The following is a 72089-nucleotide window of genomic DNA, read 5'->3' as shown; positions in this document are numbered from 1 at the left end:
GTTTGATACGAAGGGTCAGACAGGAGTAATACAGTGGTGTTTAGTATCCATCGGAAGAGTATTTAATTAGCAAAATTCCGGTGTTGGTTTGAAGCGGATTAATCGCTCGTGCGAATAATTATGGACATAAGAAGTTTATGTCCATTTACTATTATTTGCACTTACTTATCCATGCGGCGGGAAACCTAGTTTCCCACCCACCTGAGCAGTTGGAAATCATCACAGCCCACCTGTATGAATCAACCTATGACCTTTTGTTATAATGCGAGGAGGAATTCCTGTGTCCAATGAACAATGAGATTGTAGGGACCATTGAATTGTATTGTGTGTGGGGCATAAATAGACAAGCCGATCACATCCAGCTCTCACTCTTCAACGGTTATCATTGCTGAGAATCGGGAGCTGGATGTCCAGAGGCGCATGCGATCGTTTCCTTTGTGCGTAAGTTTTCTCCGCAATCATATTGTCTTTCTTGTTGTTGTGGGCCATATCTCTCTCTCTCTCTCTTCTCCTCTTTCTCTCGTATTCTCTTAAACGTAATAGTATTGTATTGTATTTCATGTGTAGTTATCTGGTTAGGTAGTCTATGTTATATTGTAGTGTATGACTTGTATTGTATTAATTCTTTTGCAAGTATAACATTCATAATATATATATTAGGCGTTGGACCCTAAGCACGGTATCTGTGTATTTCTTATAGTGTTAAGTATTCTCAGAGCGTCGGTGACGCTCAAACAGCTTTTAAGTTAATAAGGTTACACTGTGTTGCATCTACACCCTATCTCTACACTAAGGTTTTACAGCATATTACATTGTTTATGGTTTAGATATAAAGGTTTATCATTGTGAGCGTCTGCGCCGCTGGTGATCTCCTCGTGGTCCCGAGCGGCCGCTACGCTATAGCGAATCATTACGTTAGTCGGCAGCCAATAGCGTGCCTGCCTGTGATCTCTTGGCCGTGAGCGAATGTGACGCTTGAGCGTCTCGACCACGGCTAAGCGATTGTTACGCAACGAGCGTACCCTTACGGTACTCCATACGTAAATAGCGTACAGTGTTCTTAGACCTCACAAGGGGTTTTATATAAGATAAATATTTAGCTTTATCAATTGGCGGCTCGTCCTGTCCTTCACATATCTCTGCTAGGTAATTTCAGCAGACATTATCCATCAGCAAAGGGCGGGAGATCATATTCTTCGCAGTGCTGACGGGATAAGCGTCTGCTTCGCTTAGTAAAGGGTGCTGAAGGAATCCGGAACCGGAGGTAAGAACAACACGCTAGTGTCTTTTAAAACTGTTTATTTCTGTCTTGCGTACACACGCACATATCTGCATTTCTTTTTCATTCGTGTATTTTCATATATCACTCTCCTGTTTGCCATTTTATAATTGATAAAACGTGCTAAGGGAGATTTGTCGCTATTTCATAGTTAAAGTGTAAAAGTAATGCGTTAAGGGATAAAGTGTAAAGCACACACGCAGCTCTACCTAAAGGTAAAAGGAGAGATTGGTGTGTTGCGCGGTAGACGATCAAGGATCATCTACATTGATAAACGTGTTAGTTGTGTTACGGTGGACATTGGTTTTGTGTACACGTGTCTCTAACAAAGGACTGAGACTCGCGTACGCAAAGGCCGACGCACGCAGCGTAAATTACGCAACGGAGCGTCTGGGTACGCCCACGTAGCTCAAGTCACACGATAGTGTTGATTTATAAGTAACGCAACAGGCGATAAGTAGCGCAACAGGCGATAAGTAGCGCAACAGGCGATAAGTAACGCAACAGGCGATAAGTAGCGCAACAGGCGATAAGTAACGCAACAGGCGATAAATAGCGCAACAGGCGATAAGTAGCGCAACAGGCGATAAATAGCGCAACAGGCGATAAATAGCACAAATTGATTTCAGTTTTTCCAAAACTTAGTTTAAATACCTTACTTTACTGTAATGCCTCTGGGGACAGCTATCAGACTACGGGAAATGATTTTTCTGATCAGAAAACTATAAGAATGATAGTGGGTTGAAAACGGTATGAGTGTATTGAATCCCGCTTTGTGAACTGAGTGATCTGGGTGATCTTTGGTGGAACGTGATGAGCACGGTCTGAGTGAAAACGTGCAACAGAGTGTGATAAAGTTTTCGTTGTATTACGCTCTGGCTGTTTTGGAGCACAGTAGGGAGACTCCAATGATCCTACCATTTATGGGCAACAAGTGTTTATAAGTGGTACGATTGGACCGCACGGTTGTAGGTGTGACCAATAACGCAACGTGCATACGTGTTGTGGGAAGCACATGCAAGCGTGATTTGTGTAAAGAAAAAGGAAGGGAATTTTCTCAGGAAAATCTCTAGAGATAGGGCCTGCAACGGTTACACGTGTCTGCTAGAAGGCGGACCGGAGATACCTGGAGCAGAAGAAGCTGGTGGAAGAGCTTGGAAAACTCCCACCGTAGACTGTGTTTGGTGCATTTTAGGAAGTTTTTCTGTGTTAAAAGAGGTCCACAATGGAAGCCAAGTGCACAACACAGGGACGTTCAGCAGTCAGGGTTCAGACTGCAGAGGCTTGCAGACCCCGAGGGTCTGCTCGGTTAGTAATGTGGAGGAGGTATGGTCCCCACACTGAGACCTTTTGTGATGAATGGACACGAATGACTGCGGGGGATAAGGCACCATTTCCCGGGATAGGTAGTTTTGACTTAGAGGTATTGCATAATTTAAGGCGGAGGATCTGTCTCATAAAATCCTGGAAACAACGGGTTAAACATGATGATTGTTTGCAGCTATGGCTACAGGAAAGTGAAATGCAAAGAAATGTAACTTACATACCTAACTTTCATCTTGAGAGGAGAGACATGGCAATGGAGAGGACTATGGTTGCGGAGAAAGGCACAATGTTGTACGATAAAAAGGCACTTAGTAACTGTATTAAAAATGAAAGTGTAAAATGTAATAAGGTTTATAAAAATGAAAGTGTTAAATGTACAACTATTAACCCATGCAAGTCGCACCCCTTGTTAAACTTTCCTCAGGAACACCAACAAGAAAGTGAGCCCAGCACAATGTCGGAGCCTTTTCCAGCAGCCATCACACAAGACATCCAGGTGGACGCGACCAAATCGGTAAAGACTGTAATCAAACCCCCTAACGGAGGGTCAGGTGAGGTCGTGTCCACAGGTACGTATGGTGTTATACATCACGCACAAACAAATGTACCTCATATCGTAGAATCAATTCAGAATGACGTTACTGGACTTAATCCTGTCAGGGTAATTGCAGTACCAAATGGGAAAACTGACACTACAGGAGTCACTCCTGTCAGGAACATCGCCATGTACTGCCCCTTTTCCCGAACGGAATTAAGAGCAATTCTGTCTGAATTTCCTGATCCCAGGAAAGACTTAGTTGCTTGTCAAAAATACATAAGAGTGCTAGGAAACACTGCAGAGCCAAATAACAAAGATTGGAGGACAGTTTTGAGGGCATGCTTACCCCCGATGTTGATTCATTGAAATTTATTGCTGATTGTAAGCTAGATGAGGAAGTACCACTAACAGACAAGTATAACCAAGATAATGTAAAAAGAATCAATCTACAGTTGAAAGAATATTTTCCTGCAGTAGTAAAGTGGAATAAAATCTTTACAATAAAACAAAAAGAAGGTGAATCCGCATCAGAGTATTTTCACCGGGCTCTGCAGGATATGGCTAGGTACACTGGTATAGATGACATTGAAACTAATGTACACCACAGAGAGGTAGCTGTGTCTGTATTAATGGACAGCTTAAAAGACACACTAAAAATTAGGGTACAAACCTGTATACCTCATTGGAGAGGTATCTCGGTGGCTGCATTAAGAGAGTCCGCTATCGAGCATGACCAAAATATCCAAAGAACCAGGGAAGCACAGGGAGAGCGGTTGATGGTACTGAGCATCCAAGCACTAGAGGAGGCATCAAGTCGACCGGAACCCCAGGCCCCTAGCACATGGAGAAAGCCAAGGATTTGTTATCATTGTAGAAGAGAAGGGCATTATGCCAGCAACTGTAATAACCCACATAAAGTCAGACCCCCTAGACCAAGAAATGAGCAAAATTATAACACACACAATTATAAACAGGGATCATATAGGAAGAATTTTGGGCCACACCCATAATATATAGTCAGGAAAGGTGATCATTAGGACTGATGGTAAGCCTGAGGTAACGGTTAATAAATTGGGAGGTCATTCCCTGAAGACACAGGAATGACCAGGTGAAACGTTGTAAATGTATCTGTGGAATGTTTTTTTTCTCTCTCCCCATCTCTGACGATTATTGGTAGGATTCAAACATTGCATATATACTTGGTCTTTGCAGAAGTCTACCAAACCCCAGCATGACCTATCCGCATCAATGTATTCTGGCCAGATACTGACAGTGGAATATGGAAGTGCTGGGGGGAGGGACTGCGCAAGGAAACCATTGGACATGTAGATATGACAGCCTGATGATCTGACAATGTTTTAGAAAATGTTTATGTTTGAAAAATGTTTTTTTTTCTCTCTGTTGTTTATTGATGTGTTATGTTATATATATATATATATATATATACAGGTTGAGTATCCCATATCCAAATATTCCGAATTACGGAATATTCCGAAATACAGACTTTTTTGAGTGAGAGTGAGATCGTGAAACCTTTGTTTTTTGATGGCTTAATGTACACAAACTTTGTTTAATACACAAAGTTATTAATAATATTGTATTAAATGACCTTCTGGCTGTGTATATAAGGTGTATATGAAACATAAATGAATTGTGTGAATGTAGACACACTTTGTTTAATGCACAATGTTGTAAAAAATATTGGCTAAAATTACCTTCCGGCTGTGTGTATAAGGTGTATATGTAACATAAATGCATTCTGTGCTTAGATTTAGATCCCATCGCCATGATATCTCATTATGGTATGCAATTATTCCAAAATACGGAAAAATCCGATATCCAAAATACCTCTGGTCCCAAGCATTTTGGATAAGGGAGACTCAACCTGTATATACATATGTGAACGGTTCACTCTCTCTTGTTGTTTTTTTTCCTCTCCCTCTTCTCACTCATGTTTTATGTTTTAAAGATGGTATGTCACACCTCAGTTAGACAAATGGTAATGCAAGATTTTTTGCTCCTTACAGAAAGATCGCTGGTTTGGAAGGAATATTGCATCACCAGAATGTATCGTTTGGAAGACTGAGAGACAGCACCTTTGAGATGACAGCAGAACAAGAAGAACAACAAGACTAGAGAACTTAATTATCGTAACAAGTTTCTCTCCCCCTCAAACTGTTTTCCTGTACCCCCATTACAAATTTCTTCTTTTCTCCTCCTGTAAGATTGACTTGCCCCAAGAGACTGTGATATGGATTTTCCTGTTGACCATGATGTTGACCAGAGCAGTCTGTTCCGGCGAGAGTACCAGTGAGGTCGAGAAAGGATCCAGAAAGGTTCCGATGACTGAGACAGAGGTGTAAATTTCCAATAGCAACACAACCACCAAGCAAAAGGCGAGTACCGGAAATGATCTAGCAGCCATGTTATTTGTAAACATTGTTAGCTGAAAAGAAAACTGTATCTGTAGGCTCTGTGACAATGTAGTTGAGGATGGGTGCATTAAGAAATGCCAATCCAGTTTTAATATCCACATGGACCGGCATCCCTTGAGTGACTATCACTCCTTAGTGGGTAGTGTGTTAAATCAAACAGATTGTTGGGTATGCTCTCAAGTACCTCAAGGTCATAGCAAATCAGGACTAGTACCATTTCCTTTAACGATAGGGGAGGTACTTGAGCTAAGTGGTGGGAGGCCGGTGGACAGGAGGTTTAATATCTCCAGTCCTCCTAGTTTGAAGCTCCACCAATATCATGTGGATAGATCCCTCATATGTTTTAACATTTCCAATCCCCGAAAGCCGGGAAATTGGGAAGTGTCATGGAGTAACCAAACCATGACCTTTTCATATAGAGCAGATAGAATGCCGACAGATACAGAGCTTATACGCCACATAGCTGGTAGTGGAAAATATTTCCGATATAGGTATACTCTAGGAAATAGGATTACGAGAGTTGGAGAGGTATCACCAGGATACTGTGCACATATCGTACAAGCTGATACGTGTACTAGACAGATGGGAGAATTAGGGTTAGGAGATTTCACATGGAAGATGTGTAATATGGTTATGTCCTACTCCGTCCCATATGTTCTCCCCGATGATGCATATTTCATATGCGGGAGGAAGGCGTATAAGTGGATTGCCCCAAACTCTGAAGGATTGTGTTATATTGGAAAAGTATTGCCTGAAGTAATGACTGTATCACATGCCAAAATGAAAGATATACACCGTGTTGCCCAAGCTCCTTATACTCACACCCACTACGAGCACGTAGTTAAACGGCACCTGATAGAAAGAACAGAGCATCCGGCCTCTGACATGATCCATGAATCCACCGGGATTCAGTTTCTAATCGCGTTAGACATCACTCGCACCGCCAGAGGAGTGTTGAATTATAAATACATATCTGCGCTCGCAAATTTGTTAGACAATATAACAGAAATGTATGATGACACGTTTAGGTATACTGGAAGAGAACTTCAAGCTTAAAAACAGAACTAGTTCAGCATAGAATGATTCTCAATTACCTCACGGCAGTAACAGGTGGATATTGTGTCACACTGGCAACGCAGTACGGCGTGAAATGTTGCACATATATTACAAATAGTACCGAGGACCCGGTCGAGGTCATAGACCAAAAGATGGACGATATTCTCCAATTGAAGTGGGAATTTCGCAGGAGACACAATCTCACCCTTGCTGCTGTGAGTAATGAGCTGACTAGTTGGGTGTCATGGTTGAACCCGCGAAATTGGTTCTCCGGTTTAGGAGAATGGGCTCAAGGAGTCATAATGGATGTAGGGAAGTTTCTCCTATGTATCTTAGGTGTTGTCATATCGATTGGCTTGATATTTAGATGCGGTCAGGCTTTAATGAAGTGCAAACGTAGTACCAGGGTAATGAGTTTAAGGAGTGAGGAAATTGTAATTCCAATGGATTTGATTTATGACCCAAATGTAGAAACAATGATGTGATGAAAATGCGATTTCTACGGTCCGTTTCTTTCACCTGTTTTTCCGTTTTCCTCCAAGGTAAAAAGACCCACTTGGACGAGGAATTTGATGAGCCGATATACAGACAACAGATGGATTAAAGAAGAAGTTTTGACAACCTTATACACAGATTTTTGATGAACTATGCCATAGATCCCCAGTTTCCCTAGAAATTTTAAAATTACGCTAGCCCAACACTTTTGTAAATCTATGGACATTGACAAAGCTTTTGCTCGCACCTTATGGGCAAAAGCACAAAGAAGACTGCAACCAACAGACACCGAACAAGACTTCAACCGACAAATGTTCATTTACCTGACATAGAATACCACTGCATTTACCGTAATTATGTCTTTTCTTCATCTCTACAACCTTCAGGTAATTACACACATAGTATAGGGAATACAGGCACAGATATCAGCAATCACATATTCCCCCATTCATGTATCATCAACTAAAATGTGCTCCCCATTTTGTTACAACCAAAATCCGAAAAGAGCTCGGTAAAGTTTGACAGCCCATCCACAGACCCGTACCGCGGGATAAGAAGGAATTCAAATGTATACTTCGCAATACCTCGAAGCTTGATTTAAAACACGTACGGCACGATGATACATGACCCCCAAGCACGGATTCATACACACATGCTTCTGCTATCTCACTAGGTCATACCCTTTTCCTACCTTCTCCTCTCCTCCCCTACCCAACCATGTAAATGTATTAACCCCTGACATATATTTTTCTCTTTTTGAAATGTTTTAGGAAGTGGCAGTTATTGTTGACTGCCAAAGGGTGGACTGTCAAAGTCAGAAAAATATCACGATGCACACTGCCATATTTGCACCTCATACAGGTCTGCGCTGCGCATGCGTGCGCTCTCCCGTGCGTGCGCATACTCGCTGTTGCGGGCACCCGCGGGCGCGCGGTATGTGCATTTACGGTAGAGTTCATGTGTTCGTAGCGTGCGACTCAATCGTTACATATTTTCACTATATAATGTATTTTGTAGATCATGGTCCCTTTGATAGATTCTGAAAGTTTGGTTAATGTAGAATGTTCATGAACAGAGAAATCCCCCTTTGTTTGATACGAAGGGTCAGACAGGAGTAATACAGTGGTGTTTAGTATCCATCGGAAGAGTATTTAATTAGCAAAATTCCGGTGTTGGTTTGAAGCGGATTAATCGCTCGTGCGAATAATTATGGACATAAGAAGTTTATGTCCATTTACTATTATTTGCACTTACTTATCCATGCGGCGGGAAACCTAGTTTCCCACCCACCTGAGCAGTTGGAAATCGTCACAGCCCACCTGTATGAATCAACCTATGACCTTTTGTTATAATGCGAGGAGGAATTCCTGTGTCCAATGAACAATGAGATTGTAGGGACCATTGAATTGTATTGTGTGTGGGGCATAAATAGACAAGCCGATCACATCCAGCTCTCACTCTTCAACGGTTATCATTGCTGAGAATCGGGAGCTGGATGTCCAGAGGCGCATGCGATCGTTTCCTTTGTGCGTAAGTTTTCTCCGCAATCATATTGTTTTTCTTGTTGTTGTGGGCCATATCTCTCTCTCTCTCTCTTCTCCTCTTTCTCTCGTATTCTCTTAAACGTAATAGTATTGTATTGTATTTCATGTGTAGTTATCTGGTTAGGTAGTCTATGTTATATTGTAGTGTATGACTTGTATTGTATTAATTCTTTTGCAAGTATAACATTCATAATATATATATTAGGCGTTGGACCCTAAGCACGGTATCTGTGTATTTCTTATAGTGTTAAGTATTCTCAGAGCGTCGGTGACGCTCAAACAGCTTTTAAGTTAATAAGGTTACACTGTGTTGCATCTACACCCTATCTCTACAGTGTAGAGTCTACACTAAGGTTTTACAGCATATTACATTGTTTATGGTTTAGATATAAAGGTTTATCATTGTGAGCGTCTGCGCCGCTGGTGATCTCCTCGTGGTCCCGAGCGGCCGCTACGCTATAGCGAATCATTACGTTAGTCGGCAGCCAATAGCGTGCCTGCCTGTGATCTCTTGGCCGTGAGCGAACGTGACGCTTGAGCGTCTCGACCACGGCTAAGCGATTGTTACGCAACGAGCGTACCCTTACGGTACTCCATACGTAAATAGCGTACAGTGTTCTTAGACCTCACAAAGGGTTTTATATAAGATAAATATTTAGCTTTATCAGATGGCTAGTGAAGCCTTCCGCTACGCCGCCATGTGTATCAAGTTTATGCTTCAGTCCAGCCCTGTCACAGAAGGGGAGGGAGACCTCAGATGGCCAGTGGCAGGCTACTATAGCAGGAAAACATTTTTTCCTGTCTGCAGTAACACTGCTGATGCTGTGGGCCTATTTTGATGGGGGGCCTGGAGCAGCAGCTCCATCCGCCCCATTGTTAATCCAGCCACGGTCGAGGCTTGAGGTCATGACCCCTTCCCAGGAGGTCACACACCCTTTTTGGGTATGATGTGTGTGTGTGTTTTCAGTGCACCAGATTTCACTGACCCAGTGATGCTCTGATAAAGGCCTTGCTCTGTCCCACATGTTCTACACATGCTGTATTTCTGTGGCCTAGGCAAGAGGTAATGCTCTCAGTTATTCCCCATAACCTTAGTTACACTCACGTGCTGATTCTGTGTCAGATGCAGCTGTGACCGCATCAGCATCTTATGCCATAGTCATGCTTGCAACTTTATGCTAATGCCAGTATCATCCCTTCTCTGGTGTATAAGCGTGTGTCTGACTGCGGAAAGGCTATGATGACCACTTGAAACAGCTGCAGTCACAACCATCAGAAGCCCCGTTAGGACTTTCATCAGCCCCATGCCAGGTGTGGTCAGTATGGCCTCCAATGTACATGAGTACGCGTGTGAATACGAAACCACCCCTCCCACACGCCCACAGCACTTCCATAACATGACCATAGGAAGCAATATTTCCATGCGTCTGTATAACCACCTCCATTCCAGCATCCACGTGGCTCCAATTCACATACATGCAATGTATTAAAGCAGATGTATTTTTCTTTTTCATATTAAAATACCCTCAAATGTGGACCAGGAGGGATGTTCGCTCAACCGCCAAAATGCTATAAGAGAAAATGCTTATAAAATGTATACAAGATGGCAGTAAGTCCTGAGTACACACTGTTTATCCACAGACATCTAATCTGTGCTGGAGATGTTGTGGCAAGAGGAGCACTTATGTTTATGCTTTATTATGAGAATGCCTAGCTATTGTGAAATTTTGGGATAATAATTTAGACCTTATCACCCCGTTTCTGTGTTGTTCGGTCTGCAAGGATCCCAACTGTGAGATCACTCACTATGCCAGCAGATAAGTTACTATGACATATCTGACTGGCAGCCAAGCTGGAAATAGCCACAAAATGTGAGAACCGGAACCTACATTCTATGTCTGCTGTGATAGAATCTGGTATGTCATACGTCCCTACTTTAGAAAAAGCATTTCAGGGAGATTGTGAAAGTAACACCGATCAGTGCGGACGTGTACTGCTACATCTGAGAGGCGTGTCATAAAAATGACTTACATCCAAATGTATGCATATGGGGGTAAGGTGTATTCAGGGAGATTGATGGACTATTCAGGGAGTCAGGGAGATTGCTGCTGTTTCAGGGAATCTCATGCAGAATGAGGGAGGGAAGGCAACTATGTGGTATGTTGAATCATTGGAGTGTGTTACCAGTTTTCTCCATGACAAGGATGAGGACTTCCACAGTACATACATCTACAACGGTAGCATTCCTCCTAGCATTATAGAACTGCACCAAGGTGTTTTCTAGCCCATACAGTTTTCTATGCACATCCTGTTTTCCATAGCATTGTTGTTGTTAATGCTCCCATGCACTTTTCCTTTCCCCTGTGTCTAGCTCGGGTGTGGATCATTAGATCGACAGTGTCTAGGTTGACAATGTTTAGGTCGACCACTATAGGTTAACAGTCACTAGGTTGACAGGGTTTCTAGGTCGACATGTTCTAGGTCGACAGGTCAAAAGGTCGACATGAGTTTTCATGTTTTTTGGTGTCGTTTTCTCTGTACAGTGATCGGGAAGCCTAATTAGTGCACCGTGTCCCCTCGTATGGCGAGCGAACTTCGGGCAAGGTGACTCGCTCCACTACCGCTGTGCTCGGCACAGGTTACCGTTCCAATCGTAGTCCACGTGGATCGTTAAGTATGAAAAAGTTCAAAAAAAAAGAAAGAAAACAAAATGTGAAAAACTCATGTCGACCTTTTGACCTGTCGACCCAGAAACCCTGTCGACCTTGAAAACATGTCGACCTAGTGACTGTCGAACTATAGTGGTCGACCTAACCATTGTCGACCTAGACACTGTCGATCTTCAGACCGGATCCCGTCTAGCTCTACTTTCCTCTGGTCCATTACTATTTGTCGATTTTTTTTTAGAATGAATTTATATGTAACTAATTTATATGAAATCTATTCCTCTTCCCCCTCCCCCCCTTCATGAATCACTATACATAATTTTTATTTCTAAACCAACTTTGCCAATGAGAAATCGTGTTAGTGTGTCCTAATGTGCGCTATTGTTGGCAGCCCGTAAATAATTGCTAGTAGGAGAATTTCTTCAAAACTCCTGAATCTCCTATATAATAGCCCTATTCTGTGACCTTGTGATTCATTTGCTAACGCTGGGCGGAGTTACAACACTGGGCGGAGTTAGTCAAATGAGTCACAGAGATCTGGCCAAATCTACAGGAGACTAGGAGCAGAAGCAGATAGCATGGGCATTGGGCATGGCACAGGCAGGGGTGCAGACCTCCCAGCTTTCTGCAGGAGCTTTATCCAGGCAGAAGGAGGGAAACACACTCGGCGAAAAGGGGGCGTGGCTTCACGGGAGGGCCCCGTTTTCGTCAGTGAGGGAGCATGCCCAGCGCTCTGTGAGCTGCTGGCATGCTCCCAGGGGCTGATTATGAGTCCGGGGGGCCCAGGGCACTTGTGACAGGGGTGCCCTATCTCATTGCTGTGCCTGCTGTGGGTTAGGGGCGTGGCCTAATCGCGCCCGTGTGGCCACGACCCCTTATGCAAATTTCGATTTTTATTTTTATTTTTTTGATGGGATTTTGGCCCCTCAGCTAGGGCTAAATCCAGAGGAGGTGGTCGCTCCCCCCTACACACCCGCACAGGGAGAAGAAAGCAGGGAGGCTGCTGCCTCCCTGCAACACCACAGACCTGCCAATATGCAGCAGCGTGTGCTGACTGTAGCACAAATGCTGCCGCTGTTGCTGGCAGGACGGGGGGGGGGAGCTTCTGAGCTGGAACAGAGCTACTCCAGCCGGGGGGCCCCCTAAAACTGTGGGACCAACGGTACGTATCCCCTGCCCCCCCCCCCCCACCACCACCTTAATCCGGCTCTGCTGCTGGAACCCCCCCATTAATCCGTACCCCCTGATGCCCTCTCTCCCTCTGTCTCCACTATTCACCGCTGCTCTGCTAAGCAGAACAGCGAGTACAGGAGCTTTCCAACTGCCCCCCCCCCCCCCCCCCCCACCGCCGGACACTGCGACCCGCGGGTGGGACAGCGGGACAGACCCCAAAAAATGGGACTGTCGCGCAAAATCGGGACATTTGGGAGGTATGGGGGTGTGTGAGGGGTATGTCATACAGACAGACGGGCACCGGCTCACTGTGTGCTTGACCCCCCACATCGGCATACTCAGCAGGGTCTCTCTGGTGCGGAGGAGCGTCACTTTCTGGCACACTCCACGCTTCTTAGCTTCAGTTTAGTGGGGCACCTGCCGCTGTGCAGGTTCCGTACTGCCTCTGTTATCTCCAGCCCCAGCAACCCCACCGCTAGCTGCAGCACTGCCACCCGCAGTGAGGTGCACCCAGCTCCTTCACACACTTTAGCTGGCGGGTAGCGCTACAGAAATCCGAGCTGCTTGCAGGCTCTGACCCACTCCTCCCTCCAGCAGCAGCGTCTCCTGGGAGCTAACCAGTCACTCCCAGTCTCCCCTTACCACAGTGCCCGGAAGCCGTGAGGTCCGCGCCACGTGCATGCTATGACCCCCTCCTCCCTTCAGCCGCAGCATCTCCTGGGGGCTAACCAGTCATTTCCAGTCTCACCTTACCACAGTGCCCGGCAGCTGCGCGAGGTCTGCGGTGTGTGACTGAGGAAGGGGGGAGGGATGCGGACGGGCAGAGGAAGCAGGAATCCAGCCTGAGAGAGTCAGCCATGCCAAGTCTCCAGCAGCAGCAGATCCCAACAGGTTGGAGTGGAACAGCAGCAGCCAGCAGCAGTGACTCCGGTAAGACACATCTGTCTGTCACCACTGTTTTGTCCCTAATACCAATCTCTCCCGTGCCCTGTGTTCTGTCATGTCCCTGTCACCCCTGGCCTTGCCCTGCCACCCTTATCCTGGCCCTTTCACCCTTATCCTGGCCCTGTCACCCTTATCCTGTCCCTATCATTTCTGTCCTGGCCCCGTCACCCCTGTCCTGGCCCCGTCACCCCTGTCCTGGCACCGTCACCCCTGTTCTGACCCTGTCACCCCTGTCCTGGCCCCGTCAACCCTGTACTGACCCTGTCACCCCTGTCCTGGCCCTGTTACTGCATACCCTCCAACTACCTTTTATGGCATATACAGTGCCCGCAGCGCCTCCAGACCTCTCCCCAATGCACCACACCTCCGCACCTTCCCCTCCACCACATGCGGCACTCCACCCCTCCCCCACATGCTGTGCCTCCAGACCCCCTACACCACCCGTGGCTCCCACTCCTCCACCCCTTCACCACCCACAGCACCTCCAGGCCCCTTCCACCATTCACCCCCCTTATATGTCTCCCCCCACACCTGCCCCCCTCCACCCACAGCATCTGCAGACACCCTCCTCCATCAGCGGTCCCCCCCTCACCCACCCCTCCCCCACTAATGGCACCCCCGCACCTGCCCCTCCACCACCTGCAGCACCTCCGGACCTCATTTCCCATCCGCTGCAACACCCGTACCTGCCCCTACCCTACCCATGGTGCCTGCGGTCCCCTACCCCACCCCCGGCACTCCCGTCCCTTCCCATCCCACAGCACCTCCGGAACCCTTCATCCATCCACAACATCCCCACACCTGCCCCTCTCCCACCCGTGGCACCCCTGCCCCTCCCCCACCTTCAGTGCCTCCGGACCCCTCCCCCATCTGCATCCCCCACTCCTCTGCCCCTCCCCCACGCGCAGCACCTGCCGCACCTTCCCCATCTGGGCCCCACCCCCACTTCTGCCTCCCCTCCACCCGCAGCATCTGCAGACACCATCCGCAGTCCCCCCCGCACCCGCTACATTCTGTACATCGTGCCCTGCAGGTGCTGTTCACGCCGTCGCAAGGGGCTGCGCCTCCTTCACCATCGCACGTCCTTTCATTGTGCAATATTTAACCACTAACAAAGGAATGCAGGTAATACTCCATATAATACAAATATTAAACCCCAGAAAGGCATGCAAGGGTTAAGGGGGCGTAGCCCCTTGCGACGGTGTGAAGAACGCCCGTAGGGCGCGATGAAGCACCTAGTTGTAGATATGTATGTATGGTAAGCAATTTGTGTACAGGTGCTAACTTTATGAATGAATAATGGAGACTTTCCTTAGCTCTTATATGTCAAGGCGATGTACAGTCTTCCAAAGGACTCGTCTTGGAGGGATCTTCTACCAGATGGATCTCCAATATTCCGCGAATTATGAAAAAGTAAATGGAAAGACCATATGGTGTAGTACGTTTTAAGTAAATTTCATATATAGTCAGGTGGGATAGATGAGCAACACCCTATTTAAGAATCCTTGATGGAAGATTATACGTAATTACCAGAAAGAAACAGCAAATACGCAATTTAGTGCCTCGTGCCTCCTCCCAGAAATAACACCCGAACAATGGTGCAGAAAATGGTAGAAATGGCTCAATTACCAGAGTGCAGAGTAAAACAGCATATAGCCACTCTCCTTTCGGTTGTCCCAGGTGGTCACCCAGAAAAGCCCACACCTGGTTATTTTCAGTGCCTCGTACCTCTTCTTGGGCGGGTCTCAGGCGTCCACACAGCACAATGACAGGCTACCAGTGCGTAACATTACTCTCATGACACAGTCCCTGTCTCCAGGAGGCACTGAAAATAACCAGGTGTGGGCTTTTCTGGGTGACCACCTGGGACAACCGAAAGAAGAGTGGCTATATGCTGTTTTACTCTGCACTCTGGTAATTGAGCCATTTCTACCATTTTCTGCACCATTGTTCGGGTGTTATTTCTGGGAGGAGGCATGAGGCACTAAATTGCGTATTTGCTGTTTCTTTCTGGTAATTACATATAATCTTCCATCAATGATTCTTAAAAGGGGTGTTGCTCATCTATCCCACCTGAATATATATGAAATTTACTTAAAACGTACTACACCAGGGCTGGCCAAACCGGTCCTCGAGATCTACCAACAGTTCACATTTTCCAGGCCACCTAGCTAGTAGTGATGAGCGGGTTCGGATCCTCGGGATCCGAACCCGCCCGAACTTCATCTTTTTTTTCACGGGTCCGAGCGACTCGGATCCTCCCGCCTTGCTCGGTTAACCCGAGCGCGCCCGAACGTCATCATCCCGCTGTCGGATTCTCGCGAGATTCGGATTCTATATAAGGAGCCGCGCGTCGCCGCCATTTTCACACGTGCATTGAGATTGATAGGGAGAGGACGTGGCTGGCGTCCTCTCCGTTATAGTAGAAGAAAAGAGTAAAGAGACTGAGTGACTTATAATTGTGGGGAGGATTGGGGACGGGGAGCAGCTGTTGGAGTACAGTGCAGGGTTTTGATTATACCACCAGTGAGTTTAATCCTTTGTTTCTCTGCCTGAAAAAAACGCTCCACCATATCTGTGCTCACTCAGTGTGCTGCACTGCTGCATGATATATCTGTGCTGAGTGCACTGCTCAGTGCTCACACTGCCTAATTGTGGGGACTGGGGAGCAGTTATAGCAGGAGTACAGTGCACAGTTTTGCTGACAGTGACCACCAGTCCAGTATACGTTTGTCTGCCTGAAAAACACTCCTGTGGTGGCTTTTTTTTTCTTCATACTAGTTTAGCAGTCTGCTGACAGTGTCCACCAGGTCCGTTATTATTTATTATACAGTATATTTATTATATCTATTAGCCGTACGGTAGGCCACGGCTGTACCTACCTCTGTGTCGTCAGTGCACTCGTCGTCCATAAGTAATATAATACTATACTATCCATCCATCTACATTGTATACCTGTGGTGGCTTTTTTTTTCTTCATACTAGTTTAGCAGTCTGCTGACAGTGTCCACCAGGTCCGTTATTATTATACAGTATATTATATATATATATAGCAGTACGGTAGGCCACGGCTGTACCTACCTCTGTGTCGTCAGTGCACTCGTCGTCCATAAGTTTTATAATACTATACTATCCATCCATCTACATTGTATACCTGTGGTGGCTTTTTTTTTCTTCATACTAGTTTAGCAGTCTGCTGACAGTGTCCACCAGGTCCGTTATTATTATACAGTATATTATATATATATATATATATATATATGTAGAAGACGGTCCGGCACTCCAATAACTGGTGCATTTGTCCCTGGTGCCCTCACATTCGGAGAGTAACTGGCTGGCGAAATTGGAAAACCAATTAGCCATTTATAAGCGGGATCTCATCAAATTTAAAAAATCCAAATTTGTTAAAGTAGACCAGGATTATGAGAACCACCAAGTATACAGATGGCTCTCTGGAAATGATCCTGGTGGAAACAGAAAACCATTTCACAGACGACGACGTTACCCCCGAACGGACATGGACACAGAAACATCGGCGGATGGCCAGAGCACAAACAGTGATCAAGATGTACCTCCCAACCGACCCAAGGGAACGGTCCCTTTAGATGTCGGTACCCGCGAAGCAAGACCTCGCAGAGCAAAGCAACAAGAAGAGGGGGCCAGTGTAAACGTAGCCGCAGGTGGAAAGAAACCACCCGCGCCAAACAAGCGGAGGTAATCGTTAATTTATCTCATCACGAACTCTCTTCCAGCGAAACCAGTGTATTATCCAAAGGTCTAACGTTTGTCCCGGCAGTTCCATTTGATGACCTGAACTGGCAAGTTGCCAAAAATCAACTTCACCGCAAGTTGAAATTTAAGGAATATTTTGCAGAGACACCGACGCAAAGATCCAGCGATATACCTGCAAAACTGATACAATTTAAACCACCATCAAGCTTTGATCCACTATCAAATAACGCTAGCATCAAAACATACATGCGTTTAGTGGACCAGGGATCAAAATATCTTTCAACAACTAAAGAGGGATTTAAACATAATTTATCCAAATCAGAATCAGAAGCTCTCTTTAACTTATCAAACAATAAACAAATAATCATTCGCCCAGCAGACAAGGGCGGAGCCATTGTTCTGCAGGACATTTCAGATTACCGGGCGGAAATTTATCGTCAACTTGAAGAACCAGGGGTATATACGAGACTGAATGGCAATCCGACGCCATTCTTCCTGAAAGATCTTAAAGAAGCACTACAGAGGTCCTGCGATGCAGGGATTATCACAGAGGAAGTTATGAATCTACTACTTCCAGAACATCCAGTGGTTCCTATCCTTTATACAGTGCCTAAGATCCATAAGGGGATCAATCCCCCCCCTGGACGACCAATTATCTCAGCCAGAGGCGCACTATTCCAGCCCACATCAGTATTGTTGGATTCCATCTTGCAGCCTTGTGTACAACAATATCCTCATATTCTGATGGACACAACATCCCTTCTCAACCAGCTGAATGAAATTGGACCTATTCCCCCAGACACATGGCTGGTAACAGCTGATGTCACCAGCTTATACACAATTATACCACACTGCGAGGGATTACAGGCAATTAAAAAGGTTTTGGCGAATGAGCTGAAGTTTGATCCAACACATAATGAAATCCTGGTTCATCTTATGGAATTGGTACTAACTAAAAACTTCTTCTTGTTTGACAACAAATTCTACTTACAATTAAGGGGGTGTGCCATGGGATCGGCCGTGGCCCCTACCTATGCAAATATATACATGATGGAAGTGGAGAAAGACATCTTCTTTTCTGACATCAACATCTCATCCAACATCATCTTGTATAAGAGATACATCGATGACCTGCTCATCATATGGAAAGGCCCTCAAGCAACACTGCAGAACCTACTGGACGCACATAACATCTCCTGCAGCCCAGTTAAATTAGTCTACAAAATGGATCAACACACTATAGATTTCCTTGATGTCAGGATATCTATTATGAATACAACTATCAATACCACGGTGTTCATCAAACCGACTGACAGAAACACCTTCCTGCATAATGCAAGTTGTCATCCTAAAGGCCTCAAGCTTGGTCTACCGTATTCACAAATGATAAGGATCCATAGAATCAACTCAGATATACAACAAGCATCTGTTCAAATTGATGATCTAATCAACCGGTTCACCGTACGTGGATACAACCCTAAACATCTGTATGAGACCAAAACAAGAGTGTTAGCCATGAACAGAGCATCATTATTATGCAAGAAACCCAGGACCACTACATCATCTAAATTTGTTTGGAAAAGTACTTTCAACTCATCCTCAGAAGAAATTAATAGGGTTACCAAAAAACATTGGCACCTTATTCAAACCGATAACAAATTGAATCTACAGGATACTAACATCATGCCTTGCTATCACCGCTCCAGAAATCTGAGAGACATACTGGTAAAAACAGACATTTCTACCAGAACCACCGTTGAAAGGCCCATGATATTTACACCCTATAAACGGGGTTGTTTCAGATGCACATGTACAACATGCCAATACCTCATCGCTGGGGATACTTTTCATCACCCACATCTGGGCTACAAAATCTCCATCAAACATCATTTGACGTGTGAGTCTTCCTTTGTGATCTATCAAATAATTTGCCCTTGCGGCTTGACCTACATCGGCAAGACCAAGAGGAAGTTTAAAGAAAGAATGACTGTCCACAGATCCGCCATCAGACAGGCTTTAATCAAAGGGAAGAGTGACCAACCGGTGGCACGCCACTTCGTGACCTTGAGACACTCGTTGGCGAGTCTACGATATCGCATGATTGATCACATACCTGCCAACATCAGAGGTGGCGACAGGCATAAGGCGCTGTTACAATGTGAATCACGTTGGATATTTAAATTAGATGTAATAACGCCCAAGGGACTCAACGAATCATTACCATTGTCTTGTTTCTTCTAAACATATGTTTTTTCCAACTGCATACTCTGTTTATCATGTTCCTTTTCACCATGTTCTAGTTTACCTGTTCACATCAATTATCAGGTTATCACTGGGTTCTCTCTTATCTTGCTGTAGATCTTTACATTTGTTCCTCCATTGACGCAGTCACATTTACATATATTTTTCAGTGTTTAATGTATTATCCTGTCACACATAATTAATTAGGGCTACATTAATAGATCCAGCTATCTGATGCCCGCATCGATTTATTACATGTCTATTGGCAGTCATACAGACTGATTGACACAATAGTTGTGTTTATATAACAGCTGCATTCTACATTTTCCCCTTCATTTTTTGCTTGATAGCATTAACAAACATCTCTTGCAGCTGTGGAGGACTTTACTAATAGTGCCACCACATTTACCCATGTATTATGGGGACGCTTTGTATGCAGCATTTACATTTTTACATTTTCACACATTTTCATGTACCCCTTTACTACTTTATTATTTCATCTTTATTATGCCCAATGCCAGCCAGACTTGTAAACATTCTCCTTATAAGGTACGCATCTCCTTGCATTCATTATACAGCCTGACAACCACGCAACATTGCCGCCTTGCTCCCCCCAGGTGTGTTGCATCGGGTTTCCATGGTGACGGGTCCCTGACGCGAGTCGCGCACAACGCGATTACGTCATCACACAGCGCCACACGATCGAGCGGTTCCCCGCCGAACGAACGCTGCACATCACACTTCACGCTGGTGACCGGGATATAAGGTGAGCTTTTAACATTGTTTGTATCCTGATGACAATTTTCATAGTAAAATTGAAACGTTGATCATTACGCTGGTGGTGATTCTTTTCTTCAATCCTGAGTGCCGCACATCATCTTTACTACTATATATATATATATATATATATATATAGCAGTACGGTAGGCCACGGCTGTACCTACCTCTGTGTCGTCAGTGCACTCGTCGTCCATAAGTAATATAATACTATACTATTCATCCATCTACATTGTATACCTGTGGTGGCTTTTTTTTTTCTTCATACTAGTTTAGCAGTCTGCTGACAGTGTCCACCAGGTCCGTTATTATTATACAGTATATTATATATATATATATAGCAGTACGGTAGGCCACGGCTGTACCTACCTCTGTGTCGTCAGTGCACTCGTCGTCCATAAGTAATATAATACTATACTATCCATCCATCTACATTGTATACCTGTGGTGGCTTTTTTTTTCTTCATACTAGTTTAGCAGTCTGCTGACAGTGTCCACCAGGTCCGTTATTATTATACAGTATATTATATATATATAACAGTACGGTAGGCCACGGCTGTACCTACCTCTGTGTCGTCAGTGCACTCGTCGTCCATAAGTAATATAATACTATACTATCCATCCATCTACATTGTATACCTGTAGTGGCTTTTTTTTTCTTCATACTAGTTTAGCAGTCTGCTGACAGTGTCCACCAGGTCCGTTATTATATTATACAGTATATTATATATATATAGCAGTACGGTAGGCCACGGCTGTACCTACCTCTGTGTCGTCAGTCGTCCTCCATAAGTAATATGATACTATACTATCAATCCATCTACATTGTATACCTGTGGTGGCTTTTAGTTGTGCGCATTAAAATATGGACAAAAATGTGGAGGTTAAAAAAATAGGGAAAGATCAAGATCCACTTCCACCTCGTGCTGAAGCTGCTGCCACTAGTCATGGCCGAGACAATGAAATGCCATCAACGTCGTCTGCCAAGGCCGATGCCCAATGTCATAGTACAGAGCATGTAAAATCCAAAACACAAAAGATCAGTAAAATGACCCAAAAATCAAAATTAAAAGCGTCTGAGGAGAAGCGTAAACTTGCCAATATGCCATTTACGACACGGAGTGGCAAGGAACGGCTGAGGCCCTGGCCTATGTTCATGGCTAGTGGTTCAGCTTCACATGAGGATGGAAGCACTCATCCTCTCGCTAGAAAAAAGAAAAGACTTAAGCTGGCAAAAGCACAGCAAAGAACTGTGCGTTCTTCGAAATCACAAATCCCAAAGGAGAGTCCAATTGTGTCGGTTGCGATGCCTGACCTTCCCAACACTGGACGGGAAGAGCTTGCGCCTTCCACCATTTGCACGCCCCCTGCAAGTGCTGGAAGGAGCACCCGCAGTCCAGTTCCTGATAGTCAAATTGAAGATGTCAGTGTTGAAGTACACCAGGATGAGGATATGGGTGTTGCTGGCGCTGGGGAGGAAATTGACAAGGAGGATTCTGATGGTGAGGTGGTTTGTTTAAGTCAGGCACCCGGGGAGATACCTGTTGTCCGTGGGAGGAATATGGCCATTGACATGCCTGGTCAAAATACAAAAAAAATCAGCTCTTCAGTGTGGAATTATTTCAACAGAAATGCGGACAACTGGTGTCAAGCCGTGTGTTGCCTTTGTCAAGCTGTAATAAGTAGGGGTAAGGACGTTAACCACCTCGGAACATCCTCCCTTATACGTCACCTGCAGCGCATTCATAATAAGTCAGTGACAAGTTCAAAAACTTTGGGCGACAGCGGAAGCAGTCCACTGACCAGTAAATCCCTTCCTCTTGTAACCAAGCTCGCGCAAACCACACCACCAACTCCCTCAGTGTCAATTTCCTCCTTACCCAGGAAAGCCAATAGTCCTGCAGGCCATGTCACTGGCAAGTCTGACGAGTCCTCTCCTGCCTGGGATTCCTCCGATGCATCCTTGAGTGTAACGCCTACTGCTGCTGGCGCTGCTGTTGTTGCTGCTGGGAGTCGATCGTCATCCCAGAGGGGAAGTCGGAAGACCACTTGTACTACTTCCAGTAAGCAATTGACTGTCCAACAGTCCTTTGCGAGGAAGATGAAATATCACAGCAGTCATCCTGTTGCAAAGCGGATAACTCAGGCCTTGACAACTATGTTGGTGTTAGACGTGCGTCCAGTATCCGCCGTTAGTTCACGGGGAACTAGACAATTGCTTGAGGTAGTGTGCCCCCGTTAACAAATACCATCTAGGTTCCACTTCTCTTGGCAGGCGATACCGAGAATGTACACGGACGTCAGAAAAAGACTCACCAGTGTCCTAAAAAATGCAGTTGTACCCAATGTCCACTTAACCACGGACATGTGGACAAGTGGAGCAGGGCAGACTCAGGACTACATGACTGTGACAGCCCACTGGGTAGATGTATTGCCTCCCGCTGCAAGAACAGCAGCGGCGGCACCAGTAGCAGCATCTCGCAAACGCCAACTCGTTCCTAGGCAGGCTACGCTTTGTATCACCGCTTTCCAGAATACGCACACAGCTGAAAACCTCTTACGGCAACTGAGGAAGATCATCGCAGAATGGCTTACCCCAATTGGACTCTCCTGGGGATTTGTGGCATCGGACAACGCCAGCAATATTGTGCGTGCATTACATCTGGGCAAATTCCAGCACGTCCCATGTTTTGCACATACCTTGAATTTGGTGGTGCAGAATTATTTAAAAAATGACAGGGGCGTGCAAGAGATGCTGTCGGTGGCCAGAAGAATTGCGGGCCACTTTCGGCGTACACAGAAGACTGGAGCACCACCAAAAACACCTGAACCTGCCCTGCCATCATCTGAAGCAAGAGGTGGTAACGAGGTGGAATTCAACCCTCTATATGCTTCAGAGGATGGAGGAGCAGCAAAAGGCCATTCAAGCCTATACATCTGCCCACGATATAGGCAAAGGAGGTGGAATGCACCTGTCTCAAGCGCAGTGGAGAATGATTTCAACGTTGTGCAAGGTTCTGCAACCTTTTGAACTTGCCACACGTGAAGTCAGTTCAGACACTGCCAGCCTGAGTCAGGTCATTCCCCTCATCAGGCTTTTGCAGAAGAAGCTGGAGGCATTGAAGGAGGAGCTAAAACAGAGCGATTCCGCTAGGCATGTGGGACTTGTGGATGGAGCCCTTCATTCGCTTAACCAGGATTCACGTGTGGTCAATCTGTTGAAATCAGAGCACTACATTTTGGCCACCGTGCTCGATCCTAGATTTAAAACCTACCTTGGATCTCTCTTTACGGCAGACACAAGTCTGCAGAGGTTCAAAGACCTGCTGGTGAGAAAATTGTCAAGTCAAGCGGAACGCGACCCGTCAACATCTCCTCCTTCACATTCTCCCGCAACTGGGGGTGGGAGGAAAAGGCTACGAATTCCGAGCCCACCCGCTGGCGGTGATGCAGGGCAGTCTGGAGCGACTGCTGATGCTGACATCTGGTCCGGACTGAAGGACCTGCCAACGATTACTGACATGTCGTCTACTGTCACTGCATATGATTCTCTCACCATTGAAAGAATGGTGGAGGATTATATGAGTGACCGCATCCAAGTAGGCACGTCAGACAGTCCGTACGTATACTGGCAGTAAAAAGAGGCAATTTAGAGGCCCTTGCACAAACTGGCTTTATTCTACCTAAGTTGCCTTCCCTCCAGTGTGTACTCCGAAAGAGTGTTTAGTGCCGCCGCTCACCTTGTCAGCAATCGGCGTACAAGGTTACTTCCAGAAAATGTGGAGAAGATGATGTTCATTAAAATGAATTATAATCAATTCCTCCATGGAGACATTCACCAGCAGCAATTGCCTCCAGAAAGTACACGGGGACCTGAGATGGTGGATTCCAGTGGGAACGAATTAATAATCTGTGAGGAGGGGGAAGTACACAGTGAAAGGGGTGATGAATCGGACGATGATGATGAGGTGGACATCTTGCCTCCGTAGAGCCAGTTTGTGCAAGGAGAGATTGATTGCTTCTTTTTTGGTGGGGGCCCAAACCAACCAGTCATTTCAGTCACAGTCGTGTGGCAGACCCTGTCGCTGAAATGATGGGTTCGTTAAAGTGTGCATGTCATGTTTTTACAACATAAGGGTGGGTGGGAGGGCCCAAGAACAATTCCATCTTGCACCTCTTTTTTCTTTCATTTTTCTTTGCGTCATGTGCTGTTTGGGGAGTATTTTTTTGAAGGGCCATCCTGCGTGACACTGCAGTGACACTCCTAGATGGGCCAGGTGTTTGTGTCGGCCACTAGGGTCGCTTAGCTTAGTCACACAGCTACCTCATTGCGCCTCTTTTTTTCTTTGCGTCATGTGCTGTTTGGGGAGTATTTTTTTGAAGGGCCACCCTGCGTGACACTGCAGTGCCACTCCTGGATGGGCCAGGTGTTTGTGTCGGCCACTAGGGTCGCTTAGCTTAGTCACACAGCTACCTCATTGCGCCTCTTTTTTTCTTTGCGTCATGTGCTGTTTGGGGAGTATTTTTTTGGAGGGCCATCCTGCGTGACACTGCAGTGACACTCCTAGATGGGCCAGGTGTTTGTGTCGGCCACTAGGGTCGCTTAGCTTAGTCACACAGCTACCTCATTGCGCCTCTTTTTTTCTTTGCGTCATGTGCTGTTTGGGGAGTATTTTTTTGAAGGGCCACCCTGCGTGACACTGCAGTGCCACTCCTAGATGGGCCAGGTGTTTGTGTCGGCCACTAGGGTCGCTTAGCTTAGTCACACAGCTACCTCATTGCGCCTCTTTTTTTCTTTGCATCATGTGCTGTTTGGGGAGTATTTTTTTGAAGGGCCATCCTGCGTGACACTGCAGTGCCACTCCTAGATGGGCCAGGTGTTTGTGTCGGCCACTAGGGTCGCTTAGCTTAGTCACACAGCTACCTCATTGCGCCTCTTTTTTTCTTTGCATCATGTGCTGTTTGGGGAGTATTTTTTTGAAGGGCTATCCTGCGTGACACTGCAGTGCCACTCCTAGATGGGCCAGGTGTTTGTGTCGGCCACTAGGGTCGCTTAGCTTAGTCACACAGCTACCTCATTGCGCCTCTTTTTTCTTTGCGTCATGTGCTGTTTGGGGAGTATTTTTTTGAAGGGCCATCCTGCGTGACACTGCAGTGCCACTCCTAGATGGGCCAGGTGTTTGTGTCGGCCACTAGGGTCGCTTAGCTTAGTCACACAGCTACCTCATTGCGCCTCTTTTTTTCTTTGCGTCATGTGCTGCTCGGGGAGTATTTTTTTGAAGGGCCATCCTGCGTGACACTGCAGTGCCACTCCTAGATGGGCCAGGTGTTTGTGTCGGCCACTAGGGTCGCTTAGCTTAGTCACACAGCTACCTCATTGCGCCTCTTTTTTTCTTTGCGTCATGTGCTGTTTGGGGAGTATTTTTTTGAAGGGCCATCCTGCGTGACACTGCAGTGACACTCCTAGATGGGCCAGGTGTTTGTGTCGGCCACTAGGGTCGCTTAGCTTTGCCATCCAGCGACCTCGGTGCAAATTTTAGGACTAAAAATAATATTGTGAGGTGTGAGGTGTTCAGAATAGACTGAAAATGAGTGGAAATTATGGTTATAGAGGTTAATAATACTATGGGATCAAAATGACCCCCAAATTCTATGATTTAAGCTGTATTTTAGGGTTTTTTGAAAAAAACACCCGAATCCAAAACACACCCGAATCCGACAAAAAAAATTCGGTGAGGTTTTGCCAAAACGCGTCCGAACACAAAACACGGCCACGGAACCGAACCCAAAACCAAAACACAAAACCCGAAAAATTTCAGGTGCACATCACTACTAGCTAGTGTACAGGTGTAGTCATTACTAATTAAGATGTGCTGCATTCATTCCTAACTGACAATTCTACAGATCTCCAGGAGGCCTGGAAAACATGAACTGTTGGTAGATCCCGAGGACCGGTTTGGCCAGCCCTGTACTACACCATATGGTCTTTCCATTTACTTTTTCATAATTCGCAGAATATTGGAGATCCATCTGGTAGCAGATCCCTCCAAGACGAGTCCTTTGGAAGACTGTACATCGCCTTGACATATAAGAGCTACGGAAAGTCTCCATTATTCATTCATAAAGTTAGCGCCTGTACACAAATTGCTTACCATACATACATATCTACAACTTTGCCAATGTCCGACTAATTATCTGATTGCTATGTGCAGTAAAAAATGAACAATATTTACAGGTTGTAGGTGTTCCACAATCAGTTTTGAGCAAATATTCTACATTACTAAACTATCAAATGTCTCATCTGAAGCCATATAAGTCAATAAGTAGGTGTCCGAGACAATTGAGTGTCACTTATTATTACAGGTTAGATTCTATTGGTATCAGACATAAAGAATGATTTGCATGTCCTGTGTGGAGATTTATCAATGTGTGTTTGGGGGCAGGGCTAGTCATAGCAAGATGTGACCTTTGGGATAATCACTCCATGTGTTCCGTGCAGTGCAGAGCAAAGTCTATGTGCATGTCTGAGTTAGCAGATTAGCATGAGCTACTGCAGATCCCTCAGTACGGCACTGTGACTTCTCTTCTACACTAAGCAACATGTCCAAAACAATTTATTCTCCGCAAATATTCTGGTGAAGTGTAGCTTCTATGATGGGAAAACGACTAATAATAGCATATGGTCTATGGGCCATAGGTGGGCCCATAGGACTACACCAAATATACCTGGGCCGAGACAGCCATGCAATGCTGTTGATGATTACTTTGGGAGGGTTTGGTGTGGTATGGATGTGGGACTTCTGGAAGATTCCTAGACTTGTATCACAATTCAATAAACAGAATGAAAAATCAAATGAAGTCAAAGAAGGAAAGCCACCTGCAAGTCCCTCTCGCTTTATGGCACAGGTAACTACTGGCATTTATTTTGGTCTGGCAGCAGCCATTGGACTATCTAGCCTTACCAGTTATTACATGATAGCATTGCCACTTGCTGTTGGTTTGGGAGTGCATCTTGTGGCGAGTGTGGGTGAACAAACCTCGAACCTGAAGAGCACACTTGTAGCTGCCTTCCTTACATCACCAATATTTTATGGCCGACCAATTTCCATGATCCCAATCAGCCTCTCTGCAAGCATCTGCTCTCAGCAAAACAGGTACTACCGGAAGCAGCAACGAAAGTATGAAAACCTTAGCGTGCGTCTATATCGTATTGGGCTAGCTTACTTGGCTTTTACTGGCCCACTAGCCTACAGTGTTCTGCTTAATACAAGCCGCACTGTCAGCTATGTAGCTGGATGCATTGGAGCCTTGCTCGATTGGCTGAGTTTTTTCCCTAGTGTCAGTGCATTGATGGAGAGAATTCTACTCCTACCATACAGGATTTGGGGACTGTTCTTTGGAGGAGGAGGTTTCCAGGACCAATACTACAGAGAGTGGGAAAAGATTTATGAGTTTGTTGCCAGCTTCCAGAATGAAAAGGCAGAGATGGCCTGCAAGGTAAGAAGTGACCTCTGTAATTCAATGTTTATTCGTTTTATAGAATGTTTCACTGAAAATGACTTAACCAGAAAATAGCCTACAGTAGTATTAAATTTAAATGATACAGAAAGTGTTAGTTTGCATACACCCTATCTTTCTGATCTACAACAAACAGTATCACAGCAAATAATTAATTACAGATTTGCTACAATGAACTTTGGAATTGCAGGTGTTGCATATAATTCAGTCTGTGAGTTTTACATCTTATCTACCAGGTTGTACAAAATTTGAAAAATGCAGAAACCAATACAAGAATTTGGTGTATAATGAGACTAGATTAGACACATAACATCAATATAAAGACACTGCCCCAACACACTTGTGAGAGTATCCACTATGGATGAAATGAAAATATACGTTGTAGACACTTTCATGTTACGAAAGTTCTATTTACATAGGAGCAAATTGCAACTTGGTAAACCATGTTGCACTGCAGAAGGCGGGGGAGGGGAGTGACACCAAAATGGGAGACCAGGGAGAGGCTGGGTGCTGATGGAGTGCTGGTCAAGCCCCCAGTGTGATGAGAACAGGGCAGTCATGCCCACAAAATGGGACACAAGAGGACATGGCTTCACGGGTACAAGATCACGTCTCTTTCGCGAGTGTGTGCGTCAATGGCGCAAACACTCTCAGCTACCGCTCTGGGGGTTACATCACCACTGGGTGTGTATTTATTTATGTCTACATTTCTGTGTAAAAACAAAGCAGCCTGATTTGTGCAGTACATGCATGCTTTGCTCTGCATAAGCCGTATAATGTATGGTACTTGAGATACTAAATGACCAAATGCATGGAAGCTTCCTGCCCCTCTGTGCAAATTAACCTTCATATCAGTTGACAACCAAAAAATAGCAAAAATAATTTGCAAAGGAAAGAATTTGACCACAGTCCCCAATTAGCACTGTTAATTACCTCAAACTTAAGATTGGCCATTAGGGGCAACTAAATGCCCCTAAATGGGTAGCGTGGAACAAAAGAAGTGGACGGTGTGATTACTGGCATTGTGAAGTGGGGGAGGTGCCATGATGACGTAATTCACGCTGCAAATTGCATCATCAGCTGTCTGGATAGCCACATTCACTCGGGAAGTAGGCGTCTTTGGGCATGTGTCAGATGGCTCCAGGAGACTGGCCCACTCTTCCGGCATCCATAATGTCCACATCATTCTCATGAGTCTCCCAGACAATCTGATAGAGTATGCAAGTATGCAGCAACACCCTTTTTGGGAGTAACAGGTACCCCAACGTGTCTGCCCAGAAAATACCACACAACTCAACACTGAACATGACAGCACTTATCCGTTTTGTTTCTTCCCCCTCTACCTATTTGTATTGCCCGGGATTTGTATATGGAATTTACCCCCACAAATAACCGGTGAAGGGCTCGGCTAGTGTATTAGTTGGACTAAGGGAAATATCAGATCAAACCTTTTAAATCGTGAAGTGGACAAGTGGAGAGGTTGCCCATAGCAACCAATCAGAATCTAGCCAGCATTTATCAAGCACGTTCTATAAAGTTTTATATACCGTATATACTCGAGTATAAGTCGACCCGAATATAAGCCGAGGCACCTCATTTTACCACAAAAACCTGGAAAAACTTATTGACTCGAGTATAAGCCTAGGGTGGGAAATGCAGCTCTAGCCGTACACAGACCTCATAGTGCCAGATATGCCCCACAGTGCCAGATATGCCCCACAGTGCCAGATGTGCCAGATATGCCCCACCGTGCCAGATATGCCCCACAGTGCCAGATGTGCCAGATATGCCCCACAGTGCCAGATGTGCCAGATATGCCCCACAGTGCCAGATGTGCCCCACAGTGCCAGATATGCCCCACAGTGCCAGATGTGCCAGATATGCCCCACAGTGCCAGACATGCCTCACAGTGCCAGATGTGCCAGATATGCCCCACAGTGCCAGATGTACCAGATATGCCCCACAGTGCCAGATGTGCCCCACAGTGCCAGATATGCCCCACAGTGCCAGGTGTGCCAGATATGCCCCACAGTGCCAGGTGTGCCAGATGTGCCCCACAGTGCCAGATATGCCCCACAGTGCCAGGTGTGCCAGATATGCCCCACAGTGCCAGGTGTGCCAGATATGCCCCACAGTGCTAGATACTTAGCACCCGCGCTGACTTCTGAAGGAGGGACACAGAGAGCGCAGCGCGCGGCTCTCCTGTGTCCCTCCTGCATCTCCGGCGGCAGCGGCGTCTGAGTGGTAAAGGAAGTGTACGAACCGGCACTTCCTTTAACACACGTCGCTGCCGCCAGAGATGCAGGAGGGACACAGGAGAGCCGCGCGCTGCGCTCTCTGTGTCCCTCCTTCAGAAGACAGCACGGGAGCGACGGAGGGTAAGTATCTAGCACTGTGGGGCATATCTGGCACTGTGGGGCATATCTGGCACTAAAGCTGACTCGAGTATAAGCCGAGGTGGCTTTTTCAGCACAAAAAAAAGTGCTGAAAAAGTCGGCTTATACTCGAGTATATACGGTATATATATACATATATATATATATATATATATATATCGCGGAAAAATGGAGGACAGCGCCTTAGGTAAATCTAATGAGACACACTAAAAAATATTTTATAAGAATTAATTTCTCAAGAAGCCTCTTAAGAAATAGCATGACACACCTCAGGAAAGAATGAGTGGCAGCTCTTGCACAGTATGTGAGTAGATAGATTAAAAAATAGTGAAATAAAATTCAGTAAAAACAATCTTCAGGCTGACGACTCTTAAAAGCAGGACATGTAAAGCCAACTCTTTTATCTCTTTTTTACATGTCCTGCGTCAGCCTGAAGATTGTTTTAAGCTAAGTTTTTACTTATCACTGTGTATACCCAATTCCCAGGGTGTTTTTACTGATTTTAATTTCACTAGACACTAGTAGGCGCTCTTTACTCTATTTTATTTATATATATATATATATATATATATATAGACTTATATATATATATAGACTGCTGTTCTGGAGAGCCTGTCAGACTACAAAGCCTGACCAACATAATTGTGGTTATAACTGGTAGCGAATACAGCATTGAGATCCTTTTATTACATTTTTATATTGGCCTGATCCATTGTCCAATACTGACGAATTCAACGTCCTTGTTCTGTTATTTCCATACTGATATTCCTGTGGGAACAGCATTACTGATAAATCGGTTATTGACCCCATAGAGCTCTTTCAACATCTATTGATATGAACCCCTGATGAAGTCCTTCGGGACGAAATGCGTTGGGTTGTGGTTCAGATGTGAGAACATCAGACATTCATTGAAAGACATTATTGGATGAATTCATTTAGAAATTTTATGTCAGATCGTGTATCAAAGTCTGTATTTTAAACTTTGTCAGGTACACATTACTCACTGCAAATGTACTGTTCAAGGACAATATGTGAATAAATTGAATATATTTTAATGTTTCTGTGGTCAAATAATCTTGGAAAAGAACCTATATCTAAAGTCACAATTACACAGCTCCCTTAGACATCCTTTTTTCTTGCATATATATATATATATATATATATATGCTGATTGGTTGGTTTTGGCAACTCCTCCAGGGGTCCACTTCCCCATTCTTTAGAAGGTTTGATACATCTTCCCTGTATCTTTTGGATTTCACAAGCAGGCCAGCGAGACTTCCTCAGTGATATCCAGGCTTACTCTGCACTCTAGGCAGCTGCATCGGACACATGGGTGTGTGGAGAGGCAGAGAAATCTCTAGTGACACCATTAGGAACACTCTGATGTGAGCAACAAACAAATGTGCTGCTGCAATCATGTCTGAATAGGCCCTATGTGCATTGCAGGTGGGGCAGATATAACATGTGCAGAGAGAGTTAAGGTGCATACACACAGTGTGATATGCACTTAACTTTCCTTATGACTTTGACTATATAGTCAAAATCGTGAGGAAAGTTAGTGCATATCGCACCGTGTGTACACAGCTTGCGATGCCGATGCGCGGTCCCGCGGGATCAACATCGCAAGAAAAAATAGACTATGCAGGCCGGCCAACACTGACTATATCGGCGGGCCGGAGCAATATCGGGCTGTGTGGCGCATCACGCCGTGTGTAGACAGCCTTAAATCTGGGTGGGTTATTTTGTTTCTGTGCAGGGTAAATACTGTCTGCTTTATTTTTACACTGCAATTTAGATTTCAGTTTAAACACATCTCACTCAAATCTAACTCTCTCTACACATGTTATAGCTGCCCCCCTCCCCCTGCAGTGCACATGGTTTTGCCCATTAGAGAACAAATGTGCTGCTGCGATCAGATCTGAATTAGGCCCATTGTTCATTTATACACATAACTCCTAAGTATGTTAAATATATCTTCATTATTTATTTCACTTTTCACCTCGGAGTCAAGTCCTAAGTGCCTGGGAGCTATTCAATGAATTCCTACGAATGCACAAGATTAGCCTCATTAATAAGCTTCTCCCATGCTAACTGGCGAGTGCGATGCCATACTGCCCACCTGGCACTCGTGACCACCACCAAAGCCAAATTTTGCTTGCACTTCAGGAGGGTGCAAGCAGCAATCTGCCCCCTTCAATAGAAAGTAAAAAATAATAGATACTGTAAGCCTGGATATGTAAGACACATTGCAAAAGGCAAATAATACCTATGTAAAGGTCAGTGACATACAGTATCACCACATCCCCTGATGTTTGCTTTTTTGTTACTTACTACAGGCCGCCTTGTGCACTATGTAGACAACAAGACAGTAGTATCCCTAGAAGCTTGTTTTTGTCAGGAGAGAACATTTTGTTGAAAGCCCTGTTTATTAGCTATTCTCCCTACCGGCCTGCTTCCTCTTGGCTGCACAGCAGGATAACTGTGCGGTATAAAAGAGGTTTGTCTGTGAGAGAGCTCCTTCTACTGTAATGCTTTACTCACCTTTCAAGTCAAGTCAAGCACTATGCTGCTCCCAGAGGCAGAACTCAGGGAGGCAACGGAGTCATCTGCCGCCGGGCTCCTGCTCTGAAGGGGGCACCTCTCCTCCCATTCTGTGACACTATTGAATTAAGTTAATTGATACCGAAAATTTGTAGCGCTCAGGAACCTCAGAATGTTGTATGGGAACCTTATGAATGAAAATAAAATTCTTTATTTTTACCACAATGGTATATGCAAATCAAAATATCAGTCAGCACACACTACAATGTGCATTGAATGTGCTGGTTAAATCACTGTCTCTGTAGTGCAGCGGTAAATCAAATTACCAGCAGATATCTGCGATGCCTTATTACTAAGTAGGATTATGAGTGCAAAGCATAACTGATAATTTACCGTATGATTGAAATATCAGAATAAAGTCACAATTGGTTGTCTGCAGCAGTAATCTCCCGTCGGGGAGTGAGTTGTTTAGGATCTTTTTAGGGTCCAATTTGAAGAAAACAAGTCCTGTTAAGCTGTGACCAAGCGGTGTATGTGATAATTAGTGATGAGCGGGTTCGGTTCCTCGGAAACCGAACCCCCCCCGAACTTCACCCATTTTACACGGGTCCAAGGCATACTCGGATTCTCCCGTATGGCTCGATTAATCCGAGCGCACCCAAATGTCATCATCCCGCTGTCGGATTCTCGCGAGATTCGGATTCTATATAAGGAGCCGCGCGTCGCCGCCATTTTCACTCGTGCATTGGAAATGTTAGGGAGAGGACGTGGCTGGCGTCCTCTCCGTTTGTGCTTATTGCTTAATTGTGGGGACTGGGGAGCAGCTGTATTATATAGGAGGAGTACAGTGCAGAGTTTTGCTGATCAGTGACCACCAGTTTTATCCGTTCTCTGCCTGAAAAACGCTCCATATCTGTGCTCAGTGTGCTGCATATATCTGTGCTCACACTGCTTTATTGTGGGGACTGGGGACCAGCAGTATTATATAGGAGGAGTACAGTGCAGAGTTTTGCTGACCAGTGACCACCAGTATACGTTGTCTGCCTGAAAAACGCTCCATATCTGTGCTCAGTGTGCTGCATATATCTGTGCTCACACTGCTTTATTGTGGATACTGGGGACCACCAGTATATTATATAGGAGGAGTACAGTGCTGAGTTTTGCTGATCAGTGACCACCAGTTTTATCCGTTCTCTGCCTGAAAAACGCTCCATATCTGTGCTCAGTGTGCTGCATATATCTGTGCTCACACTGCTTTATTGTGGGTACTGGGTACCACCAGTATATTATATAGGAGGAGTACAGTGCAGAGTTTTGCTGACCAGTGACCACCAGTATATATAGCAGTACGGTACGGAAGGTTACTGCTCTACCTACCTCTGTGTCGTCAAGTATACTATCCATCTAGATTCTATACCTGTGGTGCATTTTAGTTTTGCAGTTTGCTGAGTGACCACCAGTATATATAGCAGTACGGTACGGAAGGCCACTGCTCTACCTACCTCTGTGTCGTCAAGTATACTATCCATCTAGATTCTATACCTGTGGTGCATTTTAGTTTTGCAGTTTGCTGACAGTGACCACCAGTATATATAGCAGTACGGTACGGAAGGCCACTGCTCTACCTACCTCTGTGTCGTCAAGTATACTATCCATCTAGATTCTATACCTGTGGTGCATTTTAGTTTTGCAGTTTGCTGACAGTGACCACCAGTATATATAGCAGTACGGTACGGAAGGCCACTGCTCTACCTACCTCTGTGTCGTTAAGTATACCATCCATCTAGATTTTATCCCTGTGGTGCATTTTAGTTTTGCAGTTTGCTGACAGTGACCACCAGTATATATAGCAGTACGGTACGGAAGGCCAATGCTCTACCTACGTCTGTGTCGTCAAGTATACTATCCATCTAGATTCTATACCTGTGGTGCATTTTAGTTTTGCAGTTTGCTGACAGTGACCACCAGTATATATAGCAGTACGGTACGGAAGGCCACTGCTCTACCTACCTCTGTGTCGTCAAGTATACTATCCATCTAGATTCTATACCTGTGGTGCATTTTAGTTTTGCAGTTTGCTGACAGTGACCACCAGTATATATAGCAGTACGGTACGGAAGGCCACTGCTCTACCTACCTCTGTGTCGTCAAGTATACTATCCATCTAGATTCTATACCTGTGGTGCATTTTAGTTTTGCAGTTTGCTGACAGTGACCACCAGTATATATAGCAGTACGGTACGGAAGGCCACTGCTCTACCTACCTCTGTGTCGTCAAGTATACTATCCATCCATACCTGTGGTGCATTTCAGTTGTACGCAGTATATATAGTAGTAGGCCATTGCTATTGATACTGGCATATAATTCCACACATTAAAAAATGGAGAACAAAAATGTGGAGGTTAAAATAGGGAAAAATCAAGATCCACTTCCACCTCGTGCTGAAGCTGCTGCCACTAGTCATGGCCGAGACGATGAAATGCCATCAACGTCGTCTGCCAAGGCCAATGCCCAATATCATAGTAGAGAGCATGTAAAATCCAAAAAACAAAAGTTCAGTAAAATGACCCAAAAATCAAAATTGAAAGCGTCTGATGAGAAGCGTAAACTTGCCAATATACCATTTACGACACGGAGTGGCAAGGAACGGCTGAGGCCCTGGCCTATGTTCATGGCTAGTGGTTCAGCTTCACATGAGGATGGAAGCACTCATCCTCTCGCTAGAAAACTGCAGTGCCACTCCTAGATGGGCCAGGTGTTTGTGTCGGCCACTTGGGTCGCTTAGCTTAGTCACACAGCTACCTCATTGCGCCTCTTTTTATCTTTGCATCATGTGCTGTTTGGGGACTATTTTTTTGAAGTGCCATCTTGTCTGACACTGCAGTGCCACTCCTAGATGGGCCTGGTGTTTGTGTCGGCTACTTGGGTCGCTTAGCTTAGTCACACAGCTACCTCATTGCGCCTCTTTTTTTCTCTGCATCATGTGCTGTTTGGGGACTATTTTTTTGAAGTGCCATCCTGTCTGACACTGCAGTGCCACTCCTAGATGGGCCAGGTGTTTGTGTCGGCCACTTGTGTCGCTTAGCTTAGTCACACAGCGACCTTGGCGCGCCTCTTTTTTTCTTTGCATCATGTGCTGTTTGGGGACAATTTTTTTGAAGTGCCATCCTGTCTGACACTGCAGTGCCACTCCTAGATGGGCCAGGTGTTTGTGTCGGCCACTTGTGTCGCTTTGCTTAGCCATCCAGTGACCTTGGTGCAAATTTTAGGACTAAAAATAATATTGTGAGGTGTGAGGTGTTCAGAATAGACTGAAAATGAGTGTAAATTATGGTTATTGAGGTTAATAATACTATGAGATCAAAATGACCCCCAAATTCTATGATTTAAGCTGTTTTTGAGGGTTTTTTGTAAAAAAACACCCGAATCCAAAACACACCCGAATCCGACAAAAAAATTTCAGGGAGGTTTTGGCAAAACGCGTCCGAATCCAAAACACGGCCGCGGAACCGAATCCAAAACCAAAACACAAAACCCGAAAAATTTACGGTGCACATCTCTAGTAATAATCAGTCAGTGCAGAAAAGGTTCTACCAAAGCAGATTGCGGCGTCCCGCTTTCTGTCCGATAAGGCGGCAAGTACTAGTACCCACGGACAGAAAGCGGGACGCCGTAATCTGCTTTGGTAGAACTGACTGATTATCACATACACCGCTGGGTCACAGCTTAACAGGACTTGTTTTCTCCAAATTGGCCCGTAAAAAGATCCTAAAACAACTCACTCCCCGATCGGGAGATTACTGCTGCACAGTGGCGTCACCGGCTGACACCCGGTGCGCGCTCACGGCAAAAATGGGGCGTGGCTGACAACAAAGGGGCATGGCCTTGCGGGGTCGACACTCCGGGGGCGTGCCCAGCATCTGCGGAGATGTTGGGCTGTACTGAGCTGTCACCAGCACTGCCGGCTCCTCTTCTATGACAGGATCCGGGTGCTGTAGCAGACTTTCACACTGCAGCGCTCGGCTCCTGTCACTGCGGAGAAGCCAATAGTGTGGTGTCACACCCGGGTGCGGGCCGCACCCCCCTCACCCGGCTTGTGACGCCACTGCTTCTGCAGACAACCTATTGTGACTTTATTCTGATATTTCAATCATACAGTAAATTATCAGTTATGCTTTGCACTCATAATCCTACTTAGTAATAAGGCATCCCAAATATCTGCTGGTAATTTGATTTACCGCTGCACTACAGAGACAGTGATTTAACCAGCACATTCAATGCACAATGTAGTGTGTGCTGACTGATATTTTGATTTGCATATACCATTGTGGCAAAAATAAAGAATTTGCACTTTTATTATACGTTACTCATTTTCATTCATAAGGTTCCAATACAACATTCTGAGGTTCCTGAGCGCTACAAAATTTCTGTATACCTGTATTTATAGGTTGGTCACCCTTATTTGCAGCAGCTCGCCAAATCACTTATTAGCCAGTGCGCTGGTACATCCCACTCTCTCTAAGTTAATTGATAGCTGCCGCTGTCTATTCAGTGGCCGACTTCCTCACTGGTCCCTGCACCTTACAAATCACACCCTCTTTATTATACACATTTTACAAGTGTCACACCCAGGATTAGAAACCACAACTTATTACACTGGAAGCAGACACCTTACTGATGGAGCTGTTTGCTCCTGTATAGGAAATATGAGAATTTTAACTATATGAAAATACTTCTCCGATTACACGTAACTTCATATAGTTAGAATTCTCATGCTTCCTCTACAGGAGCAAATAACTCCATCAGTAAAGTGTCTGCTGTTAGTGTAACAGGTCATGGGTTCTAATCCTGGGTATACAGGATAAAGAGAGATTAGGATAGGGCTTCAGATGGCGCAAAATAATCAATGGTATTACAATAATTTACCCATGTGGGTTAGAGTCCGTTCCTTTTTTCATACAGGAAAGTTCATATACAAGTCCGTTATCCAGAAGGTGGTATATGAAAAAGAAACACAGTACAAACACAAATGTTGAGTAACACCCCTTGCAGAGGCTCACAGGGTAAATATCAACCCAGGCTTCTGATAAAGCTAAATATTTATCTTATATAAAACCCTTTATGAGGTCTAAGAACACTGTACGCTATTTACGTATGGAGTACCGTAAGGGTACGCTCGTTGCGTAACAATCGCTTAGCCGTAGTCGAGACGCTCAAGCGTCACGTTCGCTCACGGCCAAGAGATCACAGGCAGGCACGCTATTGGCTGCCGACTAACGTAATGATTCGCTATAGCGTAGCGGACGCTCGGGACCACGAGGAGATCACCAGTGGCGCTGACGCTCACAATGTTAAACCTTTATATCTAAACCATAAATAATGTAATATGCTGTAAAACCTTAGTGTAGAGATAGGGTGTAGATGCAACACAGTGTAACCTTATTAACTTAAAAGCTGTTTGAGCGTCACCGACGCTCTGAGAATACTTAACACTATAAGAAATACACAGATACCTGGGCTTAGGGTCCAACGCCTTATATATATATTATGAATGTTTATACTTGCAAAAGAATTAATACAATACAAGTCATACACTACAATATAACATAGACTACCTAACCAGATAACTACACAGGAAATACAATACAATACTATTACGTTTAAGAGAATACGAGAGAAAGAGGAGAAGAGAGAGAGAGAGAGATATGGCCCACAATAACAAGAAATACAATATGATTGCGGAGAAAAACTTACGCACAAAGGGGAACGATTGCATGCGCCTCTGGACATCCAGCTCCCGATTATCAGCAATGAGAACCGTTGAAGAGTAAGCTGGATGTGATCGGCTTGTCTATTTATGCCCCACACACAATACAATTCAATGGTCCCTACAATCTCATTGTTCATTGGACACAGGAATTCCTCATCGCATTATAACAAAAGGTCATAGGTTGATTCATACAGGTGGGCTGTGATGATTTCCAACTGCTCAGGTGGGTGGGAAACTAGGTTTCCCGCCGCATGGATAAGTAAGTGCAAATAATAGTAAATGGACATAAACTTCTTATGTCCATAACTATTCGCACGAGCGATTAATTCGCTTCGAACCAACACCGGAATATTGCTAATTAAATACTCTTCCGATGGATACTAAACACCACTGTATTACTCCTGTCTGACCCTTCGTATCAAACAAAGAGGGATTTCTCTGTCCATGAACATTCTACATTAACCAAACTTTCAGATTCTATCAAAGGGACCATAATCTACAAAATACATTATATGGTGAAAATATGTAACGAAAGAGTCGCCCGCTAGACGCACACAATCTCTACCGTAAATGCGCATACCGTGCGCCCGCGGGTGCCCGCAACAGCGAGTATGCGCACGCACGGGAGAGCGCACGCATGCGCAGAGCGGACACATATGAGGTGCAAATATGGCAGTGTGCATCGTGATATTTTTATGACTTTGACAGTCCACCCTTTGGCAGTCAACAATAACTGCCACTTCCTAAAACATTTCAAAAAGAGAAAAATATATGTCAGGGGTTAATACATTTACATGGTTGGGTAGGGGAGGAGAGGAGAAGGTAGGAAAAGGGTATGACCTAGTGAGATAGCAGAAGCATGTGGGTATGAATCCGTGCTTGGGGGTCATGTATCATCGTGCCGTACGTGTTTTAAATCAAGCTTCGAGGCATTGCGAAGTATACATTTGAATTCCTTCTTATCCCGTGGTACGGGTCTGTGGATGGGCTGTCAAACTTTACCGAGCTCTTTTCGGCTGTGGTTGTAACAAAATGGGGAGCACATTTTAGTTGATGATACATGAATGGGGGAATATGTGATTGCTGATATCTGTGCCTGTATTCCCTATACTATTTGTGTAATTACCTGAAGGTTGTAGAGATGAAGAAAAGACATAATTACGGTAAATGCAGTGGTATTCTATGTCAGGTAAATGAACATTTGTCGGTTGAAGTCTTGTTCGGTGTCTGTTGAATGCAGTCTTCTTTGCGCTTTTGCCAAAAGGCGTGTGGGCAAAAAGCTTTGTCAATGTCCATAGACTTACAAAAGTGTTGGGCTAGCGTAATTTTAAAATTTCTAGGGAAACTGGGGGTCTATGGCAAAGTTCATCAAATATCTGTGTATAAGGTTGTCAAAACTTCTTCTTTAATCCATCAGTTGTCTGTATACAGGATCATCAAATTCCTCGTCCAAGTGGGTCTTTTTACCTTGGAGAAAACGGAAAAACAGGTGAAAGAAACGGACCGTAGAAATCGCATTTTCATCACATCATTGTTTCTACATTTGGGTCATAAATCAAATCCATTGGAATTACAATTTCCTCACTCCTTAAACTCATCACCCTGGTACTTCGTTTACACTTCGTTAAAGCCTGACCGCATCTAAATATCAAGCCAATCGTTATGATAACACCTAAGATACATAGGAGAAACTTCCCAACATCCATTATGACTCCTTGAGCCCATTCTCCTAAACCGGAGAACCAATTTTGCGGGTTCAACCATGACACCCAACCAGTCAGCTCATTACTCACAGCAGCAAGGGTGAGATTGTGTCTCCTGCGAAATTCCCACTTCAATTGGAGAATATCGTCCATCTTTTGGTCTATGACCTCGACCGGGTCCTCGGTACTATTTGTAATATATGTGCAACATTTCACGCCGTACTGCGTTGCCAGTGTGACACAATATCCACCTGTCACTGCCGTGAGATAATTGAGAATCATTCTATGCTGAACTAGTTCTGTTTTATAAGCTTGAAGTTCTCTTCCAGTATACCTAAACGTGTCATCATACATTTCTGTGATATTGTCTAACAAATTTGCGAGCGCAGATATGTATTTATAATTCAACACTCCTCTGGCGGTGCGAGTGATATCTAACGCGATTAGAAACTGAATCCCGGTGGATTCATGGATCATGTCAGAGGCCGGATGCTCTGTTCTTTCTATCAGGTGCCGTTTAACTACGTGCTCGTAATGGGTGTGAGTATAAGGAGCTTGGGCAACACGGTGTATATCTTTCATTTTGGCATGTGATACAGTCATTACTTCCGGCAGTACTTTTCCAATATAACACAATCCTTCAGAGTTTGGGGCAAGCCACTTATACGCCTTCCTCCCGCATATGAAATATGCATCATCGGGGAGAACATATGGGACGGAGTAGGACATGACCATATTACACATCTTCCATGTGAAATCTCCTAACCCTAATTCTCCCATCTGTCTAGTACACGTATCAGCTTGTACGATATGTGCACAGTATCCTGGTGATACCTCTCCAACTCTCGTAATCCTATTTCCTAGGGTATACCTATATCGGAAAGATTTTCCTCTACTGGCTATGTGGCGTATAAGTTCTGTATCTGTCGGCATTCTATCTGCTCTATATGAAAAGGTCATGGTTTGGTTACTCCATGACACTTCCCAATTTCCCGGCTTTCGGGGATTGGAAATGTTAAAACATATGAGGGATCTATCCACATGATATTGGTGGAGCTTCAAACTAGGAGGACTGGAGATATTAAACCTCCTGTCCACCGGCCTCCCACCACTTAGCTCAAGTACCTCCCCTATCGTTAAAGGAAATGGTACTAGTCCTGATTTGCTATGACCTTGAGGTACTTGAGAGCATACCCAACAATCTGTTTGATTTAGCACACTACCCACTAAGGAGTGATAGTCACTCAAGGGATGCCGGTCCATGTGGATATTAAAACTGGATTGGCATTTCTTGATGCACCCATCCTCAACTACATTGTCACAGAGCCTACAGATACAGTTTTCTTCAGCTAACAATCCTTCACAATTCCTTCTATGGTCAATGCTATCGGATCGTTTTCTGATACTCGCCTTTGCTTGTTGATTATGTTGTTCTCGGAAAACTACGCCTCCATCTCTGTCATCAGAACCCATTCCAGAACCTCTCTCGACCTCCATGGTACTCTCGCCGGAACAGACTGCTCTGGTCAACATCATGGTCAACAGGAAAATCCGGATCACAGTCTCTTGGGGCAAGTCCATCTTATAGGAGGAAACGAAGAAGAATGAGAAGGGGGAAAAATAATTTGAGGGAGAGGGGATGGGAAGTGGAGAAAAACAATAAAAGGGAAACGGGGGATCGACAACTGCTTTTGATCTTGTGATTCTCGGTGCTCAGGTGCCGCCTCAGTCCTCCTGGAACAGACACTCCAGTGATACAACTTCCTCTACCGTCTGTTCCTTATCACGGGACCTCTCTGGATAAGCAACCTTCTTACAGTGGGACGAATGAACCCAAGTCTCTCTCTCGGCAACTTTCAATGCTGTAGTGCTAGTCAATAAGACTTGGTATGGTCCTTCCCATCTGTCAATAAGGCAACCTGAGCGTAGAAAATTCCGTATCATTACATAATCCCCAGGTTCAATGTCATGACAATTACTATCTGGTAAATCAGGAATCACTAACTTCAAATTATCATTTTGATTCCTTAGCTGTTTACTCATGTTAATCAAGTATTTTACAGTCACTTCATTGTTACACTTCAAATCATCCTGAGGGTTAATCATAACATGCGGTTGTCGACCAAACAAGATTTCAAAGGGAGACAGATTAAGAGGGGACCTGGGAGTGGTTCTGATGCTGTACAGTACAATGGGTAAAGCTTCTGGCCATGTCAATCCTGTCTCTGCCATAACTTTGCTCAGTTTATTTTTAATAGTGCTGTTCACTCTTTCCACCTTCGCACTCGCCTGTGGACGGTATGGAGTGTGCAGCTTGCTATCAATTCCCATCAACTTACACATTCCTTGAAAGACATCACCTGTAAAATGGGTACCCCTATCACTTTCAATTATTCTAGGGATACCATATCTACATACAAATTCCTGCACAATTTTCTTAGCAGTAAACATAGCGGTATTTGTGGCCGCAGGAAATGCTTCGACCCAATTTGAGAACACATCTATACAAACAAGTACATATTTCAAATTTCGACAAGGGGGTAATTGAATGAAGTCAATCTGTATTACCTGGAAAGGGCCGCCTGCAGGTGGGATATGAGATGGTTCTGTTGGTATTGCCTTTCCGATGTTCTTTCTCAAACAGGTAAGGCATGACATTGCTCTCTTACCTGCATGAGATGAAAATCCTGGGGCGCACCAATATGCTCTTACCAACTTGCACATTCCCTCCTTGCCCAGATGAGTCAGCCCGTGTGCTGCCTCAGCTAAACATGGAAGATATGCTCTGGGGGCCACCGGTTTACCTTGTCCATCCGTCCAGAGTCCTGAGGACTCCTGGCCATATCCCTTTGCCTTCCAAACTGCCTTTTCCTGTGTGGAACACAAATTTTGCATCTCACACAACTTCTGTGTGTTGATGGTATTAAATACCATCAGTTGTGTGGTGTCTGTCTGTCTGGGGGTACCAGCTGCTAACTTAGCAGCTTCATCTGCTCGGCTGTTACCAAGTGATACTGGGTCCTGGCTATATGTGTGTGCTTTACACTTGATAACAGCCACTCTGTCGGGTTCCTGTATCGCTGTTAGAAGCCTTTTGATGTGAGCTGCATGCGCTACCGGTGTACCAGCTGCCGTCATGAAATTTCTGAGGCGCCATAGGGCTCCGAAATCATGGACTACCCCGAATGCGTATCTAGAGTCGGTGTAGATATTGGCTGATTTGCCCTTAGCCAATTCACATGCTCTGGTTAGGGCGACCAGTTTAGCAACCTGGGCTGAGTGAGGTGGGCCTAGCGGTTCCGCTTCTATGGTGCCTTGGTCATCTACGACTGCGTATCCAGTACACAAGTCTCCCGAGTCTGACTGTCTGTGACAACTACCGTCCGTGTAGAAAGTTAGATCTACATCTTCCAGTGGGTTGTCACTGATGTCAGGCCTTGCGGTAAAATTTTGGGTCAAATATTCCATACAATCATGTGTGTCTTCCTTTGTGTTAAATTCTCCTTCCCCACCACTCTCATCCTCCACCCTTTGTGCCTGTCCAGGCACACCTGGGAGATATGTTGCAGGATTTAATGTACTGCATCTCCTTATGGTGATGTTTACGGGGGCCATTAGTGCCAATTCCCATCTTGTAAACCGCGCTGATGAGACGTGCCTGGTTTGGGCAGAATTTAGCAAGGCTGACACTGCATGTGGTGTATGAATTGTGAGGTTGTGACCTAGCACTACATCTTCGCTTTTTGTTACTAGCAATGCTATCGCAGCAACGCTTCGCAAGCATGTGGGGAGGGATCGCGCTACCGTATCTAGCTGAGCGCTGTAGTATGCTACTGGCCTGCTGGCATCACCGTGCTTTTGGGTTAAGACGCCTGCCGCGCAACCAGCACTTTCAGTTCCGTACAGCTCAAAGGGTTTCCCATAGTCTGGCATACCTAATGCTGGTGCCTGCGTTAGGCACTGTTTAAGTCTCTCAAATGCCATCTCGGACTCGTCTGTATGCGAAATCCGATCAGGTTTGTTTGAGGAGACCATCTCCTGCAAAGGTAACGCTAGAATGGAAAACCCTGGGATCCAGTTACGGCAATACCCACACATTCCTAAAAATGTTCTGATCTGTTGCTGGGTTTGTGGCAGAGTCATGTCTCTAATTGCTTGAATTCTATCAGTGGTCAGGTGTCTCAGTCCTTGTGTTAGACAGTGTCCCAAATATTTTACCTTAGTTTGGCATAATTGTAACTTGTCTTTGGAAACCTTGTGTCCTGTGTCTGAAAGATGAAACAGGAGCTGTTTCGTATCCTTCAGGGATGCTTCCAATGAATCAGAACACAGTAGTAGATCATCCACGTACTGTATTAATACTGATCCACTCTCTGGTTGGAAAGACTGTAAACAATCCTGCAAAGCCTGGGAAAATATACTTGGACTGTCTATGAAACCTTGTGGTAATCGAGTCCATGTGTATTGGACTCCTCTGTATGTGAATGCAAACAAATATTGGCTGTCAGGGTGCAGAGGTACCGAAAAGAAAGCGGAGCAGAGGTCAATAACAGTGAAAAATTTCGCAGTGGGAGGGATTTGCATAAGGATGACAGCTGGATTTGGCACTACGGGGAACTGACTCTCAACTATTTTGTTAATCCCCCTTAGATCCTGCACTAGCCGGTAACCCCTCCCCCCACTCTTTTTCACAGGGAAGATGGGACTATTGGCAGTGCTGGACGTTCTTACCAGAATGCCCTGTTGTAGCAAGCGCTCTATTACGGGATACACTCCTAACTCCACCTCTGGCTTCAGAGGGTACTGTGGGATTTTTGGAGCTATCCTACCATCTTTTACTTGTACAACTACCGGAGCTACGTTTGCCATTAATCCAGTGTCCTGTCCATCTTTAGTCCAAAGTGACTCTGGTATCTGGGATGTCATTTCCTCTACTTGGGATGGAGTCCTATTTGTCATAATGGTATGTGACATTAATTTTGATGGGGAGTCTAACATGTCTCGCACTTCCTGAGCGTGATTCTCAGGTATGTCCAAGAATACACCTTCAGGAGTACAATAAATGACGCACCCCATTTTGCACAATAAGTCTCTTCCCAGGAGATTAGTCGGTGCCGATGCAGCCAGCAAAAAGGAATGCTTGGTATGTAACGGCCCTACTGTAATCTCGGCTGGTTTGCTAACAGGGTAGTGCTGGACTACTCCCGTTACTCCCATGGCTGGAATTGTCTTACCAGTGGTTCTCATGCCCACTGTCGAATTTATCACTGATTTGGCCGCCCCTGTGTCTACAAGAAAGTTTAATGATTTACCAGCTACATTGATTGCAATTTCGGGTTCACTTCCAAGATTTGCAATCAATTTTACTGGCTGCAGATTACAGGTATGGCCACACCCCTATTGGGTATGGTGACCTCCCTGAATCCCGCTGGCAGCAACTACTTGTGAAGGGGTTAAATGGGAACTACCAGTGGCTTGCCAGTCTCTGTTCGGGGGGTATCTTTTTGTTTCCCCTGTATGTGGCTCATAACTCCGTCTCTGCGGACCCTGCTCCCAATGTCGTGTGTCGTGTCGTTGTCTAGGGGGTTGGTATGATCTTTGCAAATTTTTCGCTCTACAGTCTCGTGCTATGTGTCCCTGTTTATGACAAAAATAACATGTTACCACATTTGACTTACCCACAGGGTTTGGTGATATAAACACAGGCTGTTTTGTGGTCAGGGCCTGTATACTTACTGACATTAACTTATCACCTTGTGACTCCCTGTGTCTGGTGATATTCCGGTCGTGATCAATAGCAGCCTCTCTCAAAGTAGCCACCGACAGACCTCGCCAACATGGTTGTGTGGTCTGTACCCTGGTCTTTAATGCCTCTTTTAAACCATCCATTAGCACAGATACTGCTACTTCTTGATGATTTGCATTGGTCCTAATGTCCTCTATGCCAGTGTATTTTGCCATTTCTAATAATGCCCGGTGAAAATAATCAGCAGCTGTTTCTGACTCTTTTTGTTTAATGGAAAAAATTCTATTCCATTTGGCTACAGCTGGGAAATACTCCTTTAACTGTAAATTTATTCTTTTTACGTTATCTTTGTTGTACACATCTGTAAGAGGTACATCCTGATCCAGTCCACAGTCAGCTAAAAATTGAGCTGCGTCGACATTGGAGGGTAAACAAGCCCTCAGCAATACCTGCCAATCTTTGTTATTGGGCTCTAAAGTGTTTCCTAGGTCTCTGATGTATTTTTGGCTAGCAACTAAGTCTTTTCTGGGGTCAGGGAATTCAGACACTATGGTCCTTAATTCCATTCGGGAAAACGGGCTGTACATGGCAATGTTCCTAACAGGAGTGACTCCTGAAGTGTCCGTTTTCCCATTTGGCACTACTATTACCTTAACAGGATTAATTCTAACAACATCATTCTGTGTAGGTTCTACAGCCTGTGGTGAAATAGTCTCAGCATAGTGTATGGTGCCGTACTTACCCGTTGATACGACCTCACCTGTCCCTCCGCTAGGGGGCTTTGTTACTAATCTTATGGGTTGGGCCGTGCCTACTGTTGTTTCTGATATGGTGGCTGCGAGAGAGAGCGCCGATATTGTTGCCGATTCGTCCTCTTGATCACACTCCTGGGGAAAGTTCAAAACAGGGTACAACTTGCACGGGTTAATACTTGCATGGGTTAACTTATTAACATTATCCTTAACATTTATACAGTTGCTAAGTGCCTGTTTGTTACCCCCTGATGCGTCATTCTCCGCAACCAATTTCTCTCCTGATATGTATGGTGGCGGCGGGGCCGTGGCCATCAGTTTCCTGATAGGGCCAGATCCCGCCGCCTGAGCCAATCCTCTCTGTATTTCACCCTCCTGTTGCCATAACTGCAAATAATCATAATGTTGGATTCGTCTCTTTGCTGATTTAATGAGACATATCCTTCTCCTTAAATTCATTAACACTTCTGGGCTGAAGCTACCTACTCTTGGGAATTTCTCCCCGTCATGTACAGTCATTTTCTCCCATTCATCACATAAAATTTCTGTGTGCCTTCCGTATTTTTCACACATTACATACCTTGCCGACCCGACTGGTCGGTTTACAGAATCAACCCGAACCGAGGTTGATCGCCCCCTTCCTGAACAACTGGCCCCCATAATTTGCAGGTGTTGCTTGCTCTACCTCTGACCTTTATATCAGGGTGTTCAGCGAACCCTTACAAAAAACCAAAATATTCAAAGATAGGTTGACGGTGAAGTTTACCGAGCACCTCACTCACTCGCCCACGCCGACCAATATGCCCACACACTGATATAGTGCTGGCGTACTCGACCCAGGGCCCCTATTAACCTTCGTTTACTGGAACATGTGAGTGTGATCCGAAGAGCATTAACCCTTTCCAGTAAAGGTGGGGTTGTCGGATAATTCCTGAGTGACCAGCGAACTTCCCTTTTTGATAAAATAAAAAATTACACAAATCACGTTAGAATGTACAAATAGCGTTTATGACCGGGTTTGTACACAAATGGTACTGGTCAGGTTACTAACTAATGCACACAATTACGTGCGGTACAATCGTTCAGTACATAAGCAACTAATCTTATGTACGGAGCGACCAGTGGAATCGACATTCGGCAGCTGCGAATTCCTTCAGCCTGAGCTTTATTGTCCTATATGGGTGTTGCACCAACCCTTCTTGGTGTTGTGCCTTGTCTCTATAGCGGACTTCCTTGTCTGCTGTACCTGGACCTCCTGGTCTGTTATGCGACCTCCTGGTCTGTTACAGTATGACCTCCTGGTCTGCTACACTCTAGTGCTCAAATTTTATGTTTAACCAGAGATGCCTCCCTAGCCACCATGTATGTCACTTACACGTATGTACCTTCACGAGAACTCGATGATTTCTGTCGTTCAATCCCCAAAATTGTAAAAACAAACACTCACTCACCACATATACACTTTTGTTTCTATTTCTATTTCTGCGCAGAAATTTTTCTTTAGACCAGATGTGTTGTAAATTTGGAGAAGGATCTGTTAATTTAAATTTCGGATTTAAAATAGATTTGCGCTATTTATCGCCTGTTGCGCTACTTATCGCCTGCTGCGCTATTTATCGCCTGTTGCGCTATTTATCGCCTTTTTAAAAATCAACACTATCGTGTGACTTGAGTTACGTGGGCGTACCCAGACGCTCCGTTGCGTAATTTACGCTGCGTGCGTCGGCCTTTGCGTACGCGAGTCTCAGCCCTTTGTTAGAGACACGTGTACACAAAACCAATGTCCACCGTAACACAACTAACACGTTTATCAATGTAGATGATCCTCGATCGTCTACCGCGCAACACACCAATCTCTCCTTTTACCTTTAGGTAGAGCTGCGTGTGTGCTTTACACTTTATCCCTTAACGCATTACTTTTAACTATGAAATAGCGACAAATCTCTTTTAGCACGTTTTATCAATTGTAAAATGGCAAACAGGAGAGTGATATGAAAATACACGAATGAAAAAGAAATGCAGATATGTACGTGCGTACGCAAGACAGAAATAAACAGTTTTAAAAGACACTAGCGTGTTGTTCTTACCTCCGGTTCCGGATTCCCTCAGCACCCTTTACTAAGCGAAGCAGGCGCTTATCCCGTCAGCACTGCGAAGAATATGATCTCCCGCCCTTTGCTGATGGATAATGTCTGCTGAAATTACCTAGCAGAGATATGTGAAGGACAGGACGAGCCGCCAATTGATAAAGCTAAATATTTATCTTATATAAAACCCTTTATGAGGTCTAAGAACACTGTACGCTATTTACGTATGGAGTACCGTAAGGGTACGCTCGTTGCGTAACAATCGCTTAGCCGTAGTCGAGACGCTCAAGCGTCACGTTCGCTCACGGCCAAGAGATCACAGGCAGGCATGCTATTGGCTGCCGACTAACGTAATGATTCGCTATAGCGTAGCGGACGCTCGGGACCACGAGGAGATCACCAGCGGCGCTGACGCTCACAATGTTAAACCTTTATATCTAAACCATAAATAATGTAATATGCTGTAAAACCTTAGTGTAGAGATAGGGTGTAGATGCAACACAGTGTAACCTTATTAACTTAAAAGCTGTTTGAGCGTCACCGACGCTCTGAGAATACTTAACACTATAAGAAATACACAGATACCTGGGCTTAGGGTCCAACGCCTTATATATATATTATGAATGTTTATACTTGCAAAAGAATTAATACAATACAAGTCATACACTACAATATAACATAGACTACCTAACCAGATAACTACACAGGAAATACAATACAATACTATTACGTTTAAGAGAATACGAGAGAAAGAGGAGAAGAGAGAGAGAGAGAGATATGGCCCACAATAACAAGAAATACAATATGATTGCGGAGAAAAACTTACACACAAAGGGGAACGATCGCATGCGCCTCTGGACATCCAGCTCCCGATTATCAGCAATGAGAACCGTTGAAGAGTGAGCTGGATGTGATTGGCTTGTCTATTTATGCCCCACACACAATACAATTCAATGGTCCCTACAATCTCATTGTTCATTGGACACAGGAATTCCTCATCGCATTATAACAAAAGGTCATAGGTTGATTCATACAGGTGGGCTGTGACGATTTCCAACTGCTCAGGTGGGTGGGAAACTAGGTTTCCCGCCGCATGGATAAGTAAGTGCAAATAATAGCAAATGGACATAAACTTCTTATGTCCATAACTATTCGCACGAGCGATTAATTTGCTTCGAACCAACACCGGAATATTGCTAATTAAATACTCTTCCGATGGATACTAAACACCACTGTATTACTCCTGTCTGACCCTTCGTATCAAACAAAGAGGGATTTCTCTGTCCATGAACATTCTACATTAACCAAACTTTCAGATTCTATCAAAGGGACCATAATCTACAAAATACATTATATGGTGAAAATATGTAACGAAAGAGTCGCCCGCTAGACGCACACAATCTCTACCGTAAATGCGCATACCGTGCGCCCGCGGGTGCCCGCAACAGCGAGTATGCGCACGCACGGGAGAGCGCACGCATGCGCAGAGCGGACACATATGAGGTGCAAATATGGCAGTGTGCATCGTGATATTTTTATGACTTTGACACTTCCTTCGACTATCCAATATTGGGGATGTGCAGTTCTATTCGTAAGGTTCACCTCAGTGGTTCACATAAAATGCTACTCACATGTACGCTTACTTCTAAAAAACCGGAATAAATCCTATCAAGGTTTCTTTTGCCCTTCTAAAAGTGGTAATTAAGAACTGTATGTAGTCATACACCCATATTTATATCCCTGGATGTGGAGGATGCTCACATATATGCTCACTTCAATATATGGTGTACTTTCATATAAAGGTTTCTTTCAATATGTCCAGATGCCATCCTCTTTGCCATCCTCTTTCATTCCTTAGGTTTACTTTATGCTCGATATAAGCACAAAAAAATGAGGGAATGTGTGAGGGTACAAACAATTTTTTATAAAAATAAATTAAAATACAAAATGATTTTAAAAAATCATCACCAATGGTTTCATATCACAAAGAGTCAATAATGTAATAACCAAGTGATACAACTGATCAACGTGAGAAAAAAGATGGAAGACCCGGGTTATCTCACCGTTGTGTCGCTGTATTCACTGGTATAGTAGTTGTTCAGTTTCCATATGCTCCACCAACGCGTTTCAACTATGGGTAAGTCTTTATCAAGGTGCATCTGGAGACTAATCTGGACCATATTTATACCATGTTTACACCATGTGTCTCATGCATGTCCCACCTCTTCCTGGGCGGGGATAATATTAAGTATCCATAAAACCTTATTATTAATAATATACATAAAAGCCACTATCCGTGCGTTCCACATGTCTTGGATCGCACTCTGTGCATCACTGACCACACCTATATATACTTCCGCCCTGATACATTCTATATCAACTAAGGTTAACAAAATATCAGTGATGCTAATAATGCAAAGCTTTTACTAGTGGACCTATAATCTGTACCATATCTTTATACTTATAAATGGTTAGTATATTCAAAATTCGATCCCAACCAAGTTATTTTACATAGAAGATGGATGGTTTAAAGTGTCAGACAGTATCTTAGGGATGGGTAAATAATAAATAAAAGGAATGTATATATTTAAGTAGATGGTCATTCCTAATTAATATATGGTAATCTATAGTAATCAAATCATATAAAACATAACGGAATCTTCATTCATAATGGACCAAAAATATTGTAAATATCCATTAGGTACTAAAGGTACTCATAGGCATTAGCTTAGGTGCAGTATCCTAAGAAAAGATTTATAATTATTGGTCCTAATTGCGGCATAGTGCCCCTCCTATCCCACAATGTATCCTAACTATTCTTTATGTGTATGAAGGGATAACACATTTAAGTTCTACACTGATGTGCACCTTCGTATAAAATTATCTTTCTTTAAAAAGAATAGAAAAGGAAAGACTTCTTATAGAAACCATTTGGTTTCAAAGTCCAAATTGAGTCCTGCCGGATGTAGTGTGCCTAGTTCGAAAATACTTCTCATTTCTCTTCTTGCTAGCATACACATAAAGAATAGTTAGGATACATTGTGGGATAGGAGGGGCACTATGCCGCAATGTATCAGGGCGGAAGTATATATAAGTGTGGTCAGCGGTGCCCTGAGTGCGCTCCAAGACATTTTGGAGCGCACGGGGTGTAAACAGTGCATCACTTCCGCATCAGGGCGGAAGTATATATAAGTGTGGTCAGTGATGCACGGAGTACGCTCCAAGACATGTAGAATGCACGGGGTGTAAATAGAGCATCACTTCCGCCTTTGACACTGACGTAGTTAGAGGTTATTGGACGCCGGACCGGATATCCGGCGGAGGAGCAGTGCATTCCACCATAATTGGAACGCAGATCGGGATCTCCCTTGTATGGCTCCGTTTATTAGGATTTCAGCTCCATTTTTCTACCATTCTATAATTAGGATGTACTGTATGGATAGTAGCTTTTATGTATATTATTAATAATAAGGTTTTATGGATACTTAATATTATCCCCGCCCAGGAAGAGGTGGGACATGCATGAGACACATGGTGTAAACATGGTATAAATATGGTCCAGATTAGTCTCCACATGCACCTTGATAAAGACTTACCCATAGTTGAAACGCGTTGGTGGAGCATATGGAAACTGAACAACGACTATACCAGTGAATACAGCGACACAACGGTGAGATAACCCGGGTCTTCCATCTTTTTTCTCACGTTGATAAGTTGTATCACTTGGTTATTACATTATTGACTCTTTATGAAACCGTTGGTGATGATTTTTTAAAATAATTTTGTATTTTAATTTATTTTTATTAAAAATTGTTTGTACCCTCACACATTCCCTCATTTTTTTGTGCTTATATCGAGCATAAAGTAAACCTAAGGAATGAAAGAGGATGGCATCTGGACATATTGAAAGAAACCTTTATATGAAAGTACACCATATATTGAAGTAAGCATATATGTGAGCATCCTCCACATTCAGGGATATAAATATGGGTGTATGACTGCATACAGTTCTTAATTACCACTTTTAGAATGGCAAAAGAAACCTTGATAGGATTTATTCCGGTTTTTTAGAAGTAATCGTACATGTGAGCAGCATTTTATGTGAACCACTGAGGTGAACCTTACGAATAGAACTGCACATCCCCAATATTGGATAGTCGAAGGAAGCCTGGGTTGATATTTACCCTGTGAGCCTCTGCAAGGAGTGTTACTGAACATTTGTGTTTGTACTGTGTTTCATTTTCATATACCACCTTCTGGATAACGGACTTGTATATGAACTTTTCTGTATTGAAAAAGGAACGGACTCTAACCCACACGGGTAAATTATTGTAATACCATTGATTATTTTGCGCCATCTGAAGCTCTATCCTAATCTCTCTTTATCCTGTATTTCCTAGTGTGTAGGGTGACACACTTGGGTAGGACCTTGGGTTGGCTGCATTTGTGCGCAGGGATATATCTTAAATTTTGTTTTGAGTTAATCCTGGGTGTGACTGCTAAGAAATGTGTGACATATATTTATCTTGATATAGGAAATAGGGGGGCACCAATATTTATCTTGCCTCCGGGCAACTGGGACGAACTTACGCCACTGGCTGCTCCCACCCGGCTCTGAAGAGAGTACTCTGCATAACTCACACTTTGAATAAAGTCTATATATAAGTAATAAAAAATAAATCTACTGAGAGTACATATACATAAACTGAAATATCACAATCCTATATAATAAAAGGCTATTGCTGCTCCTCATCTCTATGGAGTTTTGCACGCCGGCGGCCACTAGAAAACTAGCAATTCAAGTGTTGCAACGTTATGGCGAGCCTAGCCACCAGCGCTAACATTTCTGTTGTGTTGTTCCATCTTTTTGACGGGCTGCTAATTAGTGACAAAATGAAAAGGTAAAAGGGAAGCAATATAACTGTTTATGCTACAAATGTTTTCATTTGTATTCTCAGCATCTGCTGATTTTTATTTAATGTTATGCTTTTTTAACACAGATTTTAGGAGTAAGCTCTGACGCGACGCTGGAAGAAATAAATCGGCATTATCGAGATCTGGTAAAGCTTTGGCACCCAGATCACAATCTGCACCAACCTGCAGAGGCAGAACAACATTTTATTGAGATACAGGCAGCTTATGAAACTCTCACACGGCTTCGGAAAATGAAGACTCATGGACAATGAAAAGAATATATTACATAAAACTAAATATATCCTGTTAACTATACCATGGGGAAAATGTACAGTAATACCTGTAGTATCCGACTTTGAAAAAACTGGCGAGTTTCTGGCAACTTTCCAGTCACCATATGTAATAGTATATGACCAAGGCCGGATTAAGGTCCATATGGGCCTGGGGCTAAAAATGATCAAGGGCCTATTGTGAGAAGTTGAGGAGGTGTGGCTAATGTTGTGTGGGCGTGGCCAGTGACATATCGGCATGTACACTCACTACATTATAAGCCCCAGTGTCTCCCAAAATAGATATAAGTAGAAAAACAGCATCACTTTTTGAGGAAATTGGAAATATAATTGTAATTCTTATGATTTATTGCAGCTATGTGACCAGCTGGGCATTTAATCATTGTCATGCTGTCATGGTGATAGGCCTATTTCTATCTGGTGCCTGGAGCTGGAGCTCCAACTGCCTCACTGTTAATCTGGCCCTGTATATTACTAGAGGCAAAGTTGACAGAAATACACCAGACTAAATGCAAGTCGCCATCCCGATTACTTTAATGTCAAACATACACGTTATTAGATGTCACTGCATGCGACTTGTGAACTCACAGGTAAAGCGCCAGAAAAACACAGTGAGATTTCTTAAATTGCATGAATTATATGCCATCTGACCAGGCAGAACATAACAAAGAGCCACATCAAACATATGATACATTGCCACTACTTAATACTCAATTAAGAGACCAAAAAAATAGATCTGGTTATGAGCCATGATTAATTAATTTATTATTGGGGCAATAATGTTACAAAAATAACAAAAAATTAAATGAAGTAATATTTTTTCTTAATCAAGATCATATTAATGATAGAAGTCCATCTATGCTGGCACTTGTAGTGCCACAAATTTGTAATGTACTGTAATTGATGCTTCTATTATTTATTAATTGATATGGCCCTAATTAACAGAGAAATATTTTTGTTCGCATCATTTAAAATGTTATCAATTTTAAACATTCTTGACTCAAATGGTAAAAGTTTTAATTACGGCTTCAATATTTTAGTGACAAACCTTTATGAAGGATGGGAGCTGCCTGGGTGACAGATATCTGCATCGCAGGACCTGATGTGGATTGTGGATGTGCAAATAAAACATTGAAAAAAAATCTAGCAGGGGAAAAAAATTAGCCCGGCTTCTAGGGATTGCATCAACTACTACCCCTAGATGCCAGATAAGGCTGACGGAATGGTAGTGATTCCTAGTCAGGACTGGCAGTGCCAGGAGGAGGTGTTCGTAATGTGAATAGCAAAGAGCGCTTCAATGGCAAATCTCAAACATGCCAGCACACTGACTGGGGAGTCACTAGGGGAGGGGGGATTTTAATGGGGTAAAATCCACCACTGGTGACAAAGCAATACATATGATTAATGTTGCTCTTTATTATGTCTTGTTCCAACAGATAGCTCAAAAAATGCATGTCGTTTCAGCAGCCTCTCTGGTCAGAGCCATTTTCTGGCACAGACTTTCACATTAATCATGAATTACATCTGGTGACTTTAAACTGAAAGATACAGGAATCTCACTGCAAGTTCCGATAAATTTAAACTTGACAAAAATGTGCAACCTACTACACTCCCACATACGTAGGTAACTTTATATCCTCAGCCTGTTTATAAACTACAAGTGCCATTATCCCTATATGTAGCTCAATAACAGCTGTAACTCTGACTCTGTTTCTCCTAACTCGGGAATAAACAGTGCAGGAAATGTTCTTATTTTGGGAATCATGTGTGAGCAGGTGTTGTTTGCAGGGTTATATAGGCACACACCAGTGAATGACTGAAACTATGAACAGCCCAGTTACTTAACCGGTGGTGTTGGTTTACAGTATGAAGTATAACAGGTACAGACGTACTCACTGTTGTATACACTGGTTATGGTTAGAAGCTTGAGCAAGATGGATTTCTTTATAGCTCACCAGCCGGTGAGTGTATACTGCAAATGGGTAGTGGTGCAGGGATGTTGAAACAGCTTTATGCAAATACTGTAATCACTGGGGTCTCTCTGGAGCTAAGCCGGGAGACTTGTTTCTCCACCATGGGACACTACTACAGTCTCACATTGTATTAAGGATCTACAAGATGGCTTCAGCACATGTGCAGTAAAACATCAGATTGGAGGACAGACATCCCTGGGTCCTAGTATCCAACATATATTCACAGTGGAGAGATTTCACTTATCACTAAAACTAATTATATTTTATTCACTGCAGTGGCCATGGGTAGGACATTTCTCATGCATGTCAGCGAGACTTAGATAATACATAACTTTCATACCTCCCAACTATCTACATATCAGCACTAATTTGAGAGAACTGTCTTGCCATCTGCACCTTTGTCCCGCCTCACAAGAAGTTGGAAGGTATGTAAGGAAGAAATTAACTTGTCTTTATGGAATGAGTTGGGAAGCCTGGCACGTCTGAAGTAGGGAGGCCAATCCCGGGATCGGGGGACCCCGGAATTTAGGGCCAAAAATGGCCGGGATTCAATCCCGGGATTGGAAGCTCCAATCCCGTGGGTTGAGGGATCAGCGTTGAGCGTCCTCAGGACGCTGCCTGGCTTTCTGCTCCCAGCTCCCCAATGCAGCGTGACGTGCAGTGAGAGGTCACACTGCGCCGTCACACACTGCTGGGAGCCACCGGCAGAGAGTGTCTGATGTGTCCCAGAAGTAGCAGTATTACTGAGCACAGGATACAAGTAGCAGTGTTACTGTTCACAGGACACAAGTAGCAGTGTTACTGTTCACAGGACACAAGTAGCAGTGTTACTGATCACAGGACACAAGTAGCAGTGTTACTGAGCACAGGACAGAAGTAGCAGTGTTACTGATCACAGGACACAAGTAGCAGTGTTACTGATCACAGGACACAAGTAGCAGTGTTACTGTTCACAGGACACAAGTAGCAGTGTTACTGATCACAGGACAGAAGTAGCAGTGTTACTGATCACAGGACACAAGTAGCAGTGTTACTGAGCACAGGACACAAGTAGCAGTGTTACTGATAACAGGACACAAGTAGCAGTGTTACTGATCACAGGACACAAGTAGCAGTGTTACTGAGCACAGGACACAAGTAGCAGTGTTACTGATCACAGGACACAAGTAGCAGTGTTACTGATCACAGGACACAAGTAGCAGTGTTACTGATCACAGTACACAAGTAGCAGTGTTACTGAGCACAGGACACAAGTAGCAGTGTTACTGATAACAGGACAGAAGTAGCAGTGTTACTGATCACAGGACACAAGTAGCAGTGTTACTGAGCACAGGACACAAGTAGCAGTGTTACTGATAACAGGACACAAGTAGCAGTGTTACTGATCACAGGACACAAGTAGCAGTGTTACTGAGCACAGGACACAAGTAGCAGTGTTACTGATCACAGGACACAAGTAGCAGTGTTACTGATCACAGGACACAAGTAGCAGTGTTACTGTTCACAGGACACAAGTAGCAGTGTTACTGTTCACAGGACACAAGTAGCAGTGTTACTGATCACAGGGCACAAGTAGCAGTGTTACTGTTCACAGGACACAAGTAGCAGTGTTACTGATCACAGGACACAAGTAGCAGTACTACTGATCACAGGACACAAGTAGCAGTGTTACTGATCACAGGACACAAGTAGCAGTACTACTGATCACAGGACACAAGTAGCAGTGTTACTGAGCACAGGACAGAAGTAGCAGTGTTACTGATCACAGGACACAAGTAGCAGTGTTACTAAGCACAGGACAGAAGTAGCAGTGTTACTGATCACAGGACACAAGTAGCAGTGTTACTGAGCACAGGACAGAAGTAGCAGTGTTACTGATCACAGGACACAAGTAGCAGTGTTACTGATCACAGGACACAAGTAGCAGTGTTACTGATCACAGGACACATTTAATCCTATGACCGGTGGCATCAAATGGGGGTGTGGGGGGTGCCAGACTCCTCTGAAGTGATAGAAGCTGGGAGCTGTACTGTATCATTACGTGCAGCACTCGGCTCCAGTCACAGTGTAGGAGCCAGCACTGCAGATAGACCAGGACCCCCAGAGTTATGAAAATGGGGGTTGGACTGCAAATTCACGCCCCTTTCCAAGATGCCCTGCCTCCTTCCCATGAGGCCACGTCCCTTTTTGGTGGCATGGGGTTGTACACTAAAATGCATGTCAACATACATAATGATGCCACTACCTATGACAGTGTCCCTGAATAACCTGTCATTTTGTACTGGCACTATACCGAGTATTGGATGGAGATGGTATCCCAGCTGACGGGATGCAGGCTGTCAGGATCCCTCAAGCAGCATCCCACCAGCCATAATACCAGCTGTGAGTGCAGTGACATCCCTCGGTCACCTCGGGTTCTATTCTCCCTCGGGTAGTGGCGTGGACCCACCACCTGAGTGGAAATACCGGGAGTGGTCGGTATTCTGGCACCAGCATTTTACTGGCTGTTGGGGTTCCAGCGTCGGGATTCTGAATGCTGGGATCCCAACAGCTGGTATATTACCTACATCCCCTGAGTATACAATGCTCGGTTTTGCAAAGTTTTTTTTGTTTTATTTTCAGAAGATGTTTAGACTACTACATGGATCAAAGAGGATTCGATCCAATGGAGTTTTTTCCCAAGTCTCTTTCAACAGTTTACATGTATTTATTTTTTCAAACTTGGCGGGCCTGGTTCTGAGGTGGGCCTAAAGCAAAAAAAGAGGGAGTAATATCACATCTGGACAAACCATTTTGCACTGCAAGAGGTGCAAATACATTTATTGTTTTTGCATGCAGGGTAAATACTGGCTGCTTTAGCATGTAACCCACATAAGCTGGAAAGCTTTATTTTACACTGCAATTACATTTGAGTTTGGACACGCCTCTCTCAAATATACTGTAAATCTTTCTGCACAATTTAAATCTGCCCCACCTGTAGTGCAGCATGGTTTTGCCCGGGTGCACAGTTACTTGCTCTTAGTTGCTTTACACCCAAGTCAAAATCAGGCACATTGGGGTTGATGTAAGATTAGTCATTGGGTGGTCTTCAGTATGCCGAATGTCGGGATCCCGGCGCACAGTATACCGGCGCCGAGATCCCGACACCCGGCATACTGACAGATATTCTCCTTCGTGGGGGTCCACGACCCCCCTGGAGGGAGAATAATTAGCGCCACTGTGCCCGCAGCATGGTGAGCACAGCGAGCCCGCAAGGGGCTCCTTTGCGCTCGCCACACTGTCGGTATGCCGGCGGTCGGGCTCCCGGCGCCGGTATGCTGGTCGCCGGGAGCCCGGCCGCCGGCATACCATACTACACCCTAGTCATTATGGGGAAGAAGTTGTATCAGCATCAGCATACGTTATCAATTTCGACAACTGGAGGTGTCGTTGCCCATACACCACAGCAAGGACAGCTCTGGCTATGGTGGCTCCGGGCTGCACGTGAGATCTTACCATAGTAACAAGATCTTGCGCATACTAAGTGGAGCCGGCGGGGGTGGGGCGCGGGGGGGGGGGGGGGGTTAGACACAGTGCATCAACACTAAGCTAGCGGAGATTGCCGGGGGTGGGGCAGTTTTTCTGCTTTGCTGAGGTGATGAGGTGAAGCAGGAAGCATTATACTCACATGATACATGCTGCTATGATACATCTCCCACATTGTCTGTTAGGAGTTATCAAATGTCTGGTCCAAAAAAATGCCTAGATACTTCTTACACAACTATTACTTCTTACACAAAGAATATTATTCTTCTTCTTTTGTCAAAGCATTTACAGACTGCTTCATAAATCCTAGTATGATGTGAAGAGGGGAAGAAGAGCTTTTTGGGAACAGCAAAACTTTCCTGGATAACATTTTTGTATCCAAGTTTTAAAATGAAAAAGTTTGGGTACTTTGGGGGTCATTTCGAGTTGATTGCTCGCTGGTTAGTTTTAGCAGCCGTGCAAACGCTATGCCGCCGCCCACTGGGGAGTGTATTTTAGCTTAGCAGAAGTGCGAACGCTTGTGCATCTGAGCTCTGCAAAAACAGTTTGTGCAGTTTCAGAGTAGCTCTGAACCTACTTAGCGCTTGCGATCACTTCAGCCTATTCGTGTCCGGATTTGACGTCATACACCAGCCCAGCGAACGCCCAGCCACGCTTGAATTTTTTCAGACACGCCTGCGTTTTTGCAAACCCTCCCTGAAAACGGTCAGTTGACACCCAGAAACGCCCCCTTTCTGTCATTCTTCTTGAGGCCGTCAGTGCGACTGAAAACTTCGCTAGAACCTGAGCACAACCACAACGGGCTTTGTACCCGTACATCATGCGTGCGCATTGCGGGGCATACGCATGCGCATAAATGCCATTTTTTAGCCTGATCGCTGCGCTGCGAACAACTCAGAATGACCCCCTTTGTGTATTCTCCTACCTGTCCAAGAAGCATGATCAGTACTTTAGGTTCACAGTATATCATCCATCCCTGGTACTTGTAGCTAGTGATGAGCGGGTTCGGTTTCTCGGAAACCGAACCCCCCCGAACTTCACCCTTTTTACAAGGGTCCGAGCCATACTCGGATTCTCCCGTATGGCTCGGTTAACCCGAGCGCGCCCGAACGTCATCATCCCGCTGTCGGATTCTCGCGAGATTCGGATTCTATATAAGCAGCCGCGCATCGCCGCCATTTTCACTCGTGCATTGGAAATGTTAGGGAGAGGACGTGGCTGGCGTCCTCTCCGTTTATGTTGATGCATTGCAAATATTTTGTGCTTGCTTATTACTTAATTGTGGGGACTGGGGAGCAGCTGTATATAGGAGGAGTACAGTGCAGAGTTTTGCTGACAGTGACCACCAGTAATACATTGTCTGCCTGAAAAACACTCCATATCTGTGCTCAGTGTGCTGCATATATCTGTGCTCACACTGCTTAATTGTGGGGACTGGGGAACAGCTGTATTATATAGCAGGAGTACAGTGCAGAGTTTTGCTGACAGTGACCACCAGTATACGTTGTCTGCCTGAAAAACACTCCATATCTGTGCTCAGTGTGCTGCTTTATTGTGGGGACTGGGGACCACCAGTATAATATTATATAGGAGGAGTACAGTGCAGAGTTTTGCTGACCAGTGACCACCAGTATATAATATATAGCATTACGGTACAGTAGGCCACTGCTGTACCTACCTCTGTGTCGTCATTAAGTATACTATCCATCTAGATTCTATACCTGTGGTGCATTTCAGTTGTGCAGTTTGCTGACACAGTGACCACCAGTATATATAGCAGTACGGTACGGAAGGCCACTGCTGTACCTACCTCTGTGTCGTCATTAAGTATACTATCCATCTACATTCTATACCTGTGGTGCATTTAAGTTTTGCAGTTTGCTGACAGTGACCACCAGTATACTATATATAGTAGTACGGTACGGAAGGCCACTGCTGTACCTACCTCTGTGTCGTCATTAAGTATACTATCCATCTACATTGTATACCTGTGGTGCATTTTAGTTTTGCAGTTTGCTGACACAGTGACCACCAGTATATATAGCAGTACGGTACGGAAGGCCACTGCTGTACCTACCTCTGTGTCGTCATTAAGTATACTATCCATCTACATTCTATACCTGTGGTGCATTTTAGTTTTGCAGTTTGCTGACACAGTGACCACCAGTATACTATATATAGCAGTACGGTACGGAAGGCCACTGCTGTACCTACCTCTGTGTCCTCATTAAGTATACTATCCATCTACATTCTATACCTGTGGTGCATTTTAGTTTTGCAGTTTGCTGACACAGTGACCACCAGTATACTATATATAGCAGTACGGTACGGAAGGCCACTGCTGTACCTACCTCTGTGTCGTCATTAAGTATACTATCCATCTACATTCTATACCTGTGGTGCATTTTAGTTTTGCAGTTTGCTGACAGTGACCACCAGTATACTATATATAGCAGTACGGTACGGAAGGCCACTGCTGTACCTACCTCTGTGTCGTCATTAAGTATACTATCCATCTACATTCTATACCTGTGGTGCATTTTAGTTTTGCAGTTTGCTGACAGTGACCACCAGTATATATAGCAGTATGGTATGGAAGGCCACTGCTCTACCTACCTCTGTGTCGTCAAGTATACTATCCATCCATACCTGTGGTGCATTTCAGTTGTGCGCAGTAAATATAGTAGTAGGCCATTGCTATTGATACTGGCATATAATTCCACACATTAAAAAATGGAGAACAAAAATGTGGAGGTTAAAATAGGGAAAGATCAAGATCCACTTCCACCTGGTGCTGAAGCTGCTGCCACTAGTCATGGCCGAGACGTTGAAATGCCATCAACGTCGTCTGCCAAGGCCGATGCCCAATGTCATAGTAGAGAGCATGTAAAATCCAAAAAACAAAAGTTCAGTAAAATGACCCAAAAATCAAAATTGAAAGCATCTGATGAGAAGCGTAAACTTGCCAATATGCCATTTACGACACGGAGTGGCAAGGAACGGCTGAGGCCCTGGCCTATGTTCATGGCTAGTGGTACAGATTCACATGAGGATGGAAGCACTCATCCTCTCGCTAGAAAAATGAAAAGACTTAAGCTGGCAAAAGCACAGCAAAGAACTGTGCGTTCTTCTAAATCACAAATCCCCAAGGAGAGTCCAATTGTATCGGTTGCGATGCCTGACCTTCCCAACACTGGACGGGAAGAGCTTGCGCCTTCCACCATTTGCACGCCCCCTGCAAGTGCTGGAAGGAGCACTCACAGTCCAGTTCCTGATAGTCAAATTGAAGATGTCACTGTTGAAGTACACCAGGATGAGGATATGGGTGTTGCTGGCGCTGGGGAGGAAATTGACAAGGAGGATTCTGATGGTGAGGTGGTTTGTTTAAGTCAGGCACCCGGGGAGACACCTGTTGTCCGTGGAACGAATATGGCCATTGACATGCCTGGTCAAAATACAAAAAAAATCAGCTCTTCGGTGTGGAATTATTTCAACACAAATGCGGACAACAGGTGTCAAGCCGTGTGTTGCCTTTGTCAAGCTGTAATAAGTAGGGGTAAGGACGTTAACCACCTCGGAACATCCTCCCTTATACGTCACCTGCAGCGCATTCATCATAAGTCAGTGACAAGTTCAAAAACTTTGGGTGACAGCGGAAGCAGTCCACTGACCACTAAATCCCTTTCTCTTGTAACCAAGCTCCTGCAAACCACACCACCAACTCCCTCAGTGTCAATTTCCTCCTTACCCAGGAAAGCCAATAGTCCTGCAGGCCATGTCACTGGCAAGTCTGACGAGTCCTCTCCTGCTTGGGATTCCTCTGATGCATCCTTGAGTGTAACGCCTACTGCTGCTGGCGCTGCTGTTGTAGCTGCTGGGAGTCGATCGTTATCCCAGAGGGGAAGTCGGAAGACCACTTGTACTACTACCAGTAAGCAATTGACTGTCCAACAGTCCTTTGCGAGCGAGATGAAATATCACAGCAGTCATCCTGCTGCAAAGCAGATAACTCAGGCCTTGGCAGCCTGGGCGGTGAGAAACGTGGTTCCGGTATCCACCGTTAATTCAGAGGCAACTAGAGACTTGATTGAGGTACTGTGTCCCCGGTACCAAATACCATCTAGGTTCTCTAGGCAGGCGATACCGAAAATGTACACAGACCTCAGAAAAAGAGTCACAAGTGTCCTAAAAAATGCAGTTGTACCCAATGTCCACTTAACCACGGACATGTGGACAAGTGGAGCAGGGCAGACTCAGGACTATATGACTGTGACAGCCCACTGGGTAGATGTATTGCCTCCCGCAGCAAGAACAGCAGCGGCGGCACCAGAAGCAGCATCTCGCAAACGCCAACTCGTTCCTAGGCAGGCTACGCTTTATATCACCGCTTTCAAGAAGAGGCACACAGCTGACAACCTCTTACTGAAACTGAGGAAGATCATCGTAGAATGGCTTACCCCAATTGGACTCTCCTGGGGATTTGTGACATCGGAAAACGCCAGCAATATTGTGCGTGCATTACATCTGGGCAAATTCCAGCACGTCCCATGTTTTGCACATACCTTGAATTTGGTGGTGCAGAATTATTTAAAAAACGACAGGGGCGTGCAAGAGATGCTGTCGGTGGCCCGAAGAATTGCGGGCCACTTTCGGCATTCAGCCACGGCGTACAGAAGACTGGAGCACCACCAAACAGTCCTGAACCTGCCCTGCCATCATCTGAAGCAAGAGGTGGTAACGAGGTGGAATTCAACCCTCTATATGCTTCAGAGGATGGAGGAGCAGCAAAAGGCCATTCAAGCCTATACATCTGTCCACGATATAGGCAAAGGAGGGGGAATGCACCTGACTCAAGCGCAGTGGAGAATGATTTCAACGTTGTGCAAGGTTCTGCAACCCTTTGAACTTGCCACACGTGAAGTCAGTTCAGACACTGCCAGCCTGAGTCAGGTCATTCCCCTCATCAGGCTTTTGCAGAAGAAGCTGGAGACATTGAAGGAGGAGCTAAAACAGAGCGATTCCGCTAGGCATGTGGGACTTGTGGATGGAGCCCTTAATTCGCTTAACCAGGATTCACGGGTGGTCAATCTGTTGAAATCAGAGCACTACATTTTGGCCACCGTGCTCGATCCTAGATTTAAAACCTACGTTGGATCTCTCTTTCCGGCAGACACAAGTCTGCAGAGGTTCAAAGACCTGCTGGTGAGAAAATTGTCAAGTCAAGCGGAACGTGACCCGTCAACATCTCCTCCTTCACATTCTCCCGCAACTGGGGGTGCGAGGAAAAGGCTAAGAATTCCGAGCCCACCCGCTGGCGGTGATGCAGGGCAGTCTGGAGTGAGTGCTGACATCTGGTCCGGACTGAAGGACCTGCCAACGATTACTGACATGTCGTCTACTGTCACTGCATATGATTCTCTCACCATTGAAAGAATGGTGGAGGATTATATGAGTGACCGCATCCAAGTAGGCACGTCAGACAGTCCGTACGTATACTGGCAGGAAAAAGAGGCGATTTGGAGGCCCTTGCACAAACTGGCTTTATTCTACCTAAGTTGCCCTCCCTCCAGTGTGTACTCTGAATCAGAATCAGAATCAGCTTTATTGGCCAGGTGTACTCACGTACACTAGGAATTCTTTGTGGTACAATGCATCGCAAAGCAGCAACATGAAGGGGGAATACATAGCATACATTACACACATTACACGTATGAGTTGATACTGCACATTGCAACTGTACAATAGACTCAACATATTAGACATATTATACACGTAGGACTAAACACAAAGGCTGCTTGGCAGAGCAGCACCGAGGCAGCCATCCGCGGCACCAACTAGAACTCAAACAATGCACATAATACTGAAGATTTAAGTATTACATCAAAAGATAAACCACACAGACAATAAAGACAGAAAGCATAATGCAGGGTTGGTGTAAGCATTTTGGGTAATAACCTCCAGGGGTTGTGTATTCCACCCTCACAAGGTACCAGGTGCGGCAGCCATCTTAGGCGCTCTGCGTAGGATTACCCAGGGTGGAATAGTCCACCCCTAGAAGAGAACACAAAACGGGGAGATTGCAGAGTCCTTAGGTTCAGAGTAGGGTTCCAATAAAACCATCAGGTCCATGTATTTTTCATCCCATCCACAAGTTTACCTGGAGCATAGAATGACCAACTGGGACTCACTACCATTGTGTAACAACACTTGCCGACCTCCTTGTAAAATAATAGATTTATATATAAGAATAGACAAATTTAGGGGTAGCAATATTGTATTTTTATTTTCAGGAAAAATTATGCACGATGGAATTTTTTTGTATTTTTACTGAAATCAGCACCCAGAAATCTATGAAAAGGCATTTTTTCCATGGCAGACCTGTGTTATTAAATAACTGAGCCAGACTGCATCACCTCCACAATGGCTGACACCCCTGTAACTGATACACATGAGAAGTAAACCTTAGTGCTCCGTTACAAGAAAACTCTTTTCACTTTACAATAATAAATGCAGGTTTCAAAGCCTTAATGCACAGATAGTTTACATGACAGCTATACAACACATACGAATAGCAGGTTGTTATCTGTAGTTTCTTAAGAAAATCAACCCTTAGTAGAAACAAACATCTACTGTCTTTGAACATTATACTATCTCCTTCTCATGGCTATCTCAGGAGGATAGGTAGGTCCATTGTTAATACAGTTGTGTGTATTTAAGGCGCTCATAACTTTATTGTGATTACATAAACATTTTTCTTAAGCTAGCTTATCACTAAAATAAACAACACCACACACTGAAATAAAGACACGGACACGGTAGCTGGAGTTAAAGGTCAGACGATGTTTATTGATCGCTGACCAACTCTTTAAACTATAATTGTGATCGAATTAGAATTAATTTATAATATAGATTTAAATTTAGCTTGGAGGATGGCAACAGAAAGTCGCTACCAGACACCAGCACCAGTCACCTAGATGAAAACCACCAAACCAAGGAGGGGAGTACCCAGACCCCGCCTCCTTCCCGCATAACCCGCATTGTGCTGGCCTCACCCCTCTTTTCTCTGGCAAACGTTCGGTTCCCGCAGGGGAACGTCTAAATGTCCAACCGCAAGAGAAGGACACATCTGCCGTCCTTCTAAAGAGGGAGCCCCACAATGACCACTTATGCCTGTGTGACAGCTGTTTGGTAGCGACTTCCCGCCAATCTGGCTTTCAATAGCCAACTGCAGGAACAAAACCATAGATGCAATCCGGGAGGGCGGGCGGGCATACAATGAATGGCAAGAGGAAGTCTGAGGAAAATGCTCTCCCCTATATACTATCCTAAGCCCAACCTATTAAGCTTGATGGACAACCTTCTAATCCAACAGGAAAAACCACAGGGAAAAACTGATCTGCCTAGCAACTGCTTAGTCATTAACCAACCAATCACAAAAAGTTGAGCTCTTATATTGCCTCAGGCTTATGCAGCCTTCAGCTTATCTAAGGCACTCATAACTTTATTGTGATTACATAAACCTTTTTCTTAAGCTAGCTTATCACTAAAATAAACAACACCACACACTGAAATAAAGACACGGACACGATAGCTGGAGTTAAAGGTCAGACGATGTTTATTGATCGCTGACCAACTCTTTAAACTATAATTGTGATCGAATTAGAATTAATTTATAATATAGATTTAAATTTAGCTTGGAGGATGGCAACAGAAAGTCGCTACCAGACACCAGCACCAGTCACCTAGATGAAAACCACCAAACCAAGGAGGGGAGTACCCAGACCCCGCCTCCTTCCCGCATAACCCGCATTGTGCTGGCCTCACCCCTCTTTTCTCTGGCAAACGTTCGGTTCCCGCAGGGGAACGTCTAAATGTCCAACCGCAAGAGAAGGACACACCTGCCGTCCTTCTAAAGAGGGAGCCCCACAATGACCACTTATGCCTGTGTGACAGCTGTTTGGTAGCGACTTCCCGCCACCAAGGTTTACAAACCGCCACCGCCATCCGCAACCAGCAACAATAACCAACTAAGAACAAACTAAATAGCCCTACCGAAAAGGACCAAAAATATCCTCCATGAAAATCTGCACTCCTTCCGGAGAAAGATGAACCCCATCCTCCTTGTAGAACTGCCTATTACGCAGCACAAGTAAAGGATGCCTGATCGCTACTCCACCTATGGCCCTGACAAAGAGAGACACTGTGTCACAATCCTGACTGTAGGTTTTATATTTGGTGACTTACCCCTGCCATCTGTCCTGGATCCTGTGTCTTTTTCACTCACGGAGTTAAACAGCTTGTCAGTTTTCCTGCGTTCTCTGCCTGAGAGGTAATAGTTAATTAGCTCCACCTGTGGTGATCTCCTGTGTGAGGCTGAATTCAGTAATCTGAAGTTCAGGCTTCAGTGTTCTCTCGGCCTGCTAGGCCTCGCTGCACTTCACAGCCTCCTCTAGAGTAGTCACATGACAGTGACTTCACCTGACCCAGAGTTGTCCAATCCTCTGCCAGCCTGAGACTCTCTACATCACCTAATCCTGCCCACCAATCATCAGGGACCAGGAAGTATAAATCAGGAGGCTGAGTTGGAATCTGGGCCAGTTCCTCATGTCACATACAGCCTTGTGTGGGTCTTAAGCTGAGCTCCCTAAAGGTAACCTTTGTACCTAAGTTCCTGTGGAAACTCTGTTCCCTTGTTACCGTTTGGTTTACTTGTGTGTTGCCATTTGATTTCACCATTTCCCTGAGTCTCAATGTAAAGGTACAGCTGCAATGTTTCGTCTTAAAGGCACAGTACTGAATTCCGTGTTCTCCACTGAAAACCACAGCTGTCGTGTTTCAGTTTTACTACTGTTGTAGTTGGGATCTCCAGGGCTCAGTACCTCGTGCCTCAGCATCTCCGTGCTTCCAGCATCTCCGTGCCTCAGCATCTCCGTGCCTCAGCACCTCCGTGCTTCCAGCATCTCTGCGCCTCAGTACCTCCGTGCCTCAGCACCTCCGTGCTTCCAGCACCTCAGTATCTCAGTGACTCAGCATCTCCGTGTCTCAGCACCTCAGTGCCTCAGTACCTCCGTGACTCAGCATCTCCGTACCTCCGTGCCTCAGTACCTCCGTGCCTCAGTACCTCCGTGCCTCAGTACCTCCGTGCCTCAGCACCTCCGTGCCTCAGTACCTCCGTGCTTCCAGCACCTCCGTGCCTCAGTACCTCCGTGCCTCAGTACCTCCGTGCCTCAGCATCTCCGTGCTTCCAGCACCTCCATGCCTCAGCACCCCAGTGTCTCTATGCACCCCAGTGCCTCTACGCACCCCAGTGCCTCTACGCACCCCAGTGCCTCCACGTACCTCAGTGTCTCCAAGCACCTCAGTGTCTCCAAGCACCTCAGTGTCTCCAAGCACCTCAGTGTCTCCAAGCACCTCAGTGTCCGCAAGCACCTCAGTGTCCGCAAGCACCTCAGTGTCCGCAAGCACCTCAGTGTCTCCAAGCACCCCGTGCCCTTTAGCACACTTATACCTGGTATTCTTCACTGATTCATCAGTGCCTTTCCAGTTCTGTCTTTCAGGAGACCTTCAGCATGCCTCCTGTCTGCCGACCTAATCCTGCATGAGGAGAACCTAGATTCGGCCATCTCTGCTGCGGTTCCTCTTCCCAGTCACCGGAAGAAACCCAGAGTCCACAACAGTCCCAAACCAGGTCAGTGGTAGTATTCATATAATCCTCCAGTCGCCTGCACAGACTTCACTAACACCGGGTTCACAAAACCTTAGTCATGACAGTAGGAACTGGCCACATGGACCCGGCCGAAAGTGTTTGTCTGACGCATGACCTCCTAAGCAATATTGCAGGACGCTTGGAAGGTCTGGAGTCGACTCAGCATCGATTGGCACAGTGTCTGCAGCGGAATTCGTCCTCCAGAGATTCTATGACCTTCTGCTCTAAGACTCCTGACCAACTGCAGATTTTCTACCAGATGTTACTACAGTTACAAGAACTTTTGCCTAGTATTCTCTCTGTGATGCCTGATCTCCTCAGGAATACTACCAACGTTGTTGATCCTGTTTTGTCCCATCCAGTTAATAGAGTCTCTTCCTCTGCGCAAGGGAAAGTTTTTCATCAGAGCTATCCACGGCCCAAGCTCTCTGAAGCTGAACGTCAGCGGCGTAAGGAGCTACATCTCTGTCTTTACTGTGGAAATTCTGGTCATTTTGTTAAAGACTGCATTCTTCGCAAGCCAGGTAATAGTGACAAATCTCAGTATCATAGTGCTCATGTCTACAAGTCATCCACAGTATCCGATCCTTCTGCTGCTGACGGGGGTATCAAGAAGGCTACTCTTTTGAGAGAGACTCAAATTTATGACTGGGGTCCGGTGGTTAAAAGTAGTGATGAGCGGATTCGGTTTTACTCGGTTTTACTCGGTTTTACTCGGTTCTCAAAACAGCATCTTATTGGCTCTCGGATGTCACGTGTTTTGGATAGCCAATAAGATGCCGTTTTGAGAACCGAGTAAAACCGAGTAAAACCGAGTAAAACCGAACCTCGCTCATCACTAGTTAAAAGACCTTATCCCAAGTTGGGTGTCCAGAGAAGAATGTTCAAGCCATTTACAGTCACAGAGGAGTCCGTGTCTACAGCCCCAGGAGGGGCGTCTTCAGAGCGTCCAGCCCCAGGAGGGGCGTCTTCAGAGCGTCCAGCCCCAGGAGGGGCGTCTTCAGAGCGTCCAGCCCCAGGAGGGGCGTCTTCAGAGCGTCCAGCCCCAGTGAGGGGTTCAGAGCGCCCAGCCCCAGAGAGTCTACAGGGTGCTGCCCAGCCAGAGATTCTACAGAGTGCTGCCCAGCCAGAGATTCTACAGAGTGCTGCCCAGCCAGAGATTCTACAGAGTGCTGCCCAGCCAGAGATTCTACAGAGTGCTGCCCAGCCAGAGATTCTACAGAGTGCTGCCCAGCCAGAGATTCTACAGAGTGCTGCCCAGCCAGAGATTCTACAGAGTGCTGCCCAGCCAGAGATTCTACAGAGTGCTGCCCAGCCAGAGATTCTACAGAGTGCTGCCCAGCCAGAGAGTCTACAGAGTGCTGCCCAGCCAGAGAGTCTACAGAGTGCTGCCCAGCCAGAGAGTCTACAGAGTGCTGCCCAGCCAGAGAGTCTACAGAGTGCTGCCCAGCCCCGTGAAGAGGGGGCTTTTGCCTCAGCCCAGCCCCGTGAAGAGGGGGCTCTTGCCTCAGCCCAGCCCCGTGAAGAGGGGGCTCTTGCCTCAGCCCAGCCCCGTGAAGAGGGGGCTCTTGCCTCAGCCCAGCCCCGTGAAGAGGGGGCTCTTGCCTCAGCCCAGCCCCGTGGAGTGGGGGCTCTTGCCTCAGCCCAGCCCCGTGAAGTGGGGGCTCTTGCCTCAGCCCAGCCCTGTGAAGAAAGGGCTCAGCCCGTCCCGGTTCCAGCCGGTCCAGCAATACTCCAGGCCCTGCCTGGTCAGTCCGTCCCGGTTCCAGCCGGTCCAGCAATACTCCAGGCCCAGCCTGGTCAGTCCGTCCCGGTTCCAGCCGGTCCAGCAATACTCCAGGCCCTGCCTGGTCAGTCCGTCCCGGTTCCAGCCGGTCCAGCAATACTCCAGGCTCCGCCTGGTCAGTCCGTCCCGGTTCCAGCCGGTCCATCAATACTCCAGGCTCCGCCTGGTCAGTCCGTCCCGGTTCCAGCCGGTCCAGCAATACTCCAGGCCCAGCTTGGCCAGTCCGTTCCGGTTCCAGCCGGTCCATCAATACTCCAGGCTCCGCCTGGTCAGTCCGTCCCGGTTCCAGCCGGTCCAGCAATACTCCAGGACCAGCCTGGTCCGTCTCCTTTGGCTCCAGCCAATTCAAGTATCCTCGGATCCAATCCAGTCCTACTCGTCCAGCCAAAGCTTTCTTCAGTTTCATCCTCTAAGCTTTCGTCTGATGGTTTTCCACCTATTTACTTTGATGGAGATTTATTGCAATATGCCGCTCTGGTTGAACAATTTCTCTCTCGGATGGAGTCTGATCCTTCAGGTGCAGTAACTCTTTCCAACGTTACTCGATATCTGTTCCTGGCATTCAGAGGAAGAGCTTTGGAGTGGGCCAACATGCTCTTTGAGAGTAATGATCCTGTGTTCCATGACTTACAGACTTTCAGTAACGCTGTAGTTAAAGAATTTAGTCCTAAACCTTTGGAATCTGCATCAACGAAGGTCCTAAATTCTTCTGTATGAATTTCTCAAGTTCCTCTAAGATTCAAGATGGGTGTCCGGAGTCCACCCTTGAAGAGGGGGATACTGTCACAATCCTGACTGTAGGTTTTATATTTGGTGACTTACCCCTGCCATCTGTCCTGGATCCTGTGTCTTTTTCACTCACGGAGTTAAACAGCTTGTCAGTTTTCCTGAGTTCTCTGCCTGAGAGGTAATAGTTAATTAGCTCCACCTGTGGTGATCTCCTGTGTGAGGCTGAATTCAGTAATCTGAAGTTCAGGCTTCAGTGTTCTCTCGGCCTGCTAGGCCTCGCTGCACTTCACAGCCTCCTCTAGAGTAGTCACATGACAGTGACTTCACCTGACCCAGAGTTGTCCAATCCTCTGCCAGCCTGAGACTCTCTACATCACCTAATCCTGCCCACCAATCATCAGGGACCAGGAAGTATAAATCAGGAGGCTGAGTTGGAATCTGGGCC

The 72089-nt window shown here is 45.2% G+C and overlaps 1 protein-coding gene across 1 annotated transcript; it reads left to right on the top strand.

Annotated features, from left to right (window-relative positions):
• The first annotated feature begins 26723 nt into the window (after window positions 1-26723).
• Window positions 26724-55686, top strand: DNAJC22 (DnaJ heat shock protein family (Hsp40) member C22). Its single transcript, XM_063957103.1, has 2 exons — window positions 26724-27704; window positions 53722-55686. The coding sequence occupies exons 1-2, from the start codon at window positions 26859-26861 to the stop codon at window positions 53905-53907; spliced, it is 1032 nt and encodes a 343-aa protein (XP_063813173.1). The 5' UTR covers window positions 26724-26858; the 3' UTR covers window positions 53908-55686.
• The last annotated feature ends 16403 nt before the right edge of the window (window positions 55687-72089 follow it).

This window comes from Pseudophryne corroboree, chromosome 2 (assembly GCF_028390025.1).
Source record: "Pseudophryne corroboree isolate aPseCor3 chromosome 2, aPseCor3.hap2, whole genome shotgun sequence".
Taxonomy (NCBI): Eukaryota; Metazoa; Chordata; class Amphibia; order Anura; family Myobatrachidae; genus Pseudophryne; species Pseudophryne corroboree.
The sequence above is the reverse complement of the archived record's forward strand: the minus strand, read 5'-3'. Positions and strand labels throughout refer to the sequence as shown.

Coding starts and splice junctions, on each gene's coding strand:
- DNAJC22 (XM_063957103.1), top strand. CDS start 26,859: ATGATGGGAAAACGACTAATAATAGCATATGGTCTATGGGCCATAGGT. Junction 27,705..53,721: donor AGGCAGAGATGGCCTGCAAG/GTAAGAAGTGAC, acceptor TTTTTAACACAG/ATTTTAGGAGTAAGCTCTGA.